The following is a 72,089-nucleotide window of genomic DNA, read 5'->3' as shown; positions in this document are numbered from 1 at the left end:
GGTGACTTTTTTTACGCTTTTCACACTAACATGATAATGTACTGAGAAGCTACTGTATACACAGCTTATTCCTAGTACGCAGTGCTGCCTTGTTGTCTGTACACACTGTCTGAGGCTAGGCACATAGAACATGATACCCTTGCATATGGTTGTCCAGTTGGAGGCAGCTCTAAGGCACCAGACAAACCATTGCATCAGTTCTGCACCTTTGGCACAGTGCAATATGAATGGTGCTATTCTTATATAAACATTCTCTTTGCTACATCGGGAGAGGAGCTCTCCCACTGGGATTATCCTGGAATGTGGTGTATTGTGAGTGGGATGCAGGCCTGCTGACTCTGATTTCTGCCCTGTAAAAGACAATAGCCTGCTCTATATCAGATTGGCTACTGGGCACATTATATCAAGTATGGGGGTAGGCTTATCCAATGGATCTGGCAGAGAGGACTATGATCTCTACAGTATAGGTAGTATTAGGTATGAGTATAATCCAGGGTAACATTATCATGGTTGAAATGTTTACATTTTTCACTCTTTGCAGAATACTGGTTACAATGTTTTGTTTCATCTGCCTTATAATTGCAGCTCATGCTTTCGATACAAGAATATGATTGTTTCAATAAATGTTTGAAAAGCCATATTCACATCATTTTTGTATTTACCTTGGGCATGCAAAAGTAACAAATCAACAAAAGGAGAGGTAGGGAAGGAGCAACACTCTTAGTCCCCACAATGACTAGAAAAATAACAACAAAAGAGTGTAACTTTGGTTGAGAAATACACAAGTAATGGAGCAGAAGAGAGAAAACAACACCAATTAGGTTTGTTTAGAAAGCCCTCACTCACCGACCTGGTCGGTGACATGCTTCATCATCGGGCCCCACTGGGTTTGACCGAATGTCAACCCAGTGTGCTTCAACGCCAGATTTTACTGCGGAGCGGGTAATGTGAAGTTGTGAGGGCTAAGTGAGGATTACGTGATAAGGGTGTCGTGGTGAGTTTAAAAATGCCTCGATTGTATCAAAGATTGATTTAAAGGCTGATCAACAAAGACATATTAAAAAGTGTGCTGGTAAACACGGCCAACTAAATTGAATGGTCTGTTACCAATATCATTAGGTGATGGTCAACATGTTTCTGCCAAATGTTGGTATAATTAACCTAGCATTCGTCAGGACCTATGGTGAATAAACCCCGGCGGTATGGGCACGCTAAGGCCCACCCTACCAGGGAACGTGAAAGTAAAAATTCGTCTGTGCAAATGCAAATGAGGAGGGGGCCACACCGAACAAAAAAACGGGAGGCACAAACCCTGCTTATCTCTGGGTTAGAGACTTCAAAAATAAAATGCACCTATGGAAGCAAGAGGTACAGACAAACATAGAGAGACAAACAAACAATTAGTTCTTGTTCTTAGGTATTACATTGTAAAAACTGTGACTTGTGCTCATGTGAACCGGCAAGTGCACAACACTAAACTAGTTGTAAAGTTAAGTGACACCGCCTATAGGAATGTATTGAGTTATAATGCAAGATAGCAGTTCAGTGTACTGCCGATCTATCGTGAAGTGTCAGTCCCAAAGGGCAACAACGAATGTTTGTTTGTCTCTCTATGTTTGTCTGTACCTCTTGCTTCCATAGGTGCATTTTATTTTTGAAGTCTCTAACCCAGAGATAAGCAGGGTTTGAGCCTCCCGGTTTTTTGTTCGGTGTGGCCCCCTCCTCATTTGCACTTGCACAGACAAATTTTTACTTTCACGTCCCTTGGTAGGGTGGGCCTTAGCGTGCCCATACCACCGGGGTTTATTCAACATAGGTCCTGACGAATGCCAGGTTAATTATACCAACATTTGGCAGAAACATGTTGACCATCACCTAATGATATTGGTAACAGACCATTCAATTTAGTTGGCCGTGTTTACCAACACATTTTTAATATGTCTTTGTTGATCAGCCATTAAATCAATCTTTGATACAATCGAGGCATTTTTAAACTCACCACGACACCCTTATCACGTAATCCTCACTTAGCCCTCACAACTTCACATTACCCGCTCTGCAGTAAAATCTGGCGTTGAAGCACACTGGGTTGACATTCGGTCACACCCAGTGGGGCCCGATGATGAAGGATGTCACCAACCAGGTCGGTGAGTGAGGGCTTTCTAAACAAACCTAATTGGTGTTGTTTTCTCTCTTGTGCTCCATTACTTGTGTATTTCTCATGCAAAAGTAACAACAAAAGATTAGATCTGTTTCCATGATTTCCTTGGGGAAAAGAGTTGTCCTGTTCGAGGTTACTGCTACCATCAGATACCTTGGAATGGTTAGGAATTCAGATGGGGCTCTGTGAGCTAGCTAGGAATTGGGGCAATATTTGCTGATGCTATGCATGAACTGAGCCCCCATATTCTGAGGTTTATGTTGTCCAGATACACAGTTCTACTTAATTCATAGAGCCATATAAAATACATCGCAATTCATTGCTGTTTGATCATTACCTTGTTATGCATTCTGTCCATCAACTGTTGTTTTTGCATTTGTCACTCCGAGTGGGACGGGTATGCTCAGACGTTAGTCCCGTGCTCTCCATGCCACTGGAGTCAAGCCATCCTGGCTGATGAGGGCTGAAAGCTCAAAACCGGTACTTGGATGCTTGTTTCCAGTCCAGGGAGGACCTGGCTTGGCAGTTCGGACTGGACTGTTCCCATGGGGCACAGGGTCAAGACGGATTTGTAAATGACTGGGTTCAAACTGGAATGGCATGGTGAGCTACAAAAAGATGGATTTAGGCCCAGATCTCTGTACAGGGCTGAATCTATGACATTGTTCTGCATTCTGTCCATCAACTGTTGTTTTGCTTGTGAAGAGAAACCAATCAAAAATGATCAAGGCTGTATTATGTAGACAAGAGAGCACTCATGGCATCCCAGCTCCACTTTATTTGCACCATAGAGCAGGCATTTTGGCATTCTTAGACTGCCATACCTATTGACTTAGTCAATAAATGACCACAACACATTATCAACAGCTATAGTCAGGGTGACTGTAATTATGCAATTGTGCGGCCGTGACCATTTTCGTATAATTATAGATTCACCGTATTTTCCACATAATCCATCATCTGCTGCATAATCTGCTGATTTTAACAATTTAATTCTAGCTCAAACGGTTCAAAATTACTAAAAATGCAGCACACGATTTGCTGATCAGTGGAAGGATATTTTAACATTTTCACTGGTTGCTTCTTGCTATATTTGGGTGTTAAAATTAGGTGCACCCAATGGCCAGATAGTGTTATCAAGCGTACAGATGTCAAAATAACGCAGTAATGCAGTCACAAAATGTGCCGTATTATGCCTCATTATTTGCCGTTTCTCGCAGCATAATTTACTCAACCCTGCCACATAACTTGGCCCTCCCCTGCTGCATAATTCCAGTGGCCCTGACTATAATCCAAAATATTATCATGTACACCCATGGAAATAGGTAATAATAATTATTATATTATTTTCAATAAAGCATAACATGCTTTGAGTCTTTCTTTAACAGTTTTCAGGTCACAAAAAACCGCCATCGAACCAAACACAAATAGTCCTGGCACTCCAGCTGAAGAGCATACAACTCCAGCTCAGTACGCTTTAAACTAATGGTAAGCTCTCTTGAGGTCATGTATTCAACAGCCCATGAGACTTACTGCAAGTTTTGTTTGGATGTATGACTTTACAACGCATTCCGTTGCAACGCATGCCTTTACCACGCATGCGTTACAACGCGAATGCTATTCCCACTCATAACGTTTACCATGACTATGCCTTTACCATGCATACTTTTACAATGAATTTCATTGTAAAGCCATGCATGGTAACGTCATATTCATGGTAAAGGTTATCACAGACCCCTGCCCCAAGTCACTGCACCCTCCCAGCCCCCAGATCTTTTTTATTTAAATATACCCCTACCCCTGTACAACTGTCTCCTCCTTCCCCTGGGTCCCCAATCAGGCAAAGAAATAGCCCTGCCCTGAAACCCAAAAATGGAGCTCAGCGTGATTCCCAATCATTGCGTCAAACTAAGGTCTCGACTATAAGAGCAATGTCTAATTTACATGTGCTTCGAAGCTTGAAAATGGTGGAAACTCTACTTTGGATCAGGCAAATCAGTGATTTTAAAGGCCACAACGGTCTGCGCGGCTGGCGTCCACAACTTTACTTTATTGAAATACTTTGTTTTGCGGCCCCCATATTGTACGCCAACTACACTCCCCTCAAAGCATTTAGGTTTAAAAAGCAAAACACACGTGAACTATTTGCATCTGAAATACCACCCCCTAACCCTTCTAACAAATACTCCTCCCCTTACCTGAAACCTAAAAATGGACCCCTTCTCAACCCAGCTCCCAGACCTTAAATCAATTTTATTTAAAAACTAAAATCCCCCTTACCTCTCCTCTATGTCTCTTCTCCAAGCTTTACTAAGGCGCTGACACGTCATAAAGAGGAAGCGTAAGGGTCTTTCCTTTTCCTCTAACGACATCGATAGCCTCCACATATTATACTAATACATGTTTTATGTCGCTATGCAAGCAACATTTTGCTCGGTTTTTATAATTACTGTGTAATCCGGGTCCACCTTTCATTGGTTATCCAAACGAGAGCTTTCTAATAGGAGTTTTATCTTTACCATGCATTACTTTACAGCAAATTAAGTTGTAAAGGCATGCATGATAAAGGCTTTGTGTGGTAACGGTGTTTACCACACAAAACGTAGTCGAGCTGGGGGACGCTCTTTTCGTGTACGTGCTGCTGCCCTGTGGAATGCTCTACCATTCGAAATTCGGACCCTTGCTGATCTGCTCTCATTTCGCAGGGCTGTTAAGACTTTCCTGTTCCCTTAGTCTTTTCCCTTTTACCTGTCCATTCTTTTAAGTTGTGTTATGTGGCTTCCTTGTCAGGCGCCGGGACGCTCCTTTGCTGGAGCAGCTGTGCGCGTAATAAATGCTCGTAACATAACATAACCCATCACACACATACCTTTACTATACATACCTTTACAACTTAATTTGTTGTAAAGGTATGCTTGGTAACCATGCATGCATTGCAATGAGTGCGTGGTAAGGGTATGCGTGGAAACAGCCGCATTGTAGTGGCTGTTTCCCGTTTTGTTTAAATGTTCATGGGGGGCAGCTGAACTTCCTGCATCACAAATCATGTAATAAAAAACTTGAAGATGCCACTGCTCCTTCATGAGGATGAAAAAACATAAATTAAAAAGGTCTCACAGGGCATTATGGGGTGCTTCCTGGTGGGAGCAGTGATTATAAAATAAGCAGCTGCTCCAAGCATATCACATTTTTGCTGGTTTATTCCACTCTTTAAATTTTTTCTTGTTTGCGTGCTCTAGTTGCACCTGAGACACCCAGCAACCATAGCGAGTGGGGGCAGCTCATGGCCCGGTGGTCCCACCAGCTCCCCATGTACATTCTTTCTGGCATGCAAGCAGAGCTTGCCACACTTTTTTTGCTTGGGCGCCCCAGGACCACCGAGGCACCCAACAATTCTATTCTTTGTTGGGGTGAGTGTTCATTATCCCAAAGCCCGCCGACTGCCCAGCCAGCTCCCATCCTGGGTGCTAGTGGGAGACGTCAATCCATTTTTTCGTGGATACCCCAATCTCACCCGGGGCACCCAACTTTCAAACATGGGGGGGCTGTTGGGGAAGACCTATTACCCCCCAATGACCCTCCCATTACCCCAGCTAGCACCTACCTTGGGTGTCAATGGGAAATGGCTTCATTGGTTGGTCCCTTCTGGTGGGAGCAGCTTATGTTTCTGCTCCACCAGGAGGGAGCAATGAAGCCTTCCATTACCACTGTATTTTGGCGAGGAACAACATAATGTCCTTGGTGACGATGTACCCAGGACACTGCCTTGCATTGTGTCCCAGGGGATAGGGTCCCTGGGTCCATTGTGTGGCTCGGGGAGGGGGACACACAAGCACCACTTTTTACTTTTAATATTTTAATATTTAAAAATAAGCACCAACACCCTGAGCCCGGGACCGCCATGAGAGGATTTTAATTTTACTGTTGTACTGCAAAAAACAATTTAAAAAAATTGGCCCGCCACAAGGTTTAGGGGGCCAAGGTATCCTACCCTCCCCCATATGATTTTTTTTGTTTCCCTATTACACAGATACTGAGTCCTGTAGTCCTACATTGGCTGTTGTACATCTTTTTAGATGGTGACAGCTGCCACTCAAATCCTTATATTTTGATCGCTGGTACCACAGTAGTCGTGCACTGTTAGATACCTATACATTTTGAACCTTCAATCTTCAGAAACTTCATAATGGATTTACACTAGATCCCATCACAAAAAACAACTTGGTGGGTAAATATCTAGCTTTCTGCCACATTTGGTGCAATTCTGTTCAGCCGTTTTGACTGTAGAGCTATTCAAGAATCCATAGGGGAATGGCATGGGGAAAATGCGTTTTGGGACACCCCCTCCAGGGCAAAGTCCTAGAGCACACACACCTATACACAAGGAGCACCACAATGCAGTCTTTCTTTACCAAATGATTTTTACAAGGCTACCTTGAAAATGGGCAATAAATCCCAGAAACATGTGAAAATAGTGCCTAGATTCCAAAAGTGTTATAAGGACATGCAAATAATAGAAGTGTGCTAACCAAATACAGGTCAAGATCACGCAGGTATGCAGTTCCTAGTAAGTACAGATCTGTCTGCTTAGGTCAGTTAAGTTCCACAGAGTCTGCAGAGAGCATTACTCTGTAGGAACAAATGCCCTCACACACCTAGATAGGTGTCATGCTTCATCATAGGGCTTTTGCTCCATATCAGGCCGGCGCTGCAATGCCCAACGGACACCCTCAATGGGGGCACTTTACCGGAGATCTTTTTATAAGCTGTATGGTGAAGTGAGGGTGTGTGGGTAAAATAGTAGATTGGTGTATTGTAAGTTAATTTGTGAAAGAGTGGGCTAAAAATAGGACAGGGGGTGCTCTACAGAAATATTTTAATGATTGAGTCCTACTGCCTATGTTAATATATGTAGTGCCACCTACTAGAAGTGATTATCTAAGGTAGCTGAAGGTCAACATGTTTCAAGCCTAAATTAGTCATGTGAATGATTTAGCATCTTTTCTTCAGGACCATAAAACCTATTCTACACTGTTCGATATATGAGTTAATTTGTGTTACTCCCAGCCACCTATTCTTCTCTATGTATCCATATAAGTAAATCAATTTTGGAGAAGACCCACTGTCCCAATGTCAGTAGAACAAAACCTGTAACCTCTGGAGTCGGCCAGCGGGGATGATGGCGTGAAAAGAAGCTCTCCTTCACCCCTGGGCGCAACCCCCCACAGAGGGCTCAAACACTACTATGCAAGGAAACGCTCCGGGGAAAAGGGAAGTGGATAAAATAATAAACACTGTTGTCTAGATGGGTGCTTCTTGAACCTACGTCTGTTCTAGAGTTCGGCTGCAGAAGACACCCCTTGAGGAAAGTTGTGTATAGGAGAACAACAGGAAACCATGCGTTCAACAAAATACGTGAGGAGGATCATTCATACCCGGTATACTTGACTGCACAAGAGGTAACCACTTACACGACAGTCTAGCTGTGATATGAAGGGACCTAGAACATCTTATCTTTGCAAATGCACTCTTCTCTGTGCATGAATGGGGTCCACAAAGTCATACAGACCCTACAAGGGAAATGACACAAAATAAGGTATTACACACACACGCAATGTCTTGTTTGGAGGGGTTCCAATGTTATTAAAGGAAACCTCCGATTAACAAGTCGTGAGCCATTCCGCTGTTACATTCAAAGCGTGCCAGTCAAATGCACAGAATCACTTGAGAGAAAACGAAGCACTCAGCCGCTGTTAAACCCACAGTGTGAGTGCTTTGCAGATAGCAAAATAGAACAATCAGGCAGAAAACAAAGTTCTTCAGATAATAGTCGCAGGTACGAGAGGAGCGCTCCGGCGCCTCCCTCTCCGTCACACACATAAATCCCTGGGGGAAACATGGGCATCGGGGAGCAGCTCATGTCCAGGGCTGCTGACGAAGGCCTTCGGATTCTAGCGGGAAAACGTTACGGAGAACTTGATGAGAAACAGAGGAATTCTATTACAGGACCAGAGGCTTCAGATTATGCTTCTCATTCTTTACTGCAAACATCTCAGCAGCCAATGAAAATGCGTATTTTCATTAAATAACAATAAACAACTACATTTCCCATGATGACATGTACATAGGCACGCCCCCCCCGGTCCATAAGAACCCCTTGCGTGCAGCCATCTTCCTCTTTCTTTGCTGCTCACAACAAGAGATACGTGCACCCTGTTCCTTCCTTTTTGCTGTAGTGCATTGCCTTATATGGTTATACTGTTTAAATGACTGTATATGTGGTTAGACACTATTCTGACGATAATTGCTTTGTAATTCATTGGTTAGAGACTTATCTTCTCATACCCGCTTTGTCACTCATTGTTGAGGGATTTTGGGTGCTCGGCGGGCGAGCGCGTGACTGCAACGCGTCTCCTCAGCCCGCCTTCAGTCATTCCTCTGTGCTTGTGCGAGCGTCACGCCGACTGCGAACGCCTAGAGATTACGGTCGCTGACCGGGGGCAGACCGTCACCAGTTAAATCACTGAGCCTTGGTCCCGATTCTTCCCACGGCAATAACGCGCTTCATGCGCACGCGCAAGGGCTTCCCTCCCCGCCCTGTGACGCGGTACAGTCTGGGTGGCTCTCGGCTGTAGCGCGCTCCTCAACGCGCTGAATTTGGGCTCCTTTTTGGGCGGATTTTTGTAGCGTTGGGCGGCGCGTTAGCAGCGCGAATCCCCTGCCTTACAAAACTCGAGTTTCTCATCTGTGATAGCTCTGCCTCTAATAGCGCCTAGAAAGGTTGTAAAATTCTGACCTTTTGAGAGTGTGCCGACGCTCTAAGTATTGGTATTGGGCCTGGGTCGCTGACCTGATTGATTACAGCTTTGCTGAGGGGGTTTTATATAGTGTATATTTTTCTGTGTGCTGGTGGGCTGACCCCCCCCCATTACCCTCCTTGTGGCAGTGTTGTAGTTGGAGATAACTGCCCCATTAGTCTGTAACTAAGTTGTACTTCTGATTCAAGGCCACCCTGACAATGGCTGAGTGGGAGCAATACCCTGAGGAGTATGCTGAGGAGGAGACATATGGAGGACAGCAGGAAGCTGTTTTGGAGGACATCTAGTTAATGCATTGGACGCCTCGGTCCAGTCCTCGTGAACAAGGCTATGGAGACCACGGTCCCACAAACGCTCCAACAAGCTCTAGCAGCAGCTTTCCGCCCTATTAGAAAGCAGCTTGAGTGCTTTGCGAAGAGGCACGGCTACGATAAAAAGCCACAGAAAAAGAAGGTAGTGGCATCTACATCTGCTCAGGACTCGTCTGACTCTGCAGCTTGGCCACAAGCACTATCTGCTTTACCTGCCGGGAAGACAGTTGATCACTCATATTTGGAAGGCAAGGCCAAGGCTAAGCGTAGGGCCCCTGCCGACATGGATACTGACACTATAACCACTAATACAGAAACGAACACTGATACTTCGGAGGAACCTCCTCCCCCAAAGAGGGCTAGACCATCTCAGCATTCTGGAGCGGTACCTACAAACACCCCATTCACCTTCGACCCTTCTGATATCATGCACCCCAGATCCTCGGACTGGGTGCCTCCCACCGCAGTCTCAGCATATCTGCATGAGAACCTTAGGAAGAGTTTCCCAAGAGAGGTGCGCAATCGCCTAAAATCGGAGTGTCCACGGCCGGAACTCCCGGACAAGGTGGCGGAAACGCCAGAGATAGATGCGAGCCTCTTGACTTTTCTCCGCAAATTTTCTAAGGACCCTAAGCGCGGTCTTGACCGAGCATGAAGAGGATGCCAGGACAAGATGCTGGATGTGGTGGGCCCCTTGGCCAAGATTCTAGAGATGGCCTTAGCGGCCAAAGAATCCTCTACCCCAGTTGATCCGGATATATTGGCAGGATGGACCCAGAGGGCCATATGCCTCATTGGCAACGCCAACTGCGCCATATCTTCCAAGAGGCGAAAATCTCTCTTGATCAAAATGGATAGTAACCTGACCGAGTTGGCAGAGGTGGAACCGGGACCCCTAGCAGCGGGTCAGCTCTTTGGCGACAAGTTCGTAAAGGACGTCTCCAAGTACGTCGGAACTTTCACCGCTTTGGATAAGGCGCAGACAGGGATCAAGAGAGCCCTTAGCCAGGGTGTTTTTAACAGGGCCGGATGAGGCGGGGTCGCTCGTCAGGCCGTGGAGGTCCCCAAGGCTACCAGAGAGGTGATTTTGGTCGTGGACGAAGCGACTACGACTCCATCAGAGGCGGGACTTTCTACCCATCCCGCAGGAGGTTCAACAGGGGACGCTTCCAGTCGAATAACAACAGAGCGAACTTCAAAGTTCAGCAAAACACAGGTGAGCGTTTCAGACCTTTCTCTTCTTCCGTTGGGGGGGTCGTACTCAACACTGCCTTCGGCAGTGGCAGGACTTAACACAGGACGCCTGGGTGTTACAGACAGTGCAGGGTTTTCACTTAGAGTTTTATTCTCGTCCTGTTCAATCAGGTACGCCTGCAGATCTCCATTTTTCCCAACAAGATCGCAGTTTTATAGAGGCGAAGATCGTTGGCTTGCTGCAAAAGCGAGCGATAGCACCAGTCACCCAAGGGCCTTGCAGCTTCTGCAGCAACATCTTTATTGTACAAAAGAAGGGAGGTGGAAACAGACTAGTTCTGAACCTCAAGGATTTCAATCAATTTCTAACGTACAATCACTTCAAGATGGAAGACATCCATCTTTTAACGGACTTGCTACAGGAAGGGGACTGGATGGTCAGGTTGGACCTCAAGGACGCTTACCTCTCCGTTCCCATCTTCCCTCCGCATCGCAGGTACCTACAGTTCAGGTGGAACGGCCAATGGTACGAATATTTGGCTCTGCCTTTCGGGCTCTCCTCAGCTCCTTGGGGTTTCACCAAGATAATGAAACCGGTCGTGGCTCATCTACGGGAGAGGGGGATACGTCTCATAATTTATATGGACGATATCCTGATAATGGCACAGAGTCAACAGGTTCTTCTGCAGCACCTCGCCCTTACGACAACGCTGCTTCAAACCTTAGGGTTTGTCATCAATCCGAAGAAATCAGTGATAGTTCCCACTCAAGTAATAGATTTCCTGGGTTTCACGATAGACTCGATGTCGGACCAGCTGTGCCTTCCAAAGGCGAAACTGAAGGATCTCAAGAAAGAAATCCGGAAGTTGCAGAGCAATCAGACAGTAACTCTTAGGGCGATTGCCAGAGTAGTAGGGATATTGGCCTCATCTGTCCAAGCGATATTCCCGGGCCCTCTTCACTACAGGGCCCTGCAAAGGCTAAAGATCAGACATCTTCAGAAGGGACTGTCCTATTCGGACGTCATCCCTCTATCAGAGGAAGTACGAACTGAGCTACAATGGTGGCTAGGCCATGTAGACGCCTGGAACGGCAGAGCAATTTTCGGCTCCCAACCAAAAGTCATAATCGAGTCCGACGCCAGCCGGTGGGGCTGGGGGGCGCGCTGCGGAGACATCTCAACAGGCGGCAGATGGTCTCCACAGGAGCTTGCCTTGCATATAAATTGCTTGGAACTGCTCGCAGGGTCGTTCGCCGTGCGGACGTTATCCCCGAGGCAGACCTCTTGTTGTATCCTCCTTCGCATGGACAATGTGTCAGCAGTGAGGTACATCAACAAGTTGGGCGGCACAAGGTCGTCGCTTCTTGTGCAGATAGCCAAGGATTTTTGGCATTATTGCCAGACGAATCAAATATCGGTAATGGCCGAATATCTTCCGGGCCAGTCCAATCAGGTGGCGGATTGGAACTCGAGGTATCTCAGAGTCTACAGCGATTGGAAGCTGCTTCCAGAGGTCTTTCAGTGGATACAGAATATTTGGGGTCCATTCCAAACGGACCTCTTTGCCTCCAGACTAACATACCAACTCCCGCAGTTCTTCAGTTGGAGGCTGGACCCACTAGCGAAAGTGGCCGATGCCTTTCTCCAGGATTGGTCGACGGCAACCCAATATGCTTTTTCCCCCTTTATGTTGATCCCCAGAGTAATGTCGCATGTGATCCGACAACGGGCGGAGATAGTCATGGTGACGCCATGGTGGACGTCCCAATCGTGGTTCCCCAAGTTATTACAGTGAAGTTGCGATCTCCTCAGACTCCTTCCGGAGTCGGAATTGCTATTGCTGGGCCCTCATCAGGAGCGACACCCACTGATAGTGGAAGGCAGGCTTCAGCTGATGGCTTGGAGGCTTTCAGGGAACAGTGGCAACTGCCAGGTGTTTCGAGCAGGACTTGTGAATTTATCAGGCAGGCCTGGGCACCATCCACAAGAAAACTGTATTCCTCGGCCTGAAAAAACTGGGTGGATTGGTGCATGGAACGACACTTGGATCCCGTGGGGGCAGGGTTACCCCACGTGTTGAACTTTTTATCGGACAAGGCAGCGGAAGGATTGGCTTATAGATCGGTGAACAATTTCCAGTCCGCCATTTCAGCGGGGCAAGCCCAGATAGACGGGAAACCGGTAGGCATGCACCCAGTGGTGTGCAAGTTGCTTAAGGGTATTCGGGTGGCCAACCCACCTAAACCCAAGTATACAGGTTTGTGCGATGTTTCATTAGTTCTTGCATTGTTTAACGGATGGCCTGTCAACACGCTCTTAAATAGGAAACAATTATCGGCCAAATTGGCCATGCTACTTTGCCTTTCAGCATGCAGGCGTTCGTAGGACGTGCGAGCTCTCGACGTTACAGGTAGAGTATTTACTCACGAAGGAGTTTCCTTTACCATTACAGGACGCACTAAAACAATGTCACGTCATATTAGTTATAATGCATTTCATGATAACGAGAAATTATGTGTGGTACAATGTTTGAAGACATATGAGGAATGCACAAAGGCCATCAGGCCTCAGGGCTGTTCACAATTGTTGATTGCATTGCAAAAACCTTTTAAAGCTGTGGCGGCCACCACCATAGCAAGATGGCTTCATTATATTATGAAAGAAGCTGGCATTGACATCACCATATTCGGTGCTCATTCTGTAAGGGGCGCTATGGCGTCAAAATCATTTATGTTGGGTTCCAGCATTCAGGACATCATGCGTAGCGCAGATTGGTCCTCAGAGTCCACTTTTAAGACGTACTATTATAAGCCGGTGGGGGATATTACCTCTGTTGTTTTCAATGAGCGTTAAACTAGCATAATCTGAAGCCTCCGGTCCTGTAATAGAATAAAAAATTAGCTAGCATTCGCACCAAGAATTTTCAATTCTATTAAGGACACGGAGGCGAGGATTATCCCACCCGGCTTGGTTATGTGTAACAGCTTGCCCACCCAGTTGTTTTCGGTGGTTACGGTTTCATTTCCTTTGTTTCAGGATCAGACAAGAAATCTGACTAAACGCAGAAGACTGTCAGGATATTCAACCTGAGGAGGAGGTTCTTTCTTCCATGTTGGAGGAGTTATGATGTTATTGAAGTTATTTTGGACTTGTTCGCTACAAAGAAAGAGGAAGATGGCTGCACACAAGGGGTTCTTATGGACTATGGGGGCGTGCTTATGTACATGTCATCATGTTTATTGTTATTTAATGAAAATACGCATTTTCATTGGCTGCTGTGATGTTTTCAGTAAAGAATGAGAAGCATAATCCTCGCTACCGTGTCCTTAATAGAATTGAAAATTCTTGGCGCGAATGCTAGCTAATTTTTGACTCCAGCTGGGAATACCTTCTGCTACGCAGGAAACACTGAACTCACTGTACAGTTTGTCAAGCCCCGACCCTAGGAAGAGGAGGGACTTTGTAGTAGAGAATCAGACAGCAGTGTTGAATACGATTTCCTGTTTGGCGTCCCAAGGGCTACTGGGACCTGTAGTTTCTGATGCGCTATGCGCTCCCTGGTGGCACCTTACTCTCCACATACACAGCCTCGCTCACCTATACACAAGTGGAAGGGGGGTATTTGACCTGTAACCCCCACACCCATGCCCCCGGCCAGTGGTCGCAACACTGACTGAGGGTATAAATCAGGACTCCTTGAGTATTTGGCCTGGTGACAAGCTTATTAGCTTGGAACTCCTGTATTTCAGCACACTGGAAGACCTACTCTTCCGGTCAGCACACTGGAAGACCTACTCATGCCATCTTCCAGTGTGCTGATATACAGGAGTTCCCTCCCTCTTGAATATATGACCAAATGCAGGTAACATAATGAGATGTAACAAGTTAGCCTTAGATTTCATTTGGGAATCTGGAAAGTGGCTTGTATATAATTCTGTTAGCAGACTAGTTCAGTAAATGGCCAAAGTCCCAATTAGTTAGGTGTCCACAGATCAGAAAATTCTGGAGTGTTTCATATATTACAAAGTGACATTGCATTATAGAAGCCAAGAACTAAAGTAGAACAATATTTTTGTTATCATAAAGAGTGTTCAATTAGCAATGTAAAATACTATAGACTGTATAACAGTGGTGAACATTTGGGTTCAGAAGATTATTGAAAATTCAGCCATGAAGGATTGCCCATTTAAACTCACCAGAGGGTGAAGTACAGGATGTAGGAGGAACAGCCATTTCAACGTTTCCTCACAACGACGTGGAACTCTGACGACGCAGGAAGCAGGAACCAGGAGCAGAGACGGCGACGCTGGAACCACGAGGAAAGAGGTAAGGCTGATTGTGCTTGGGGTGGGGATAGTGATTTAGGGTAGGGTAAGGTAGTGTAGGGGTGGGAGTAGTGTGGGTAGTGTAGTAGTGGTTTAGGGTTAGGGGTAGTGTAGGGGTGAGAGTATTGTGGGTAGTGTTGTAGTGTAGTAGTGTTTTAGTGTTAGGGGTAGTGTGTGGGTGGGAGTATTGTGGGTAGTGTAGTGGTGTTTTAGGGTTTAAGGTAGTGTAGTGGTGGGAGTAGTGTGGGTAGTATTGTAGTGTAGTAGTGTTTTAGGGTTAGGGGTAGTGTAGGGGTGGGAGTAGTACGGGTAGTGTAGAGGTGTAGTAGCGTTTTAGTGTTAAGGGTAGTGTAGGGGTGGGAGTAGTGTGAGTAGTGTTGTAGTGTAGTAGTGTTTTAGAGTTAGGGTTAGTGTAGGGGTGGTAGTAGTGTTGTAGTGTTTTAGTGTTTGGGGTAGTGTGTGGGTGGGAGTAGTGTGAGTATTGTAGCAGTGTTTTAGGGTTTAGAGTAGTGTAGTGATGGGATTAGTGTGGGTAGTGTTGTAGTGTAGTAGTGTTTTAGCGTTTAGGGTAGAGTGGGGGGTGTGAGTAATGTAGTAGTGTTTTAGGGTTTAGGGTAGTGTAGTGGTGGGAGTAGTGTGGGTAGTGTTGTAGTGTAGTAGTGTTTTAGGGTTAGGGGTAGTGTAGGGGTGGGAGTAGTGTGGATAGTGTAGTGGTGTAGTAGCGTTTTAGTGTTAAGGGTAGTGTAGGGGTGGGAGTAGTGTGAGTAGTGTTGTAGTGTAGTAGTGTTTTAGAGTTAGGGGTAGTATAGGGGTGGTAGTAGTGTTGTAGTGTAGTAGTGTTTTAGTGTTAGGGGTAGTGTGTGGGTGGGAGTAGTGTGAGTAGTGGACCAGTGTTTTAGTGTTTAGAGTAGTGTAGTGATGGGAGTAGTGTGGGTAGTGTTGTAGTGTAGTAGTGTTTTAGGGTTTAGGGTAGAGTAGGGGTGTGAGTAGTGTGAGTAGTGTAGTAGTGTTTTAGGATTTAGGGTAGTGTAGGGGTGGGAGTAGTGTTGGTAGTGTTGTAGTGTAGTAGTGTTGTAGGGTTTAAGGTGGGAGTAGTGTGGGTAGTTTAGTAGTGTTTTAGGGTTTAGGGTAGTGTAGGGGTGGGAGTAGTGTGGGTAGTGTTATAGTGTAGTAGTGTTTAGGGTTTAGAGTAGTGTAGGGGTGGGAGTAGTGTGAGTAGTGTTGTAGTGTAGTAGTGTTTTAGAGTTAGGGGTAGTGTAGGGGTGGGAGTAGTGTTGTAGTGTAGTAGTGTTTTAGTGTTAGGGGTAGTGTATGGGTGGGAGTTGTGTGAGTAGTGTAGTAGTCTTTTAGGGTTTAGGGTAGTGTAGTGATGGGAGTAGTGTGGGTAGTGTTGTAGTGTAGTAGTGTTTTAGGGTTTAGGGTAGAGTAGGGGTGGGAGCAGTGGGAGTAGTGTAGTAGTGTTAAGGGTTTAGGTTAGTGTGGTGGGAGTAGTGTGAGTAGTGTAGTATTGTTTTAGGGTTTAGGGTAGTGCAGTGGTGGGAGTAGTGTTGGTAGTGTTGTAGTGTAGTAGTGTTTTAGGGTTTAGGGGTGGGAGTAGTGTGGGTAGTTTAGTAGTGTTTTAGGGTTTAGGGTAGTGTAGGGGTGGGAGTAGAGTGCGTAGTGTAGCAGGCACGGCCCGTGCCGGGCGTTATACTGGGGCGGTGACGTCAGGCAGGGGAGGGTCAGGGTCGGGGGTTGTACAATGCGGGATATGGACCATTAGAGGTAAGTACCGATAAAAATAAATAAACCGAATTTCGAAGCCCACGCTGCATCGCCAAATGTGATGCAGCGTGGGCAACGAAATTCGTTTTATTTATTTTTATCGGTACTTACCTCTAATGGTCCATATCCCGCATTTTGCAACCCCCCACCCTGACCCTCCCCTGCCTGACATCACCGCCCCAGTATAACGCCCGGCACGGGCCTTGCCTGTAGTGTATTTACAACAAGGGGTGGTGAGGGACAGAGTCTCTGAATTAAACAGAATACTCTCACCCAGTCAAGAGATCAGGGCTAGATCCAACACCGTTTTTTAGCTCACTGCACCATCCCAGTTTCAGAACCTGACTGTATGCAAATTAGTCTGTTCCTGTCCCAGTGCATGATGGGAACAGGGCAAACCAAACTACAAAAGCCAATTCTTAAACTGGGAAGGAAACAAGCTACCGGGGACCGGTTTCTGGCATTTCAGCCTCTTCGGCCCGGCTTGCTTGAATCCTGATGGTGCAATGAGCAAGGGACTCACATCTGAGTATACCCTTCCACGCTTAGGGTGGACAAAAATATTTACAACAAGGGGTGGTGAGGGACAGAGTCTCTGAATTAAACAGAATACTCTCACCCAGTCAAGAGATCAGGGCTAGATCCAACACCGTTTTTTAGCTCACTGCACCATCCCAGTTTCAGAACCTGACTGTATGCAAATTAGTCTGTTCCTGTCCCAGTGCATGATGGGAACAGGGCAAACCAAACTACAAAAGCCAATTCTTAAACTGGGAAGGAAACAAGCTACCGGGGACCGGTTTCTGGCATTTCAGCCTCTTCGGCCCGGCTTGCTTGAATCCTGATGGTGCAATGAGCAAGGGACTCACATCTGAGTATACCCTTCCACGCTTAGGGTGGACAAAAATATTTACAACAAGGGGTGGTGAGGGACAGAGTCTCTGAATTAAACAGAATACTCTCACCCAGTCAAGAGATCAGGGCTAGATCCAACACCGTTTTTTAGCTCACTGCACCATCCCAGTTTCAGAACCTGACTGTATGCAAATTAGTCTGTTCCTGTCCCAGTGCATGATGGGAACAGGGCAAACCAAACTACAAAAGCCAATTCTTAAACTGGGAAGGAAACAAGCTACCGGGGACCGGTTTCTGGCATTTCAGCCTCTTCGGCCCGGCTTGCTTGAATCCTGATGGTGCAATGAGCAAGGGACTCACATCTGAGTATACCCTTCCACGCTTAGGGTGGACAAAAATATTTACAACAAGGGGTGGTGAGGGACAGAGTCTCTGAATTAAACAGAATACTCTCACCCAGTCAAGAGATCAGGGCTAGATCCAACACCGTTTTTTAGCTCACTGCACCATCCCAGTTTCAGAACCTGACTGTATGCAAATTAGTCTGTTCCTGTCCCAGTGCATGATGGGAACAGGGCAAACCAAACTACAAAAGCCAATTCTTAAACTGGGAAGGAAACAAGCTACCGGGGACCGGTTTCTGGCATTTCAGCCTCTTCGGCCCGGCTTGCTTGAATCCTGATGGTGCAATGAGCAAGGGACTCACATCTGAGTATACCCTTCCACGCTTAGGGTGGACAAAAATATTTACAACAAGGGGTGGTGAGGGACAGAGTCTCTGAATTAAACAGAATACTCTCACCCAGTCAAGAGATCAGGGCTAGATCCAACACCGTTTTTTAGCTCACTGCACCATCCCAGTTTCAGAACCTGACTGTATGCAAATTAGTCTGTTCCTGTCCCAGTGCATGATGGGAACAGGGCAAACCAAACTACAAAAGCCAATTCTTAAACTGGGAAGGAAACAAGCTACCGGGGACCGGTTTCTGGCATTTCAGCCTCTTCGGCCCGGCTTGCTTGAATCCTGATGGTGCAATGAGCAAGGGACTCACATCTGAGTATACCCTTCCACGCTTAGGGTGGACAAAAATATTTACAACAAGGGGTGGTGAGGGACAGAGTCTCTGAATTAAACAGAATACTCTCACCCAGTCAAGAGATCAGGGCTAGATCCAACACCGTTTTTTAGCTCACTGCACCATCCCAGTTTCAGAACCTGACTGTATGCAAATTAGTCTGTTCCTGTCCCAGTGCATGATGGGAACAGGGCAAACCAAACTACAAAAGCCAATTCTTAAACTGGGAAGGAAACAAGCTACCGGGGACCGGTTTCTGGCATTTCAGCCTCTTCGGCCCGGCTTGCTTGAATCCTGATGGTGCAATGAGCAAGGGACTCACATCTGAGTATACCCTTCCACGCTTAGGGTGGACAAAAATATTTACAACAAGGGGTGGTGAGGGACAGAGTCTCTGAATTAAACAGAATACTCTCACCCAGTCAAGAGATCAGGGCTAGATCCAACACCGTTTTTTAGCTCACTGCACCATCCCAGTTTCAGAACCTGACTGTATGCAAATTAGTCTGTTCCTGTCCCAGTGCATGATGGGAACAGGGCAAACCAAACTACAAAAGCCAATTCTTAAACTGGGAAGGAAACAAGCTACCGGGGACCGGTTTCTGGCATTTCAGCCTCTTCGGCCCGGCTTGCTTGAATCCTGATGGTGCAATGAGCAAGGGACTCACATCTGAGTATACCCTTCCACGCTTAGGGTGGACAAAAATATTTACAACAAGGGGTGGTGAGGGACAGAGTCTCTGAATTAAACAGAATACTCTCACCCAGTCAAGAGATCAGGGCTAGATCCAACACCGTTTTTTAGCTCACTGCACCATCCCAGTTTCAGAACCTGACTGTATGCAAATTAGTCTGTTCCTGTCCCAGTGCATGATGGGAACAGGGCAAACCAAACTACAAAAGCCAATTCTTAAACTGGGAAGGAAACAAGCTACCGGGGACCGGTTTCTGGCATTTCAGCCTCTTCGGCCCGGCTTGCTTGAATCCTGATGGTGCAATGAGCAAGGGACTCACATCTGAGTATACCCTTCCACGCTTAGGGTGGACAAAAATATTTACAACAAGGGGTGGTGAGGGACAGAGTCTCTGAATTAAACAGAATACTCTCACCCAGTCAAGAGATCAGGGCTAGATCCAACACCGTTTTTTAGCTCACTGCACCATCCCAGTTTCAGAACCTGACTGTATGCAAATTAGTCTGTTCCTGTCCCAGTGCATGATGGGAACAGGGCAAACCAAACTACAAAAGCCAATTCTTAAACTGGGAAGGAAACAAGCTACCGGGGACCGGTTTCTGGCATTTCAGCCTCTTCGGCCCGGCTTGCTTGAATCCTGATGGTGCAATGAGCAAGGGACTCACATCTGAGTATACCCTTCCACGCTTAGGGTGGACAAAAATATTTACAACAAGGGGTGGTGAGGGACAGAGTCTCTGAATTAAACAGAATACTCTCACCCAGTCAAGAGATCAGGGCTAGATCCAACACCGTTTTTTAGCTCACTGCACCATCCCAGTTTCAGAACCTGACTGTATGCAAATTAGTCTGTTCCTGTCCCAGTGCATGATGGGAACAGGGCAAACCAAACTACAAAAGCCAATTCTTAAACTGGGAAGGAAACAAGCTACCGGGGACCGGTTTCTGGCATTTCAGCCTCTTCGGCCCGGCTTGCTTGAATCCTGATGGATGCCTGTAGTGTAGTCATGTTTTACGGTTTAGGGTTGTGTAGGGGTGGGGGTAGTGTTGTAGTGTAGTAGGGTTTTAGGATTTAGTGTAGTGTAGGGGTGGGAGTAGTGTGGGTAGTGTTGTAGTGTATTATTGTTTTAGGGTAGTGTAGGGCTGGGAGTAGTGTGGGTAGTGTTGTAGTGTAGTAGTGTTTTAGGGTTCAGGGTAGTGTAGGGGTGGGAGTAGTGTGGGTAGTGTTTGGCTCTGCTCTGCTCTCCCTGTTAGTGTTTTAGGGTTAGGGGTAGTGTAGGGGTGGGAGTAGTGTGGGGAGTGTTGTAGTGTAGTAGTGTTTTAGGGTTAGGGGTAATGTATGGCTGGGAGTAGTGTGGGTGGTGCTGTAGTGTAGTAGTGTTTTAGGGTTTAGGGTAGTGTAGGAGTGGGAGTAGTGTGGGTAGTGTTGTAGTGTAGTAGTGTTTTAGGGTTTAGGGTAGTGTAGGGGTGGGAGTAGTGTGGGTAGTGTTGTAGTGTAGTAGTGTTTTAGGGTTTAGGGTAGTGTAGGGGTGGGTGTAGTGTGGGTAGTGTTGTAGTGTAGTAGTGTTTTAGGGTTAGGGGTAGTGTAGGGGTGGGAGTAGTGGGTTGTGTAGGAGTAGGGGTAGGGTTGTCACTTCCCTTGCATACTTTTTCCACGAGTATAGCTTTACCACGCATGCCTTTGCGTTGTAATAGCATGCGTGGTAAAGGCATACTCGTGGTAAAGGTATGCGATGTAATGGCATGCGATGTCATTGACATCGTATAGTAATACCCGCGTTGTAATGGCACGAGTGGTATTAGTATGCGATGTAATGACATACATCCGGATGTAGGGTGAGACTGTTGAATGAAATGAAAGGAGATACAAGTGTTTGGGGAGGAAGTCATAGGACGAGCTAGGGACAGCCAGGTAAAATATAAACGGTACTATGAGCAGAAGATGAGTTACATTATGCCAAGAACTTAAGAAATAAATTAATTTTAAGTATGTGCCCATTTAGATCTTGGTGGAGAGGGAGATCTTTGTGGCAGTGGTGACAGAGTTTCCTCCCCACCAAGACTATGTTCAGTCGGCCTTGTTTAAATACGGTGGACTATAGTTAGCAATGGCGAAGACGTCTCCGTCTACGCCGTGGTCAACCTCTCCAATGGCCCCGTAAAGTATAGACCATCGGAAGTTAGGCTATATGTACGCCCCCCTGAATTTTGATGGGCAGACACATAGCTATTTCAGTGCCTGACATTGCCAGGAGAAACCTGGCGGTAAGGGGCACTAAAAAGTGCTCAATTCCCCTATTTTAATACATCAAAGCTCCCATGGCCATGGCAAGGGGGCACTGTTTTTATTTTTCAAAAAGAAAATCCCACCTTGGGTTTTTCTTTTTGAAAATAAATCAAAAGTTTGTTACTTTACCATACGGCTCCGCCATTTTGATGGAGCCGTACAGCAAAATTACATATATATTGCCAGGAACCACCATGACAGTGCTGCCTCTTAATGCTGGAAATGTTCACTAGGCCGGCAGCCATTTCTGAATCTGACCATCGGCACCTCCGTCATGGCGATGGAGTAATTTATTCCATTATCCTGGCAGAGGACGAATGACTGCCAAAAAATAAATCAGGCCAAATGTCTTTTACAAGATACTGCAGTGTGCTTGCATTTGTTCGGGTTAGCTCTAATCAGCTGCAGCAATCCAGGGTAAGAAGCATATCTGTTAATGTTAAAACCCAGGAAATTATTGGAGTTACTCACCCACTCAAAGAAGAGCAATTTCCATGTCAGTATTTGTGCAGATCAATATTTTTGTGGTCGATAATGTGATAATGTGACATACAAATGGTGTATTTGTTGCCAAGTATTGTAGATTTTTCGATTTTCCAGTAACAAATCAAGTTGGCTCAAGATTGCTCAACCCAGGTGGACCACGCCTTACCCGAGGCAAGATCATCTGTACCAGATTTAACAGTTGTGATAGAATTCCCATGCAGGGATTGTAGAATTCATTGAAAAACTACCCTGAGAAAACATTTGGGCTAAGGGACTTAAGACTTTTAAGGTGTGAATAGTTGACTCTTCATCCAGGGGTATTTGCTTGTGTGCATTGATTTGAAATTACATTTACATAGTGGTTCTTACTTATACCTCTGATGAGGTGTGGAAGTGCTTTCTGTGAATGCATAGCACACTACTCTGATGCGAATGAGAACACGATTGAATGAATATGGACTTTGGTTCCCTGTCCAAGTCAGGTAAAAAATGACTCGGCAGGCACCTCCTTCCCCAGTATCACTGAAGTGTCATTGAAGTGTCTGCATTCTCTACTGTGAGCTAAGAAGCAGTAGGTGCTCAGTGCTTTGTTAATATTGGCTATTGAGCATTTCAGCTGACTACATCTGTTTCTTCAGTCTTAAGATTTATAAAGAGCACTCTATGTTCATCACAAAGATCACTTCAATGCAAACCATCTCCTGCACTATACCAGTCTGGCTTCAGATCAGGCTGCAGAACAGAGACTACCACTTTACACATCATAGTCGATGCCTTCTTGACCGCAAATGAAGGTGACTCCTGTCTCCTGGTATTTGCAGATTTCTCAGCTGCCTTTGACACAGTCAATCATTCCACCCTCATACGCACCCTTGAGTTGCAAATGGAATTCACTGGCAATGTCCTTCACTGGATCGCCTCTCACCTTTCCAACTGCTACCTTGGCATCTGCAGGTCACAAAAGATCCCTATCACTTGCAGAGTCTCCCAGAGTTCCACACAGTCTCCAGTCCTCTACAACCTTTACATGGAGCTGCTTGGTGCTCTTCTCACAAATAACAGCATCAAGATAAACTAATGTGCCAAAGACACAACTCTAGTTGAAAGTCTCATCTGCTTCAGACATTCAATGCCTCAAACACATGCACATCGTCTAGACCGGATGTCTAGCACCTACCTGAAGCTTAACTCAACCAAGACTGAATTCCTATTATTTGCCAAAAGCAACAAAAAGATACAGTACACACCTGACTCAATCACCTGCACCTTGACAACTTTGGACCCCAACTCCTACCACGCAGGACACCAACCTCTCCCTCAATAAACAGATTGTCAAAAAAGGAAAGCTGGCCAGGTATCTGCAATCTCTTTTAAAGAAAGTCAAACAGTTTTTACCAGAAAGCGACTACAGAAATGCTGTTCAAGCCTTTGTACGCTTGCATCTGGATGGTTCTGCTTTTAATGTCCTACTTCATGGTCTCTCAGACTCCACATGGAAACACCTAAGGATCACTTTGAACACTGCAGCTTGCTGCAGAATAAAATATGATTGCATCATCCTAATCTTAATGGGACTGCATTGGCTCAGTTTGCTAGGCCCACCATCTTGAAAAACAGCTGCATCATTTACAAAACAATCGCAACTAGCACCACCCAGTAGGACTCACACATGTTTGGGTATCTTTCCACTGTTTATCCTGCTTGTCTTGGATGTCATATCTGGCAACACTGCCTGCCTTCGGTCAGTGGGCAGGTGTTAGAAATGGGGGTCTCTAGTTGGTAATGGCTGGCGCCAATGTCCAAATAGGGACCCTTCTTTCTAAGTCAGGGCAAGTGGGCTACCCCCTTTGATAACCCCTGCTCAACCCTGTGCAATTAGGCCTATCTCAGAGGCAGTGTGTGACCCATGCACAATACGGCAGTAACTACTCCACAAAAGAACACAACTCAAGCATTTAGAAAAATAGTATCTTTATCTATGGTTTAACACAAGACTCTCAAAGCGTTTTAGGAAGCCACACAGCACGTAAATTAGTATGGACTTAAAAATGCAATAACATATTCACCAGAACGTGGCACTGACTGAGTTCAAGGCCTGGGTCTACGAAACCTGTGGCGCACCAGATAACTGCCATTGGAAGGGGACACAGCACACAGCTTCTCAAAGAAACGGGGACGAATACAGGCAGACTCTCAGCGACCACAACTCTTGGCTGCAGTGGTCTGCAGCATGCACTCACAATGACTCGGGCACTCGGGGACAGGTGGCCTCTCAGCGGCAGCAACACGCGGATGCGGCAGCTGGGTTGGTGGTGGCAATGACTCTCGTCGTGCAGCTCCGTGTTGGGCTCACAGCGGCAGCAGCTCTCTCTTTGCTGTGGGGGCCCACAGGACAAAATAACAATAATGCAAAGTTGGCAAAGGTGCGGGCACTCAGTGGCAGCAGCTCTCTCTCAGCTGCAGCAGCCCACAGGACGAATCACGATGATGCAAAGTTGGCAAAGGTGTGGGCACTCAGCGGCAGCAGCTCTCTCTTAGCTGCGGCGGCCCACACGACGAATCACGATGATGCAAAGTTGGCAAAGGTGTGGGCACTCAGCGGCAGCAGCTCTCTCTTAGCTGTGGAGGCCCACAGGACAAATCACGATGATGCAAAGTTGGCAAAGGAGCGGGCGCTCCGCGGCAGCAGCTCTCTCTTAGCTGCGGCGGCCCACAGGACGTATCACAATGATGCAAAGTTGGCAAAGGTGCGGGCACTCAGCGGCAGCAGCTCTCTCTTAGCTGCGGCAGCCCACAGGATGTATCACGATGATGCACAGCTTACACCAGTGCGGGCACTCAGCGGCAGCAGCTCTCTCTTAGCTGCAGCGGCCCACAGGAGAAAAGATGATCTCGACCAGGCTGGCACAACGGTGGGCACTCAGTGGCTGCAGCTCTTTCTTAACTGCGGGGCCAACACAGATTAAGCAAAGGTTCCAAAGGTTCAAATTAAGGTGGGCTCTCAGCGGCAGCAGCTCTTTCTTAGCTGCAGTGGCCCACACAGAATTAACAAGAGTTACCAGTCCGCGTTCCTCACAGTAGAACTAGAGGATCCGGATTACTCGACGGGGGCCTCACCTGCAAGTAGAATCCCTCGCACAGGAATTCAGATGGCTGACGGGGTGAAGTCTAATGTCCCTGAGACTTCAGCAGGAGGCGCTCTAAATTCAGGCCCTCGGGTATTTCTTCAGCAAGCTTGGTGAAAGTTTCAAAGTCCTTTCCGCTGTTCACTCGGACAGAGTTTCGTCTTGACATCCAGAAGGAACACCCTTGAAAAAGGTTTCAGCGCAGCGTTTTATACCTAAAAAGTCTTTGTTCTCTAAAGTCACAAATCACTGAATCCAGCCAGAACCAGTTCGGTGGGGTCAGGGAGCATTTGGTTTACGAGGCGACATCCTGCCCTTTGAGAATCAGGGGCTCTGCTTTCAGTCGCCCAGTGGAAGGTGGAGGCATCATGCACCTTACCAGGCACGGCCCTGCTCAGATCAAAGAGTCACTCCCTCTCCAGCCAGGTCGAACCGAGCTGGCCCTGCTGCTCCAAAACCAGATGGCCAATACACATACTAGCAAAGCCTACATGGAAAGCTAAGGCAAGAAAATACCTTGTTTCTAGAAGAGGCATTTTCGGACATGGGATATACAAATGATCCTTACTAAAATATGTATCTCAATGTCCTGAGCTTAAATATATCAAATTTGAATTTCCTATCAGGTTCCTGGGGGCAGGTAGGATTATGGAATGTAATACTTAGCCTACCCATTTTGGCCTATGAGAGCGGATAGTCTCACAATAGTAAACAGTGAAATGGAGGGTAACTCGCTATTAGAACATGCTACACAGACATGGGCATGTTCTTCCTGTCACGGACAATGCACCCTGCTATAGGGGTGTCTTACATGGTGCAAAGGGAAGGTGCAGGGACTGGGAAGTGGGGGGACCTCACAGTTACAAAGGCAGTTCTGGACTGCCGGTAAAATCTTTAATGGCAGGTCTGAAACATACTTTAAAAAGCTGTTTCTGTGGGTAGCGCAAATCAGCGCTGCAGGCCCACCAGAAGTATTGGGTCTACCAGCCCTGGGCACACACATTGCACTTATACTTGGGACTGACAGGTAAACCAAAATGAGCCAATTATGGTTTTCCCAATTCATACAGTCATCTTTACACAAGGAGCATTCGCGCTGTGGCACTGATTGGCAGTGACACAGTGCCCAGAGCATCTAAATTTAGCCAACATAAAAGATAGGATGCGAAAAGAGGACGGGAGACCCGCGCCAATGATGTCAGGTCTAAACGTGGGCACCAGCAACAGGAATGGAGAGTTGCTCTCTGCGTGGAAACCTGCCGTCCGGCTCCATTCACCATTCATACCAGTATGCCAGCGCTCAGGCCTGAGGACAGCCTGAAGACACCGGCGTCTCCCGAGAATGGGATTAGTGCTGACCACCACCCCTTTGAGGTCGCTGCTCATTTTCATTCTTTATTTAAATTACCACTTCACAATCAATCAAACAGCATTCACACTTTAAGCTCCCAGTCTCTCTCCACCCCATCCCCTCCCACAACACTGCTTGTTAATAATTGCTTTCCGCCTTTGCTGATGCCATAGCGCACCACATCAGCTCACTGTTGCCATTGGCTCCCGGGTTCCTGTACCTACCAGGCAACTGGTGTTGTGTCAAGTTGCAGGCAGCAAAAGGAGCATACTCCCAGCTCCCACAAGGAACTCCCTACCCAGCGGGAAGTACTCCCTGCTAGCGCACCTTTATTTTCTTGATGTTTCGGTAAACCGCTTCCGTAATACACACCACTGGCTGTGCATTACTCAGCTAATGGATGGTGCCTAAAGCTATGCCACCCTGCTGAGTCTGCGTAGCTCTACTATACTATGCTGGCTGTGTTCAGACACCTCAGTGTGCATCAAATGCCCCCTTCCCTACACACAATTTTGACAGCACAGCTCACATTGTGAGCATCACGTATTAGTGTCCAAAGCACCGCCACAGCAGACGTCTGCTGCCACTGTCATTGCCACACGAAAAGACATTGGCAAAGACAATACCTTTAACTCTCACAAACCTATTTCCTGTTTTCTTGTTCTCCAGTGCTGCAAGGTTATGCGAATGGCAATAGCGCTATGCAAATATCATCACTCCACAGCATACAAATAAACTAAAGTAAAAAACATTGTCATTTTCAACGCCAAGCGCTCAAACTTTCACAAATGCGAGACCAATTGCATTGCAAATGCTTGTTTATCTATGCACCTAGTATCTGGAAAAACACCTCTGTGTCTATCAGGACCACCCAACGCTGCTTCAGTTTAGGAAAGAGTTAACACCTCACCTCTTTGAATAACACTGCATCACATGCATTCACCATCCACAACCCAGCTTCCTCTCCTATTACTCATTGGCCTTGACCATATTCAGTGATCCACTGCCTTTTGACTAGGTTTGTGCTATGGAAATACCAAGTACACACATAGATCAATCAATAAATCAGGACATTTGTTAAGCGCGCTACATACCTGTGAGGGTCTCAAGGCGCTGGGGGGTGGGGGGTGCTGCTACTGATCGAAGAGCCAGGTCTTGAGAAGTCTTCTGAAGGCCAGTAGATCTTGGGTCCGCCGTAGGTTGGTGGGGTGGGTGTTCCAGGTCTTGGCGACGAGGTGGGAGAAGGATCTGCCGATGGCGGTTGTTCTCCGGATGCGGGGGACTGCTGCTAGGGCGAGGCCGGCGGAGCGGATCTTGCGGGTAGGGGTGTAGAAGCTGAGTCGTCTGTTGAGGTACGCTGGGCCGGCGTTGTGGAGGGCCTTGTGTGCGTGGATGAGGAGCTTGAAGGTTATCCTCTTGTTGATGGGGAGCCAGTTTAGGTCTCTCAGGTGGGGTGTGGTTTGGCTGTGGCAGGGGATGTCGAGCATCAGTCACGCAGAGGCATGCTGGATGCGTTGCAGCCGTCTCAGGAGCTTGGTTGACATTCCTGTATAGAGGGCGTTTCCATAGTCCAGCCTGCTGGTGACGAGCGCCTGGGTGACTGTTCTTCTCGTTTCGGTGGGGATCCAATTGAAGATCCTGCTGAGCATTCGGAGGGTGTTGAAGCAGGAAGAGGCAACGGTGTTGACCTGTTTAGACATGGAGAGGGTGGAGTCGTGGATGACCCCCAGGTTGCGTGCGTGGTCGGTGGGTGTCGGGCTGTTCCCAGTGATGTTAGCCACCAGGAGTCGTCCCAGGCTGAAGGGGTGGAGCCGAGGATGAGGACCTCCGTCTTTTCCGAGTTCAGCTTCAGTCGGCTGTTCTTCATCCATTCGGCGACGGCCTTCATTCCTTCGTGGAGATTGGTTTTGGCGGTGTGAGGGAGAGGATCATAGAACTTGGCCAATTTCCCGCCATCTTTAAAGTACTTCTAATGCTCCAGAATAGGTTGGTGGGTGATTGTAATTGAGAGAATTTTTTGTTTTTAGTTAAAATATTTTATACTTGTTGCTTTGTATTTCTGTATAGCCTTAAGACATATACATTTCGATCCTTTCTACAAAAAGTGTTTTTACATAATATTATATTCAGTTTACCGACCATTGTTTTAATGGTCTATTGATCTTTGAGGGTCCTTGTTAGCCACTGCGCTGTTAAACACAGGAGCAATAGCTTTTCTGGTAACACCTTTACTCTCAGACATGAAAACCATGCTTAGAAAGTAACTGTTCTGCACGTGTTTGGTTATTCCTGAGAGATTCATGGTTGCAGCAGACAATTTGCGAACATCACCACTTCTCCAAGTAATATAATAGATGATGGTTAAGGGTGCTGAGCAGAATAAATGTCTGGTAACCTGAATATTACACGCTTTCCACTCTACACCGCTTTCACTTTGTTCTAAATATCTATGTATTATCTGCTTCTCAAGAGATTGTTTTCCCTTTTCAATAAGTTATGCTATTGCAATTAATTTACATCTAACAACCATTTACAGAGACTTCCAGGGAGTTGCTGCCACTATGTACACTAAACTCTTGGAATCCAAGTAGCATGCTACCTGTTCCCTTATTTTAACTGTCACAACAGCACCAGTTAACAACTCTCTGTTTTCAAAAATTACCATTTTTATGTCTGTCTTGACAGAGCGGCTGTTGGTAGACGTTATGTAATCAATGTTAAAACAAGTGTTGACAATTAGGTGCCGATTGTTAGCACCAGCAACCACTGTCTCAAATTAAGCACTGCCTGGCTCTGAAGCACGTGATGGTGTAACACAGTAGGCAGTCAAGTATGGTGTACATAATCATACTGAAGATTGACTCCTATCGTGATCTGTTCCAGCGTAACTACCTGAGGCAGTGATAGGGAGGGAGTTACTGTGGATTTGTATTTCAAGTAATACAATGATGTACTGTCCACTGCACTCACCCGGGCTTCCAAAGACAACGCCCTGCACAAATGAACATCAAATGTTTGTAACTTTTATATTGTAGGACTCCTTCGCTGTTTTAAGGAGATAGCCAGAGAAATCAACTCAAAGAATGGTAGTGCTTGAGTCATGAAACATAAGAGATGTTTGCTATGTGATTTTCTTATGAACATAAAATATTAAGTTTGCTCCACAGATATTACATTTTGAGAAAATGATTACTTATTTATTTTTTGTTGTAATATGTATTGCAAGCTTGCCCTTAGGGAATTAGAACGCTTAAAGTTACAAACGTTTAAAGCAGCAGAGTATTAAATGATTTGCTCAGAATCACAGGAATTTGAGCTGCGGGCGGGATTCGAACCTTGTTCCTAAGTCAGCAGCTTTCTTTGGCCGCTAGGCCACCTTTCCTCCCTTCGAATACAGTGACTGTGTGCATACTGTCACCTACCTTGTTATAATTGATTAAAGAATGTTTTAATAAATTACAAATATCAATCACAGTGCAGAAAGTCAAAAGGTGGAGAAAAGAATGACAACACGGGGTTAAATGTATAACGTTAGAGTCGCAGGCAGACCGACTTCCCATGTTGTACTATTAACCCACTGTCAGTTCCACAGAATGTCATTCTACCGCAAAAAAATGAGAAGTAGGTCAGCACATCTTAAAGTAACATGTTTGAAATAACCTGATCTTTCGTGCAGCATTTCTATGGCGGATTTCAAACAGTAACAGGGGTGGCGAGCTGCCAAAGTTCAAAAATTAAACAGGCCCCAGAACGGCAGCGTGATCTCTGACGCCTAAAACGCCTTGAATACTGCACGACTTTTCAGCACCCTTACAACTTTCAATTTCCAAGCGGCGCCATCAAATGGGTCCAATTATGATATCAATACCAGCCTTCTTTACGAGGGGGATGAAAGAACCGCAAATCCCAGCAGACGCAGCTATTTTGCAGCTAGGGATGATGTCATCTACAACAAGTCGGGCACACGGACAGTGGGGGGGAGGGGAACGGACAGCGGGGGGGCGGGAACAGACAGCGGGGGGGCGGGAACAGACAGCGGGAGGGGGGGGCGGGAAGGCAAGGAAAAAAACAAGCACTCACCTGGACTTCCTCCGTCGGCGGTCGGCCGCGGAAGGGGAAAAACAAACGTGGACGACCAAAAAAAATAAACCCCGCCCACGGCCGCGATGACGATCGGAGAGGGAAGAAATCGAAGGGAACGCCCACGAATCTGGTCCGGCCATGTCGGACAGATCTCTGTTCCAATGGCTAGCCTCCATTTATGGGGCTAGCCAATGGAACAGAGAGGCGGATTCCAAGCTACACTCTTTCTAACATTAGATTTCGCCTGCGCCGAAAAGCTGCGCAGAGCGCAGCCTTCGGCGAGGCGAAACCTAAAAAAGGGGGTTTGATAAACACTTTGGCTTTGGCTTTGCCCACATGTTTGAAGCCAGGAGTACATGTATTGATTAGGGGTTTGCGTAACTTGCGAAATTCCGTGTAGTGAATCACGTGGAATTACTCCAAAACTCTGTGAGATTGCACAGTGATCTGGGTAATTACACAGTAATTCTGCATTTAGTGCTATTTTATTAGTGCAAAAATGCCCTTGCGTCCAAAATGGAAGTGAGGATGGATTTTGTGCTAACAAATAGTGCCAAATGTAACAGGACATGGTTATCGAGAGCGAGCACCTGCTTGGGGCCCTAGCCCTATGTTCTTAGCTCAAAATGCAACCTTGCGTCCATTTTGGACACAAGGTTGCATTTTGTGCTACGAAATAGCTTCTAAATGCAACAGAACATAGACAGCAGCATGAGCAGATAATCACACTCAGTAACTTTTCCTTTGCTGTAGGATTGTTGCCCCAAAATTACTCTTAAATACGCAAACAGGAGTAATCGTGTTATCAGTAATTCCACATCAAGAGTAGGGCGGAATTACTGACATTACTGATTGCTCTGTCCTAATTGAAATTCCACACAGGCCAGGTTTGATTGGGCAGAAGTTGCGTGCATCCACAAAATAAGTACTTTCCCTCCAAACAGTTGTGGTCATTTTGTATATTTATCAGGCAGCCTGAACTTGGACTTTCAGAGTCATCCACATGGCACTGTAATGCTAATAAAGTGTCTTAAATAACTAGATAATTTAAAGTGTTTGTTTTTCTCTGAAAGCAACATATATGGATGGAGGACAGCCATAAACTTAGCCTTCAGAGTGTAGTTTTGTGCTTGATAGCCCAGAGCTATACTAATCTACATTGATTCTTAGGTCTGGCTTGAGAGTGCAACTGTCACTTGACCTTCTGTAATCAACAAAAAAAGAGCTTTCAGAGTCCTACTGAGTGAGTGTCTTAGGCTCCACCAACATGTTGGTTCCCTTGAGTACAGGATTTGATAGGGACAAATGTGTGTGCTTTCACTAGAAAGGCTCATTGATATGCCCTGTTTAGCTAGTTGCAAAACTTATACTTAGTACAGTAGTGTAGTTCCTATATTCCCAATAGGCTCTGCGCATTGGAATAATATATTCAGCAGTGTAGACGTAGGACTGAGGTCGACTAGGTCTCTACTGACTATATTAGACTTAAGGTTTGCCAGCTAACTCAGAGGTCACTAGAAACTTTCTCGAATAAACGAGGAGGAGTTTAACCTCCCTGGATAGACAAGAAGGGATTAGCTTCCGACAACCATATAACATGACAACTTTGCTCCCCCAGAATAAGAGTAAATCTCTAGAGTCGTGTGAAAACAATAGACAGCTATTTCAGTCAGTCAATTGTGCGTTCTTAGTTTCACCAGAGTGCAGAGAATAGAGAGACGGGCGTTTTTCAATAAAATATATTATTTATTGAGCAGTCTTCCTTCTCATGCAAGAGAAATTAATTGCCACAATTACAATACTTAATGTAAAGTAAAGTACGTACAGTAAAAGGAGTATTATGAAATAATACTGTAAAAGCATTGATATGGTTTCTTAGCCATAAGATACTTTAAAATGGATAAAATATATACATACATATATACATTGACTAACGTGCTCAACTGGTGCTTCTAAAATATGCCTACCCCGGTGTACCTGACCTAAGCCTAATGCGTGGGAAGGAGTAAGTAAGTAGCAGTTTAAGTTAAGTTGGTTTTGCCAAGAATCAGATTCAAGAATTCTCTTTAAGGGTTTAGTCAGCACTGTACCTTGGGAATAGAATGTAGGAGGTCTAGTATCTCTTTCCTCAGGACTTGATATCCCAGCAACCCGCAAGGGTAGGCTGGAAACGCCGGAGCTGGATTTTCTCGGCAGGAGAAAAGACAGCGTCTTTCTCAGCGCGTCAAAGAAGAGGGGCAGCGTCCGTGGGCTCTCACATCAGCTGGGCTCTCGGGCAAGTAGATAGCTGCTCTGCTCCAAAACAACCACCGTGCTTTTGCTTAAGGCAACGTTGGAATATTTATACCTGAAAGGTGCCGAGTTTGACGTAAGGTTTGGACATAAGACGTCAATAAAGATGTCACTAAGAACTGTCCGTTCTTAAAGTGCTCGCAGGAGTTCTATTACAAATCAAAACAAAGCAAATGGGGATTTCCCAGGTTGCTGGAGGTTTGGTGTGTCGAAAGAACTCGTTGTGCTTTCTAGGAATCCAAGGAAGTAGCTTTTGCCGTGCCTTGGACTGCAAGGGCTATTTACTTAAATATGGATCTGATTCTTATGCCATTATAAGGATATTATTGATTATAGCAGTACATGGGCATAAAATAGCAATATTGATTCAGGTTCCTAGATAAAAACACAATACCCACTTCACGATCTAATGTCCATCATTACTAAAACTAAGCAATAGTAAACATTTAAAGTTGCATGTGTATTCCAACCCGCCCCAAAATACATTTTTGCATTTGAAATGGTGTATGCGAAATACACGAAAGATTATTGGTACTGTACGTTTATCAAGCAGTGTAATCATTCAGTAAAAAAGAATGCATATATTTTTAGCTGAACGATTTGCGAATATTACACATGAAATGTCTCTTAATACAGAAAAGAAGGTCGAGACTATTTCATCACATATAAATACAATTGCTTGTAAATGTGCTAGAGGCTGAGGTAATATTTTGTCTCTAGAATTACTAAAAATAGAAGCTCTGTTCTTTAAGAATAGTTCTACTTTAAGCAGAGCACATGTGCCAGAAAAAGGGTAAATATTTTGGAATTTTGAAAAAAAATAATTTTGTTTTCAGGGGAGAAAATAGTTCAAAATGTTTTCAGTAGCTTTTGTTTATCAAAGCTGAAGGCCTAATTCAGAGTTCAGGGGAACGCTGTGTGCCGGTTTGCTTAAAAAGTTATTCTTTCTGTTCAGGGGAGAACATCATTTCAGACAGATGTGCAAAAAAGCAGTCTACAGCTTCAGGTGAAAGTTCGACCATGGTTGAAAATGCTGCAACGGTGCAGTCGTGAGAATGATTGCTATCATCGATGTCAGGATCAGCAATGCTCACAGAAGGTCGCACCTGGGTGATGTTGCTCTCATCTCGTGCTTCACTGCCACCTAATCGTAGTGGGGACGTTTCAACGAATGCCGTCATCAGGATTGGTAACCGCTGGGGACAACACGATGCATGAGCCGTTACCGGACTTAGAAAAGTATCGATATCCATTGGTACTGCTGATTGTAGTGTAAGACAGGTGTCCAACACACATTCTTCTCCACATAGCATACATCGAAGCACAGGTAAGATGCAGTTTTGCCATTTAGGTCTGAATGAAAGAAACCAGGTCATATTCAGATCTCTTAGCCGGGCTAATCCAAGGACTTTAGTTATGCGGTCCCGATAGCGTATAGCTAGGATCGTTTCTTCCATCGTTGCTGCAGTCTTGTCTGCGGTTTGGCTTGCCATATCAGAGCAGAAGAGTCAAAAATACAATTCCTGCTATGAGTCCCAAAAGTAGTGGTAGGCCGCCAAAGACAGAATGGACAAAATTGGGAAAGATGCCCAGAACTGCTTCGAAGGGTGTTAACAGTCCCAAAAAAATTGTCTTAAATACATGTGCGATGCCATTGATATCTGACATATTTAGAATTTGGCTTAGCATTTCTACGAAATGCACGGGGCAATTAGTTGATAAAAGTGTATGTATCTCTGCTGTTGTCCTTGCAGCTTGAAGATCATACGTTTCTTTTGATGACGTTAAAGGCACGGTTGTCTGTAAAAGAACAGACATCATTCTGCTTAAAGTATCAATTCTTATAGAAGAGATATTCAAAGAAGGCCAAATCGTCGCCTCTGTATCAGGAGGGCCGTTTGGATACAATACTCGCATACAGCAAGTGACCATGGAACTAACGCTTACGAGATATGCTTTCCCTGGCACCATGCCACAACAGCTGTGGTCCATTATTAGAACGTAACTCCCGTTAGAAAGTTGTCTAAAGAATGGCTCTATCTGTGTTGCAGGTGTGCCGTGCTGGTGGCATGAAAGGCTATTTGAAGTCCCCTCACAGGCCCCATGCAAATTAATACCTTGGCACAGAAGTATACCGCTTAGTGATCGTTTACAATTATTACCACTAAGAAATACATTCTGGTTCTTGTCACTATAACATGTGTGTGTGTAAGGTAATTTCCATGATGACTTAATGTACCCTTTACCCAACCTTTCATACTGGCCTGCTGGTATATACTCTTGGCAATTTTTAAATTGGAAAGTTGTTATCGGAATTGTGATTATTCTGTGTATTATCCATTCAATGACAGGTCTTTCTGACATTGTCAATGGTAATCTCTCAAGTTTTTCAATGCTCAGATTCGTATAGTCTGCTCCTTTTTGTGCCAAACTGATTTGTTTATCAGTAAGGTTAAAGATAGAGAACAATGACGTTGTGTTTATCAGACGCCATGGCACGTAGCTTGAACGCAGATTTTGCAACGTCCAGCCTAGCTGTACAATAGAACGTAATTGGGACTGACTGTGTTGTAACATTAGCAAGTCCTGATCTATTATATCGATAGCAGATGATACAATACTGTCCAGTGAATATATTCTGGATGACAGAGTCATTAACCCATTGTCCACAACAGAAAGTGATTTTTCCAAATTAATACGATCAACTTCTCGTATTTTCTCTGCTGTCTCAATTTGAGTCACTTTCCAAGCTTCATTGTACGCAGCGTATATACTGGCTGCTATGAAACATTTTTGACGCTGTTTGCGTGGTCCCATTATGATCGCGCAAGTCAGCACCATCTTTAAGTAAAGTCAAGTGTTGCTTAATTTCTGCCAGTGTGGATGTCTGTAGCCATTCAAGGCATAGTTTCCCTAGACTGTATGTTGTTACTATCCCTGGATGTTGTCTCTGGGAGTATCTAGGGTCTGGTCTGGTCATTTTGAACCCCTGTATTTTGTTCAGGAATCTATCTTGACAGTTATTTGTGTCTGTTGGCCAGATTAACCACTTTTTCCAATCAGGATGTGTTCTGTTTTGGTGTAAAATATGGGATACGTCTATCTCAATATCTGTGGTCGTGTTATCAGGTATTGGCTTTGGAATAGACGATTTGTGTAGGTCTTTAATCTTAGCTAGGCCAAGACAAGTAGTCTGTTGAATGGTTTCATTCAAGAACATTATTTGTTCTGGGATCATGCAGGCTCGAAATAATGCTTCTAAACCTTGGACCTGCCATTCTTTTGTACCCCAGATATTTTTTGTTTCAATGTTGTTTTTCCAGAAATCAAAACCAAATGTAATCATTTTTTCATAAAATGTTTCCGAATAAATCAATTTAGTATTTGTCAACATAGTTTTTATCCCTGTTTTATCTAACAGTTTATAATAAAATGTTTCTGCATCACTTGTGTTAAACCCTGAGAAGTATGGGAATTTCTCATAAAATGTTTTCGAACTGCTTTTAGGTGGACTTGCACAATGTTCCCATTGATTGTACTTAAAAACATTTCTAGGTTGAGCAGATTTATGCAAATAGTGGTGTGCAAAGTGGTTATAGCAGTACATTTGTTCATAGTTCGATGAACCCTATAAATAATCATGTTCTGTAAATTTTGCTGACATTACTAAATCTGACATCATATTATTTATGCTTTCAAAGTCCTAATCATCAGAGAATGTACTTGGTTTTACAAAGTCACTTCATGAAACTTTGAATTGATGTGGATATTTCAAGAGTTCAACCGGGCCATAGATTTCGTAATCCGTTTTGTCCCAAACTACCGAACCGGGTATTGGCTGGCTGTGACATTCACTGATGATAGTTCTCTTTTCTCGATGTGAGATGACTTGTGTGGCTTTAGGACCAAGTTGATGTTCTTAATTGCTGTGTCCATTGTACTGTATTTTCCCTCAATGAATTTTCCCAAACAAAGTATCATGATGAGCCAAATCAGGAGGAAAAGTACACCTAACACAATCCAAAATTCAATCCATGGAGAAATCAGATAGGTTTCTTTGAGTTGATGACAGAGTTCTGTTGCTTTGTCTTTAAAAGTTTTTGTTGCTGGCGTTTCTTCAGGCTCACTTGGATCTTCAGAAAAGTTATCGAAATTGATGAAGTAGCCAGATGCAGTTCTGGCAATTGTTGGAATTGCTTCCGAATTTTCTTTTGCTTTTTCAATTTTTCTTTCATTAGCATAGTCTGAGGCTACATCGTTGTAGACTGGTGTTTCTTGACGAACTGTTTCAATTTGGGTTTCAAGAGGCACAAGTTCCATGGCATTGTTGCATAGTCCTTTTTTATTCACTGCAGGTTTATCAAATGTGATTAGTCTCTCAGTTTGAACCTCTTGGATTGTAGCAAGTTTTGGAATTCTGCTAATTCTTGGGAGTCCACTGGGCCTACTACTTATTATTGGCCACATGATTGTGGTTTTACCAGGTCGATGGATACAACTCGGTTCTCCTTTTTACCAGCAAGGGACGGTAGTACAACTGATCTTGTTCCGCTGACAGCTAAGACAGGTACTGCTTTTCTGTAAGAAGGCCCAAATTCCTTCTTCACCGCGATCTTCTCTCTGACCAGATCCCCAATCTTTGGAATCCAGACAGGCCTTGCTGGGACAGGTGGTTTATCTTCAGTGGCTGTTGGCTGCTGTTTTAACTTTATATTGCTCAGGGCTTTTCTTGTTTCATTTAAGTCCTGTAAAACAGTCAAACGATCTTTGATGTCAAAGCATTTTTTCTTATCTTCTACCACTGAAGTCTGACTATCTAAATCCTGAATATACATTCTAGTTCCGAACAATAGTTCGTACGGGCTGAAACCTTTTTAGAGAATTTCTTGGCAGATTGTTAAGACTACGTTGGACACTTGTTAAATGTTGGACCCACCCATCACCCGAACCTAATACCTTTGCCGTTATAGATTGCTTTATGTCTCGGTTTTTTCTTTCCACAATTCCATTTCCCTCAGGATGGAAGGGACAAGAGTACCGCAATGCAATGCCCATGCTGGTCATGGCCTCCTTATAAGCTTGAGAGCTAAAAGCAGGACCCTGGTCAGAATGTAGCATGCCAATTGCGTATGTGCCGATAAAAACTCGCAAATCTTTCATAACAGTTCTGGCGTCAGCCGAGCGCTGGTGTCTGTATTTTTAAGTGAATCTAGTCTTAAAAGGAAATTAATGCGACGCTGGAATTTACGTATAGATAGCCTTATGCTAACTACAGAAATGGCCATGGCAATACTCCGGTCGGTTCTCTACTGCGATCTCTGTTGCAGTTTGGACAGCTCTTTGCAAATTTGTAATGTTGCAGGCTCATCCCCGGCCACCAGTATTCTGATTGTAATTCTTTCAGAGATTCCTTGATCTCTCGGTGCCTTAGACCCAATCCCATGTGTGCGTCCGCTATTAAGAAGACTCTCCTGTTCGTGTTTGGAATTACTCTCCACTCGAGCGACTTGCGATGCCCTCAATCTCTTCTTTATTGAAAAAATTATTAAAATCAAGGACTCAATACCCCCTGCACCCCAGACCCAACCCTTGGACTTCTCCAACAACTCTTTTTCCTTCACTCAATTCCCCACTATCAAACCCAACACGCTTGCGGAACTCGCGACCCGGGTCAAATCGGGCTCCCAGAGAGACTGCTGCCCCCCTCGGTCTTGCGGGACATTTGTCTCAACTTACCTGATTGCATCCTACCCCTGCTGAATGGTTCTCTCAGCAGCGGCATTGTCCCCAGATCCTTTAAGGAAGCCATTCTATTGCCCCTCCTTAAGAAACCCGGCGCGGACCCCCTAGTACCTTCTAACTATCGTCCTATCTCCCTGCTACCTTACTTTTCTAAATTAATAGAAGCCCATGTTACCCGATGCCTGTCAAACTTCATCGAGACATCCGGCCACCTCGAGTCCAATCAGGCCGGTTTTCGAGGCCGTCATCTTAGCTGTTCTCGATACATTGAGACGGAATGCCGATGCAGGGATCCCTCAAGCTCTTGTGTTGCTGGATCTATCGGCCGCGTTCGACACGGTGGACCATAACATCTTGCTCCACCGTGTCAAACAGGCAGGCATCCAGGGCTCCGCCCTCAAATGGACAGAGTCCTTCCTGTCTGGAAGAACACAAGCCGTCGGCCTTGGCCCATATACTGCAGACAAAACCCCCACGTCTTGTGGAGTCCCCCAGGGCTCCTCCCTTTCGCCATTACTGTTTAACCTCTACCTCCGGCCCTTGATCCACTCTCTTTTGCCATGGAACATTACAGTGTTCAATTATGCGGACGACTTGCAAATTGTCTTTCCACTTAATTCCCCGAATGCCGTCAGCAACTTTCACACCGCCATGATTCACATCCAACAGTGGATGAATTATAATCAACTCAAATTAAATCCTGGCAAAACAGAGCTCCTTCTCCCTGGATTTAGCCCTACTCACTGGGGCCCGCAATTTTGGCCTACGGAGTTAGGTTCCCCCCCAGTTCCGGCCAAATCTGTAAAAAGTTTGGGTGTGATCATTGATGGCGAGCTATCTCTCAAAGCCCAAGTGAGCGCTGTGACTTCCTCCTGTATGCACCAACTCCGAAAAATCTGCAAAGTCAGCCACCTACTGCCTCACTTCGCACTGGTTCAGGTCATTCTCTCACTGGTTTTATCCAGGTTGGATTTTTCCAATTTCCTGTACTAAGGACTCCCTCAATCTCTGCTTCGCCGCCTTCAGGTAGTACAGAACCAGGCGGCCTGCCTCGTTTACAAAATGCCCAAGTGGCAATCAGCTAAGCCTATGCTTCACAGACTCCATTGGTTACCGATGGAACAAAGGGCGGCTTTCAAACTGGGCTGTCTTACGTTCAAAGCTCTCCACTGCACCAGTCCCGCCTTTCTGAATTCACTCATTACTCCACACCGACCTACGCGCAACCTTCGCTCTGCCCATCTTCACCTGCTAACCGTCCCAACAATTAAAACCAAGAAATTCGGCGGCCGTCGCTTTGCCCACCTAGCCCCCACCTACTGGAACTCTCTCCCTCTCACCATCAAGTCCAGACCAACTCTGCTTCAATTCAGGAAACTGCTCAAAACCCACCTTTTTCCATCCCTAGGCTAATTCTTCCTCCTCTGGTCTTACACTCATTTACTCATTCTGTCATGTAGCGCCAGGAAACCTCCGGTGTCAGCGCGCTTTAAAAGTGTCATTTAACATAACATAACATAACTCTATCCCCCACTCCAGGGATTCGAGCAAAAGGAACGGAATTTGCATCAATTCTGTATGTATAATTGAGTGGATAGTTCACGGGTAGTGCTGCACAGTCGCCTTTTGAAGACGTTTTTTACCGCCAGCATGGTTCCCCCATCTATGTATTTTTCTGAACGCTTTTTTGTGCCTACGGAACCCGGTTGAGTTGCTTCCGCTGTGGCTGTATTAGCCAATGAATTCCCTGCAACGTGAACGCCATCACGTTGATGACTCAGTGTGTGTATCATGTGAGTCTTCTGTAGTTCTTTTTGTAAAAGAACTACCTGTTCCCAAAGCTTCTTATGCTTTATTGTGGCACCTGTGTCATCTTTGTAATCCTTTTGAACCCAGTTCTGCAAGTCATTATTGTAAGATTTGACGCAGAAATGCGAATCGCACACTATTAGTGTCGGGAATTCACGATCGGCATTTTCAAGAGCCATCTTTGAAGATCTGATTTCAGCTCGCTGAGCCGAACAGTTTCTCAGTGATTCAGTTTTTGTTATTTTTGGTCTCAATTTACCACAGCGCCAGCGACCTTTAACAATCGCGCACGCAGCATTGTAGGATTTATTATCCACATCGTAATGTTGTGCAAATCTGTCCATATAGATTGCACAAGAGTACTGTTGGAGAGGCAGAATTTCGATTGGCAGAGGATATTCTTCTTCATATTTTAGATCTTTCAGCTTTTTCATGTTCGGGTCAAAATAGTATTTCACGTCTTCTGCAGCAAGAGAATTTTCCCACTGTATCCATTTTAAATCTAGTGCCACCGTTTTTAGATTAACTGGGCTGAATAACGCCTCAAGGGCTGATTCTGCTGTAAAACAGTTATTCTTTTGCCTTGGGCTTGGGCTCTTTCTTTTGCTACAGCAGTCTGAACCGCATTTACAGTATTTTCTGTAAGACTGAATGTTTTTTCAGCTTCTGTGTACAAATGTGATTTGTAAGCTATTGGTACCGTTTCTCCCTCATTAGAGGTCAGGTACGTGAATCCGCATCTTCCTGGGATGACTCTGATTACAAGGTTGTATGTGTTGTCGCGAGTTTGTAATTTCGTTTTAGCTAACATGTCTGTTTGCAATGATCTCAAAATTTCTGTGTGTTTCTGAGTCCAATTGATTGGTTTAAAATCAGGTTTTATTAATTCGTAGAGAGGTTTAACCCTCTCTGCATAATTTAGAATGTAAGTTCTTCCGAAATTCAGGAAACCTAGTATTGATTGTAAGTTCTTCAGCGTTTTTGGTGCTTGGAGTACAGCGCACTTCTCTAAGAAGTTGTCTGCTAGGCTTTTGCCTTCACTTGATATTTCATATCCTAAAAACAGGACAGTTAGATGGGCAATTCGTGACTTTTTAAAGTTGAATTTGTAACCCTGTGCTGCGAACCCAAGTATTATGGTGTTCACTCTTTTCAAGTGAGTATCCAGGTCATCATCTGTGAGATAGATGTCATCGACATAAGATAATGCATCGTCATCATGCATTTGTAGTAACTCTGTTACTCTTGCTGAGAATAATCCTGGGCTATTCTTGAATCCCTGTGGGAGTCGACAGAAATTTCTGTGACCCCATTATTGAGAAAGCGGTTAAATACCTGCTTTCGGGTGCAATGTTTTGACAAAAGAATCTATTAGAAATGTCTAATGTTGTTTTGTATTTTTTGCTAACTATGTTATTCATTAGTGCCGCACTGTGCGAATTTTGTACCGCAAATGTTTTGCAACATGAGTTAAGGTGTCTGTAGTCCAAGACTAGACGATATGAATCGTCTGGTTTGGAGACAGGAAACAAAGGATCGTTCATCTGAGAGGTGCATGTTTCAATCACCCCTTGGTATTCAAGTTGATCTAAGATCTCCTTGACTTGTTTTTTAGCTTCTTGCTTAATTGGGTACTGTTTTTGTGCAGTTGGTTGACATTTTAACTGGATTTTGTGAGGAGGAGAGTCCTCATCCCATCCTACATGATTTTTATAATGCAGGAGCTTGGTCTACTGCCCATTTTCTTGCATATATATATTTTCTATGAATTGGAATATGATTTGAGAAGGCAGGCATAATCATTTCTTCGCCATGGGGGCACTCCCTGACAAACTCTGGTGGCCAGTCTTTTTCAGCTAATAGGATATCATAGCCTTTTGAGAGGTTATCCCAAAACAGCCCCCCTACCTTCCTAGTCTTATCTCCCTCTATACGCAATGTTATTTCGTATATTTTATGAGGTTCGCTAACTCTGGTATCTGCAGTTTCCACCTGAATGTATTCATTCGTGTCCACTGTCTCCAGATGATTCATCAGGATCTTGCGAGCTATGGTCACTTCTGCTGCGCTGTCTAGCATTGTCTGTGCCCACTCTCCGTTTTTCAGCTGTGTCCTCAGTATCCTCGGCATGTTTGATTATTTTAATACTGGCTACCTTCTTTCTTGGAAATTGTAATTTTTTACTTTGAGCAGGTTCCTTGTCTTTGGACTTGACGTGCTCTTCCCTGTGTTCTGACCGTCCTCTTCTTTCCGATTTCTGCGTGGAAGTCTGAAAAGATCGAGAGGGACGTGTATCAATATCTTGATATCTATCAGGCTTTTTCAAATTATCCCTATTTCTAAGGTTGTATCTTTTTTCAGAGGGCTCCCTTTAGGGAGACTTGTGTTCTCTGTTCGGAGATCTTTCTCTCCGCCGAGGAGAACTTCCTCTGGACTGGAATCTTTTTTCTTTGGGAGTGGATTGTTTATTTCCATCCCAGCTCTTTTTTGGAGTGTTTAGATTATTTTAATAAATATCTTTTCAGGATTTTCAAGTAGTTGGGGTTTTACCGGTTTCCCACCCAAACTATCTCTACCTAGTTCTTCATAGGATTTGTCTATGATTCTGGCAAGTTCAATTGGTTGGTCTGCTATATCTGTTTCTTTCAATTTCTGGAGGTAAGTTATATCCTCCATTGCCAATTGAACTAACTCTCTATATGCCTTTGTTAGTTCTTTTATTTTAACTAAGAGTTCTTCGCTTGACATTTTATCAATGTCTGGATGTGGTGTGTAGCTGGCTAGAACCGGCCACGTTGCTCCTGGTCTACCTAGTGGACCGAGCCTGGTGATGTGATCATTATGTTTTTGGGCGCCTTTAAACCAGAGCAGATGCTCTTGGTATTTTAATGGGATCTCAATCTCCTCGAAAGGAGAGTATTCATCCGGAGGTTCCTCTATTTTGTAATAGTGGAATTCGTGTGTTACAGCGTTTGCTGCTGGAAATTTTATCCATGAATAGAATACCTCTGTCTGCCGATATTCGTGTGCCTCTATCACGAATATGACTGTACCACCTCGTGATGTCAGTCCGTTTTCTATAAGTTTAAGAGTAATAGCTTTTCTTATGTTGACCGGAATGAGTATAGCATTCGGGTCATTCTGTAGGAGACTCGTGTCGTCCTCTAGGAGTTGAGCTGCTATTCTACCTGCCTCCCTATCGTCTTCACTTTCCACCAATTTTACTGGCAGAAAGGTTTTTGTTGCAGATCAAGTTTCAAGGAAACAAAGATTAGGTGCACAATATTTTGGAACACTGTATCCTTCAACGTTGACTAAACCAAAACTCTATATAGGAATCTCTTCCTACTAAGTTCCGGCGGATTTTAGCCTTTCACCCACTCCAGACGTCTATTGGAGTATTTACGGGAAAAAGGGTCTGTGTGAAAAAGCACGACTGAGTTACTCTAACGTCTTGCGTTAGTTTTATCGCCTTACCAAATGTTGGGCACCATGTATTGTAGTTCCTATATTCCCAATAGGCTCTGCACATTGGAATAATATATTCAGCAGTGTAGACGTAGGACTGAGGTTGACTAGGTCTCTACTGACTATATTAGATTTAAGGTTTGCCAGCTAGCTCAGAGGTCACTAGAAACTTTCTCGAATAAACGAGGAGGAGTTTAACCTCCCTGGATAGACAAGAAGGGATTAGCTTCCGACAACCATATAACATGACAACTTTGCTCCCCCAGAATAAGAGTAAATCTCTAGAGTTGTGTGAAAACAGTAGACAGCTATTTCACTCAGTCAATTGTGCGTTCTTAGTTTCACCAGAGTGCAGAGAATAGAGAGACGGGTGTTTTTCAATAAAAGGTATTATTTATTGAGCAGTCTTCCTTCTCATGCAAGAGAAATGAATTGCCACAATTGCAATACTTAATGTAAAGTACGTACAGTAAAAGGAGTATTATGAAATAATACTGTAAAAGCATTGATCTGGTTTCTTGGCCATAAGATATTTTAAAATGGATAAAATATATACATACATATATACATTGACTAACGTGCTCAACTGAAGAAAATATGCCTACACCGGTGTACCTGACCTCAGCCTAATACGTGGGAAGGAGTAAGTAAGTAGCAGTTTAAGTTAAGTTGGTTTTGCCAAGAATCTGACTCAAGAATTCTCTTTAAGGGTTTAGTCAGCACAGTACATTGGGAATAGAATGTAGGAGGTCTGGTATTTCTTTCCTCAGGACTTGATATCCCAGCAACCCGCAAGGGTAGGCTGGAAACGCCGTAGCTGGATTTTCTCGGCAGGAGAAAAGACAGCGTCTTTCTCAGCGCGTCAAAGAGGAGGGGCAGCGTCCGTGGGCTCTCGCATCAGCTGGGCTCTCGGGCAAGTAGATAGCTGCTCTGCTCCAAAACCACCACCGTGTGTTTGCTTAAGGCAACGTTGGTATATTTATACCTGAAAGGTGCTGAGTTTGACGTAAGGTTTGGACATAAGACGTCAATAAAGATGTCACTAAGAACTGGCCGTTCTTTCAGTGCTCGCAGGAGTTCTATTACAAATCAAAACAAAGCAAATGGGGATTTCCCAGATTGGTGGAGGTTTGGTGTGTCGAAAGAATTCGTTGTGCTTTCTAGGAATCCAAGGAAGTAGCTTTTGCCGTGCCTTGGACTGCAAGGGCTATTTACTTAAATATGGATCTGATTCTCATGCCATTATAAGGATATTATTGATTATAGCCATACAAGGGCATAAAATAGCAATTTTGATTCAGGTTCCTAGATAAAAACACAATAGTACAGTAGAACTTAGTGGGTTATGGTGGCAAGCTAATGTTCGTGGCTATAGATCTGATCTGTTTATTATAAAATGGTATGATAAATGCACTAGACCTGACATATATATTGTAAAAAGCGTATCTTAAACTTGACAGGCATTTAGGTGTGGCTTGCTAAGACTCTAAAACCTACAGAAAGGTATGTTGTTACATGGAAGCTTACAGACTATCATAGTAGGCAATGGTTTTGGTGTTATCACCCATAAGGACAAACTTTGCACATAATAGTTTTGCTCTCTCAGAAACTTTGTTATGCTGTTTTAGGAGAGATCATATTTTACTTAGCCAACTGTAATTTTGTATACTTTTCAAATGTTATGACTGTGTGTCTGATGGTTGCCTTGTGGAAAAGCTTACACTCAAAACTCTAAGCCTGAGTTGGGTATGGTAACACGCTGTATTTTCCCATTTGGTGCACTGGAAACATTATGTCCGATGGCATAGGTCTGGTCTGCCTATTTATTAAACATTATGACAAAGGCAGTTCATCTGTCTTATTATTTGTGGAAAGCATGCCTTAAAGAGAACAAGCCTTTAACAGTTGGTTATTATCACATTGTGTTACAGGCCCTTGACAGGTATTTTGTTCCAAGTAATCTCACAGATTACCGTAGTAGGCAAAGTTTTTTTTGCATTGGATGCTCACTCTGCCACACCCTGAATTATTTCACTGTGGCAATTCTTGTTGGGCCCTATTCAGAGGGCTTGTATATTGTTTTGCAAACTGAATTTTTTCTACATATTTGTAATTTTGTAACTACCTCAATTTTATATGCACTTGCATTGGCCGGTGTTGGGTAAAGTGTAAAACCAATGCAAAAGGGCAAAGGCTTCATTGGTTCATTATGAAAAGTCATGCCAGATTTCATAGGTTTGATTAGCTTGTTATGAAACTTTGCCACAAAGCCAGTAGCCTGCCCTACTTATTTTGAAAAGCATGTGTTAAAGACAATGAATATTTAAGGATGGATTGTTACCCCACTGTGTTAAAGCCTGTAGGCAGGTATTTGGTTGCATGGAATTTCACAGGTTAGTGTAGTATGCAAGGGTGTTGGTTATCCACCTCAACAAACTGAGGAGATATAAGATATGCACTATAATAATACTTGTTAGGCTTTCTTAGGAGAGATAGCATTTCGCTTTGACAACTGTATTTCATTTGCAATTTTATGACTATATGCCAAATGGGTGCCTTGTGGGAAGCTTACGCCTAGTACAGTAGGCCTGAGTTGGTTTTGTTGACAAGCCAATTATAACAGCGTTATGCTTGATTGTTATATAGGAAAAACAGTATGCCCAATGCCATAAGGCTGGCCAGTTTAGTGTGAAAAGTTACAATAGGCCTCTAACAGTAGATTGTTATCGCATTATGTTGCAGGCCGTAGCAAAGTATTTGATTGCATGAAATCTCATAGACTGTCACCGTAGGCAAAGGTTTTGGTGTTGGTCACCCACTCTGACAAACCCTGGGAGTAGAATTTCACTGTGATGATTCTTGTTAGGTCTCTTTGAGAGGGAATGTTTATTGTTTTACCAACTGTAATTTTGAAAATATTTGTGATTTTTAAAATGTACACCTGATGGTTTCCAACTTATGCCCACTTCAGTAGGCATGGGATATATATAGTGTCAAGCCACAGGTAAACAGTGGAGGCCTTATTTATTCACTGTGAAATGGTATGTGAGATTCCGTAGGTTGATCTGTTTGTAACAAAAGGTTATGGCAAAGCAAGTAGGCGTTCTTTACTTATTGTCAAAAGTGTGCGTTAAAAGCGATAGTCTTTTAAGGTAGGACTGTTATCACATTTTGCTAAAGCCAAGTATTTTTTACATGGAATTGGAGACTACTGTAGGAGGCAAGGGTTTTGATGTTAGTTACTCTCCCGAACAAACCACGAGGATAAGGAATGTGCCCTCTGGTAATCGATATTATGCTCCACTAGTCAGAATTGTATTTTCTTTTGACACCTGTGTTTTGTACACATTGGTAATTATATTAGGGTATACCTGATGCTTGCTTGTTGGAAGTCTTATGGGCCAACATAGTAGGTGTGAATTGGATATGGTGACAAGCCAATGATTAAGGTTGCAGGCATGACTGTGAATAATGAAAAGTTAAGATAAAGGAAGTACGCCTGACATATTGATTGTGAAAAACATATGATAAACTCCATTGGCATTCAAGAGTGGCTTGCTATTAATCTGTTTTAAAGCCTCCTATAGATAGGTATTTTGTTACATGAAATTTCACAGATTACGTTTGTAGGGAATGATTTTGGCTTTGGTTACTGCCTCTGACAGACCCTAAGGAGAGAAGATTTACACTGTAATAATTCTTGCTAGACTCTTGTCTTAGCTGTCTGCCAGGATCTTGTAATAAACAAAGAGCATCAAATAATATATACATACATCTTTATAAATATATATCCATATAGATACCCAGAGGAGCTTTGGAACAGCTCTGTTCTGACATTGGTTTGTCTGAATGTCATTTACACTCTGGTTCCATCCATGACAGCAAACTGCATGGAGGTAATCGTTCAGTCCACACCACTCGTTAGCTTGTTTGTTTCCTCTGATGACCTGTTCTGATCACATTGTATATCCGCCTAAAAATGAATGTGCTACAGTATCAGGGCTGGTTAGCCAGACTTTAGTTTTGAATTTTCTCCTTCCATTTCTTCACTTCTCTTTTAATTTTATTATTTCTTAAGAGGATATTGCGGCTCCCCAGGCAGTCCTAACGGGTTGCTTGCTTGCCGCTCATTTCATCTGCACTGTGGCACATCCAATGTAGCCTCTTCCTCCTAACCTGAAGACCATTATGGAAAGCTGATGTGCATAGTGTATCATTGTTTTACCATTCCAAGATGGCCAACACATTTGTTCTAAACCTGGTGACCATGCTGGAACTTTAAAATAGTGATAGACTATTTACAATACCATTGCAAGACGGACACCCACTACTATGTTTTGTTTCATTATTGGAAGTAAATGCCAACTGTGTTTTGACAGCAGTATATTTTCGTTTTTGAACGTGTATTCCTTTAATTTACTTGCATATGTTGTTGAGTTTATGTGTGTTAGACCTGTCAGCCTTAGGGTGGTCTTGCCCCAAACATTTTGCCTTCACCGTTCTATTTTTGCTGAAATTCGTTTTTGTTGGGCTTACAACTCTGTTCACCTTACCACTGCTAACCAGTGCTAAAGTGCTTGTGCTCTCTCTCCTTTAAACCCGATAAAAATTGTCTTACACCGGTTTGGCATATTTCATTTACTTATAAGTCATTAGTAAAGTGGTATACCGGGGCCTGTAAATTAAATGCTACACGGGGTCTGCCTCACAATTTGTTAAACCCACCTACGTAGCCCCTTAAAACATGTCCTAGGTCTGCCATTGCTACCTGAATTCAGTTTTAAACTGCCAATTTGACTTGGCACAATAACCACCCTTGCGAGGTATTAAACTCCCCTTTTATTACATATGTCACCCCTTAGGTAGACCCTCGGTAGCCCAAAGTGATGGTGCATCATAATTAAAAGGTTGGACACGTGTACTGTTGTATTTTACATGTCCTGGTAGTGAAAAACTCCTACATTTGATTTTTGCACTACTGTGAGGCTTACCTCTACCATAGGGTAACATTGGATTGCCTTATTACATTTATAAGTGCTAACGTTTGATTAGAAACACATAAACATTTTATGTTTGGTGTCTGAGAAATTGAAAGTTAAAACCTGATATAATGATTTACTCAATTTTGTATTACAATTTTGAAAATGCAATTTTTTAAAAAGTTGGCATTTTCTTGCCCTAACAATTTGGTGCCTGCAGCCTGTTCCTGAGTCACATGACTGACTGTAGTTGTCAGTTGGACTTTGTTTATTCCTCCCAGAGAGCCACACAATAGAGAGATTAGCTGTGCCTGGATGGGCCATCACTGACAGGGTGGCAGTGGAGCTAGGTACAGTCCCACTTGCAACTGAGTAGGCTGTTCCCTGCCTTCACACTAAGGACTTGTCACCCCTGCAGTGTTCATGCCACTAGCTTGGAGCCAGGGCAGGGGAAACTTCAAGCAATTCAAAGGGAGTTCTCGATAAATTCCTCTTACTTATCAAAGAAGGCACCAGGTGTAAAAATAGGACCGTCAAACCACCTCCTCAATCACTTTGTGGACCTGCGGATTGACTCTGAGAGGACCTCCTGCCTCTGTGGCCTGCTGTGTACTTCAGGAGACTGCTACGACGGTGCACTCTATGTCGCTGCACTCTATGCTACTCCACTCTATGGTACTCTACTTTCCACCACTCCACTCTACGTTAATACACTATACACCACTCTACTCTACAACACTCTACGCCAATGCACTCTATGCCAGTCCACTGCACTCTACTGTATGCCACTCTAAACGACTCTGATCTATGCCACTCCACTACACAACACTCTATGCCACTCCAATCTAGGCCACTTCACTCTTTGCCATTCCACTCCACACAGAACCACTCTACGTCACTCTACCCCTTCCACTCAATACAATGCTACTCTCTTCTATGGCACTCTACTCTTCACCACTCTATTCTATACCATTCTACTCTATGCCACTCTATAACACTGTGCACCACTACACTCTACGCCAATGCACAGTATGCCACTGCACTCTACGCCTCTCTACTCCACACCACTTTACTATATGCCAATCCACTCCATGTCATTCTGCTCTACTCTGCACCACTGCACTCTTCGCCACTGCACGCTACTGCACTCTACTCTAGGCCACTCCACTCCACTCCACTCTATTCAGCGCCACTCCACGACACTCCAGTCTATGACACTCTTTTCCACTCCACTCTATGCCACTCCACAAAACTCTACTTCAATCTATGCAACAACACTCTATGCCCCTCTGCTCCACTCTATGCCACTCTACATCACTCCACTCTACACCATCTCACTCCACTCGAATCCATGACACATCTCTCCACTCTAGGACACTCCACTCTACAACAAACGATGCCACTCCCCGACACTCCACAACACTCCATGCTGCGCCACGACACTCCATGCCACTCAACCCCACGTCACAACTCTTCACACCATTCTCCTCTATGACACAAACTTTTAGCCATGCTGAACAGCTGCCAGGCTGGTGTACAACATAGCTAAAACGCATTAGCAAAGCCAATAGCTCTTGCATAGGCAAGACTTACTAGCTTAGCCAATGCTTTTCTTTATTATCGAGTATGAAAGTAATTTAAAAAATGTGAGTTCAGAATCCCAGTTGTACAAAAACATATTGTGTTTGATTTAATAGACTGTAATGCTACTCTATAATAATCTGGGCTACGTCCAGTTTAAATGACAACTATCTTACCTCTTAGTTCATTAATAATTCATGTTTAAAAACATTCACTTTTAATAGGTACTTCTCAATACTATAAAGAGACTTCCACATTTTAAACAAATACACTTTTTTGAACTTTGAAGAGACTTTATCATATTTTACATGTTGTTGTGGGATTTACAGATCTAACATGTTCAGGGCTCGGCTAGTGCATGGGATCTAAAAGACAAGACTGACCTTTGGCTCGGCTCTGGCTCGGAGCTCCTCATTAACTTATTGGCTCGCCCACTACTAGGGGTTTCACGGCACTCGTATATACTCTGAGCTGAAGGCAGTGTCCTACTGGAGCAGAAAATTGGCATGGAGGGAAAAATAAAAGTAGTTCCCATTAGTGAATTAGAAAGCTAAAAATGTAGCCATATTTACTAATTAGGACAGTTTCAAAGTTGCGAAATATGGAAGACTGCAAGGATCTGAGCTCACTTCAGGCAATGTTTATTTTAATAGCAGGGAAAGCACCAGTAAATAACTGACCCACCAGACCATAATATAGACCCACGAAGAGCCTAAAAAACGCCCCACATATTGACCTGTCAGATTAGCCCATCGGGATACCTGATTGGTCACTCGTGAGCCAGAACAAATATAAACATTTGGCAATCAAGATGACTAATAAAAATGTAAGGTCTACATGTCTTGTAGTTGCTCCATATTGTTGTAAAGGGAGGGGTGGGGTAACGGGGTGGGGTTACGAAGTTAATTCCAAGAATCCGAGTGAAGCGGGCCTCAGGAGACATCATCTTTTGAAAAGATTAGAAAACAACCCAAAAAAACCTCCCACTGAATCGGAAAAGAGCTTCCTCAATGTACAATACCTTGTTGCACAAATATTTCGTCTTTTTACCTGAGCCTTCGCCTTGGGTAAATAGCTGAAATTGTGGAACTGCTTAATATGCGTCACTTCACTATATTTAGAAATAACTATGAGTAAGATTGAGCGAGTATTCACGTGAAATTAAAAAAAACAGGTACCACAAGTAGCAGCGACATAACTGAACAAAATGATAGCGGCAGGAACATCGTAAGTGACTGGGGTTTGTACTTTTAATTGCACTCCTGGGGCAGACGGAAAGATTGGGCTTGTTTTTATCCACGCCCAACTTCACTGAGGTAAGTGAGATGTTTCTGCCAGTATGTTTTATGTCATTACTGATGTGTCAGCGCCGCACCCCTGCTCTTTAGGTTTGATTTACCAGACAGCCAGAGAGAAAACTGTACAACGCTGAGCATTGCGCAATGTTGACAATGCCGCCGCCTCCATTACTTGGAATTGAACACGCACTTCGGAGGGCTCACCGCCACCCTATTGACAAGCGCTCTCCGAGACGCAGGGTGAAAAGCACAGTTTCGAAATATGGGAAAAGTGAATGGAGAAGGCAGGGAGAAATATTGCACTCAGGCGAAGACATTCCGTCAAGTTACGGCTTTATATTTCTAGGAAACGGACACCAAACATTTCGGTTTTTTTATTTCCTTCTTTTTTCACATACATAAATGTATTAAATTTCGAGAACACTCTGGGAGTCGAAATTAATTTATTTGTATTATGCCTTATAATAATCACATAAATAAACATCGCAGGAAAACGTTTAGTACATTTCCATCAGACCTCAATCTGTGTTTCCCTTAACCCCTCCTAACAGCTGTGCAAGGCGCTTGAAAACATGACTTCAGAACCAGCTGCCTCCCTGCAACGTAAGTCTGTTGTACATTAGTGGAAACTTTCAGGCAATTGCTATCGGCTGGCCTGGTTACAGGAAGTCAAAGCAAACTGTGCTCAATTCTCCGAGGGAGTGGTGAAAAGGAGATTCTTAGCTTAAAGTTACTCATGATAAATTGAATGGACTGTGACGTCAAATTCCTTAGTGAAAACAGATGTTGTATCGAATTACAAAACCGGTTTTGGGGGAACAAGATTTGCTTATGCAGATTGACAACCTTCCAGTGTACAATTTAGCACATTCTTTTGTACTAGTTTTGCTAAAACAAATACTGAATAATTTCATATAGCTGTTTCTAAAAAATACTGGAACACTGGACCCTGTTGAAATTTCCTCTCAGTATGTACCTTCTTTTAGGGGCACAACTAGGGGAGGTTAGCACGTAGGACATTGACTAACTCACTGAGCTAACCAAACTCTGGAAGCTATCTTTTATCCACCAAGACACTTCAGAAATTACCAGACATCTTAATATATACCTCATCTAATTCAATGCTTATCTTCCCACTAATACAGTATCAACAATCATTGGCAAAGCCAACAGGCCAGAAGTTGTTCCCAAGCAATTTGCCAATTCTTGTTTTGTTTTGTCATGGCTTTTACAAAAATGTATTTTTTGGGAAACTGTCGGGCATTTGTCAATCTAAAAAACTAAAACTAAAAGGCAAGCAAATTTTTTGGTCTCTAAGTAGCTCACCTTACCATAATACTCCATGGCACTGAAGGAAACTACTTTATGTGTGGAGACTATGTCATACACATTAATTTAGTCAAATCAAAAGGTCTTGGATAACACAGACCTAAAAAATTAATCATTGTGTCATTGGCTGCCAGCTTCTTGCCTTTGAGAGAGAAAGAAATAAAGAAACAAAGAAGGAACAAAGGCAATGAAAGGAAGGAAATAAGGAAAGGAAGAAGGAAGGCAAGAAAGAACATAAAGAAAGAAGGCTAGACAGAAAGAAGGCAAGAAAGAAAACGGGCAGGAAATAAGGAAAGCAAGAAAGAAGGAAGAAAGAAGGAAGGAAGGCAAGAATGAAGGAAAGAAAGAAGGAAGGCAAGAAACAAAAAAATGAAGGATAGAAAGACAGACATAAAGGAGGAAAGAAAGAAAGAAAGGAAGGAAGAATGATAGCAAGAGAAAAAAACAAGAAACAAAGAAAGGTGAAATGAAAGTAGTAAAGAATGAAAGAAAGGAGGAAGAGAGAAAGAAAGAAAGAGAGAATGGAAGAATCAAAGCAAGGACAAAGGAGTGAAAACAAGAAAGAAGGAATGAAAGCAAGAAAAAAAGGAATGAAGGCAAGAAAGAAGAAAAGAGTGAAAGCAAGAAGGCAAGAGAGAAAGAAAGCAAGAAAGACAATAAAAAAGAAACCAAGAAAAAGGAAAGAAGGAATGAAAGAACAAAAGGAAAGCAAGAAATTGGAAAGAAGGAATGAAAAAGGAAATTAATAAAGAAGGCATGAAAGAAAGACAAAGAATGAATGAAAAAAGAAAGAAAGAAGAGGAATGAAATTATGAAAGAAAGGAAGTAAGGACAAAGGAAACAAAGGAAGAAGGAAAGAAAGGAAAGAAGGAAATAAAAAAAAAGTGTTACAGTGCTGCAAATTAAACATGTTAAAGGCTGGTTTTCTCATGGGCAACATTTGCTCCTGAGGAGTATTGGGATCGAGTCTCTGGAAGCATTTGCCCTCTTCAGGGAGGGATACCCTACTGGCCCTAGGTAAGGGTGGTAGGATGTAGTATCTCCACATGAAGGTAGCACTTGTTGTTAAATATGCTTGAACCCTCAAGAAGTAAGGCTTAATGTTTAGGGGCAACCGAAAACAGTCTCCCTAGTCTTGGGTGGATTTCATGGCTTACGTTAGGGAGGCACTAGAAGGATGGGTGAAGGACAGCCAAGTGAGTGACTATGATTGACTGTACAATCTATTTTTGAGAGAGCACGTGTTCAGTAATTGCTTGGCAAAGCTGCACCAACACCTGATTGTTTCAAAGTTCACTATGCCCAGTGACTTCGCAAAGGTACCTGATCTCTGGATTACTCTTGATTATTTCAAGGATGTCAAAGAAAATACCTGGAGAGATCATCAGAATGGGGACATTCCCAGACCCCCCCCCCCCCCCCGCCCCCCTCAGAAGAAGTAGGTGGAAGATAAAGAGAAACCAAAGGTGTTCTCTAAAGTCCCAAAAGAGTTTGGGGGAAGGAATCCCAGTCCATAATTGAACAGAAAAAGAGTGGTTTTAATGAAAAGAAGTTCCTGGGCTACTTCTGTCTCAAGTGCCCTGAGTGCTACTACTATGGGCTCTTTACAGGGTTGCTATCTGCACCCACAGGAAGCAACCACCACTGCTGGGTCTACCCTGGGAAGGGCCAGTATAGTGTTGGGGGAGGAGGTTGCCCCTAGTTGGTTATGGAGGGTGTGCAGAGTTTCCTTAAAGGTAACTGTGAGTCCAGCCATGACTGTTGATTGCCTGTTGGGAAATGATCTTGAGCACACTATCTGGAAAGAGGTGTAGCTCAGGTTTCAGTGGAGATGTTGTGGTTGCCTGAGTGGGTGAGCCTAACCACATGGTCCATGGTAGCCCAACAAGGGAGCCAGAAGGACCTGAGCCTAGAAAAATGGCCCAGGTTCCTTCCAAGAAGAGGTAGGGCGGGGGATGGGAAACCTTCTCCCGCATTTCTCATACCCTTGGAGGAGGCTGATCCTGAGGGTGACGTTCCGACCTACAGGTGAAACGATTGGCTCATGACATCCCCCTGGCTGGACATCAGGGGCAGACTAAAATATTTGACTAAACTGGTCACCCACTTCTTTTGGCGTCAGATGTGGATGCAGTCTGATATCTGCTGCAAATCTTGCAGGACCTGCCATGCCAGGGTGAAGTCAGGTGCAAAGCACAAGGTCCCCCCTTCTTCCTCTCATTGTAGTGGGAACACATTTTTTGAGAGGGTGGATACTTATATTGTTCCGCATCTGGACCCCAAGACTGCCTTAGGCAACAGGTCCATCCTGATGGACCATGCCACATGGTACCCTGAGGTCATAACTGAGGTCATATCCCTGAAGTCGATAACTGCTTCCACGGTGGCCAGGGCACTGATGTGTATATTTATCAATTTGGCCTACTGCTTGTTTACAGGGAGGTACCTCAGAAGGAAGCTGGATCCAGTCCCTTTAAACTTCCATTATCCCACCCTGTATGTGGACCTCTCAGCCTTGTGAAGTAGGGATGGAAGCAATCGTCCACGATACCCTCACAAGATGTGCTGAGCTACCTGTTGGCCCTCAGGTCACAGATGAAACGCTTCTGGAATGAGGCCACTTAGAACCTAGAGGCCGCACCCAGAGCCAGGAACCCTGGTTCTTCCCCCACACACCGATACAGTGCTGTGCTCCTCCATACTATTAACTCAGGGTGTGGCTCGCCACACTGCTACCACACTACACATGCGTCTCGTTCAAGTTCTTATGCACTCTCCCACACCATACGCCCACCACACCTGCACACACAGCACTCAGCAGCCAACACACTCACACTCACACAAACCTACCACCTGCTCCCACACATGCAGACCATACACTACCCAAACAATGTGTCCCAATCACACGTATGCCCCTCAACAACCGCCCGCTCAATAAACAAACCACAAAGATATGGGACTCACTGCTCAACCATGCTCCGAACCTACACTTTCTCACTGAAACATCATTCAATCAATCAATCAATCAATCAATCAATCACGGAACTTGTAAAGTGCACTACTCACTCATGAGGGTCTCAAGGTGCTGAGGGGGGTGGGGGGGTAGCTGCTACTACTGCTTGAAGAGCCAGGTCTTGAGGAGTTTCCTGAAGTTGAGCAGGTCCTGGGTCTGCCGCAGGTGGGTGGGGATGGTGTTCCAGGTTTTGGCAGCGAGGAAGGAGAAGGATCTGCCACCGGAGGTGGTATGCTGGATTCGTGGGACGGCGGCGAGTGCCAGGCTGGCAGAGCGGAGCTGGCGGGCGGGGGTCTAGAAGTTGAGTCTGTTGTTCAGGTAGGCTGGTCCGGAGTTGTGGAATGCCTTGTGTGAGGAGCTTGAAGGTGATCCTCTTGTTGATGGGGAGCCAGTGAAGGTCTCTGAGGTGGGGGGTGATGTGGCTGCGTCTGGGGAGGTTGAGGATCAGGCGGGCCGAGGTGTTCTGGATGCGTTGTAGTCGCTGTTGGTGTTTGGTTGGGATTCCTGCATAGAGTGCGTTGCCGTAGTCCAGCCGGCTGCTGACGAGGGCTTGGGTCACGCTCTTCTGGTTTCGATCGGGATCCACTTGTAAATCCTGCGAAGCATGCAGAGGGTGTTGTAGCAGGAGGAGGAGATGGCGCTGACCTGCTTGGGCATGGAGAGGGAGGAGTCGATAATGAATCCCAAGTTGCGTGCGTGGTCCGCGGGCGTTGGTGCTGTTCCTAGTGTTGTCGGCCACCAGGAGTAGTCTCAGGCAGATGGGGTAGGGCCTAGGATGAGGACTTCCGTCTTGTCCGAGTTCAGCTTCAGGCGGCTGCTCCTTATCCACTCGGCCTTCATACCCTCGTGGAGGTTGGTTTTGGTGGTATGCGGGTCCTTGGTAAGGGAGAGGATGAGCTGGGTGTTGTCGGCGTAGGAGATGATGTTCAGGTCGTGTTGGCGGGCCACTTGTGCGATGGGGGCCATGTAGATGTTGAACAGCGTCGGTCTGAGGAATGACCCCTGGGGTACGCCGCAGATGAGGTTAGTTGCTTCGGATCGGTAGAGTGGGAGGCGGATACTCTGGGTTCTCCCAGAGAGGAAGGAAGTGGTCCAGTCCGGGGCTTTCTCCCTAATTCCAACTTCTTGGAGGCTTGTTGTTCTTAGTGTGTGGTGGCAGACCGTGTCGAACAGGTCCAGGAGGATGAGGGCTGAGGTTTCGCCGTTGTCTAGTTGGCGTTGGATGTTGTTTCTGGAGGCAATGAGGGTTGTCTCTGTGCTGTGGTTCCATCTGAATCCGGATTGCAACGGGTCTAGGATGTTGTTGTCCTGGAGATGGCGGGTCAGGTGGCGATTTTCTCAATGACCTTCGCCGGGAAGGGGAGCAGGGAGATGGGGTGGAAGTTCTTGAGGTCCTTGGGGTCCACCTTGGGCTTCTTGATGAGGGCGTTGATTTCGACGTGCTTCCAGCTTTCCGGGAATGTCGCTGAGTTGAAGGAGATGTTGATGACCTTTCGTAGTTGGGGTGCGATGGTGGCGTCTGCTTTGTTGAACACGTGGTGTGGGCAGGGGTTTGCTGGCGATCCCGCGTGAATGGAGTTCAGGATCTTTCGTGTCTCGTCGTCGTTGACGTGGGCCCAGGAGGTCAGCTGGTTGGTGCAGGTGGCGTTCAGAGTGGGGTGTGTCGTGGTCGGGCTGGCGGTACGTTGAAACTGTCATGGATGTCGATGATCTTGCGGTGGAAGAAGGTGGCCAGTGAGTCGCACAGTCCTTGCGAGGGCGGGATGTCCTTGGTGTTGGGGTTGGAGAGCTCCTTCACGATGCTGAAGAGTTCTTTGCAATCGTGTGCATTGTTGTCCAGGTGGGCTTTGAAGGAGGCTCTCTTGGTTGTTCTGATGAGTTGGTGGTGTCTGCGAATGGCGTCCTTGTGGGCAGCATGGTTGTCTGACCTGCGGTCTTGGAGCCATTTTTTTCTCTAGCATCCGGCATGTGTGTTTGGAGGTCTGGAGTTCTTCTGTGAACCAGGCGGCTTTCTTGCTGGAGTGGTTGATGGAGGGCTTCTCTTGCGGGGCGAGGGTGTTGGCGCAGTCTTCGATCCACTGTCTGAGGTTTTGGGCGGCGGTGTCTGGGCCGGTGGGGTCAGTCGGAGGGTCCAGGGCGAGGGCGGTGGTCAGTTGGTTCTTGGTGATTTTACCCCAGCAGCAGCGAGGAAGCTGTTGGGTGTGGTGGTGTGTGGTTGCTTTCTTGAATGTGAAGTGGATGCAGTGGTGGTCGGTCCAGTGGAGTTCGGTGGTGTGGTTGAAGGAAACATGGGTGCTTGTGGAGAAGATGGGGTCGAGCGTGTGGCTGGCGGCATGGGTGGGTTCAATGACGAGATGTCGGAGGCCGAGGTTGGTGAGGTTGGCCATCAGGGTGGGGGAGTTGGTGTCGTTGTTGTTCTCGAGGTGGTATTTCAGGTCTCCGAGGAGGCTAAACTCAACAGCTGCAGGAGGCATCGCTACAGCCACCCCCTTGGCTTCACCCAGCGTGTTACCAGCGTGACCTCCAGACATCTATTGGACCTGATTTTTTCCTCAATCATCAACATCACAGTCGACAAGCCCTTGTCAATTTCAGTAAAGTTAGCCACATCATCACAAACCAACCACCACTGGACCTTCATGACACAGCTGGAAAAGCATCTTAGAAGAGGTGTGTAATTCCACCCTTTTTGAACACTGGCCTGAGCACATCAGCAACTTGCTGAAAGCCAATAAAACAGATTGATCACAAGACGTGATGACACCCTGGCTTCCTGTTAAGTGCAACCCAATGGCAAAGAGCCTCACCACAGATCAGCTGGTATACAGAGGAACTCATGTTGATGAAATGCAACTGCAAGCAACTGTAGTGCCAATGTAGAACATGTCGAGAAACTGCAGATAAAGACATCTTCAAAACTAAGATGCTACCACCAGCAAATACTGAACACCAAGCACACAGTTCTTGTAGATCACAACGACACCAGAACTGACAGCAGCAAGGAAATCTACCCCCCTGCAGCCCCCAGCAGCATCAGCCCTCACAAGGCCTTTGCAACAAGCTCTTGGAATTTTTCTGTAACAAAATCACCTTCATATTTATCAACTTCCACCCTCAACTGGACCCCATCAGCATCGCAACTCAACTTCCCATCATAGCTGATGAACAAACCCTTACCTCATGGACTGCCGTCACCATGGTATAAATTGCTAATACTATGAAGACCATCCACTCAGGGGCTCCACCCAACACTTGCCCCACCACACCCTCACCAAAGTACTCCTACCGATCGGTGAAGCGCTAACACCCATCCTCAATGCCTCCATTGACTCAGCCACATTCCCGAACACCTGAAAACATGACACCATCATGCCCAGCCAGTCTTTCCAACTACAGACCCATTTCCCTCCTACCATGCTCGTCAAATGTCCTAGAGAAATGAATCATCCAATGCCTCACCGACCACCTCAACAACCACCAGCTCCTCGACACCACATTGTCCGGATTCAGGTCCAACCACAGAACAGAGCCAGGACAGAAACAGCACTGATCGCTGCCACAGATGACAGTTGTATGATCCTTGACAGAGGAGACACGGCAGCCCTTATTCTCCTGGAACTCTATACAGCATTTGACATGGTCATAGTCTCACACCCCATCCCCATTAGGTGCCTGTATGAGATTAGCATCCAAGGAACTGTTCTTTGATGAATTTGCTCCTTTGTAATGGATATAACACAAGCTGTCAGTCTGGCACTGTACTCCTCAGAAACTCACAAACACATCTACTGAGTGCCTCAAAGCTCATTGCTCAGCCCTACCCTCTTCAATGTATACATGAGCCCTCTGGATAATGTCAACTGTGCATACAAAATAAACATCTTTTTTTACACAGATGACTTGCAACTCACACTCTCCCTCTCAGCCAAGACCCCAACACAAGAAACAAGTTCACCTCCTGCATGACCAAAGTTGCTAACTAGATGAAAGCCAACTGTCTTAAACTCAACACTGACAAGACAGAAATAGTGATCATCAGCAAGGACCCCTCTGCATGAAACTCCAACTGGTAGCCTGCTGAACTTGGACTCTCACCCAGAGCCCATGTTAGGAACCCTGCAATAATTATCAACAGAAAAGTGGACATGACTGCACAAGTCAACTCCATAACTGCATCCTGCTTCTACACCCTGAAGATGCTGGGGAGGATCTTCAAATGGCTCCCAAGCAACATTAGAAGAACTGTCACTCATGACTTAGTCACCAACAAGTTGTACTATGGGAATACCCTCTATGCCGGGATTACCAAGCAATTCACTAGAAGACTACAAACCATCCAGAACTCGGCAGGCAGACTCATCCTCAAACTCCCACACAGAACTCACATCACACCACACCTCAGGGAACTACACTGGCTCCTGATAGACAAACATGCTCAATTCAAACTCCTCACACACATTCAAGGTACTACACAACTCAGGTGCCACACACTTGAACAGTCGCATCTCCTCACACCAACCAACCAGACACATTACTCTGCAGGACTCCTACTCGCACCCATTCCACACATACAAAGAATGAGATCAGATCAGGAGAATGGGCATTCTCTTACATCGCACCTAAAGCATGGAATGACCTTCTACTACACATCAGAGCTGCCTCCACTCTTCTTGAATTCAGCAAGAAGCTGAAGACCTAGCTTTTCAATAAACTAACCTACTAAAGGCCAGGCTAGCACACACATCTGCTCAGTGCCAGGATACCCTCGAAGGTGGTAGTGCACTTTTCAAATAAACAAAACAAAACATATAACCTAATGTTAGACCTGGCATCATTGGCGTAGGTCTCCCTTCCCCTGCTATTCTCGCTGTCTTGTATGTTGGCTGGATATAGATGTTCTGGGCGCCGTGCTACTGCTACTCAATGCATAGCGCGAATGCCCAATGTATATAAATGACTGTGTGAATTAGGATAACTCTGATGCGTACATTAGTATAGCCTGTTTTGTTAAGGATTACTTTATATCACCCTATCTGGGCCTAGGAACCCAATAGGAATGACGAGTTTGGTATGCTTATGATCAGGCCAGCAAAGGCCACCTTTTAGTAAGGACCGTTTATGTATTAAATGTTGTGAAATGCCTTTCCTGAAAACGTGGTAGTTTCTTGTTTAAAGCTCTACTGCGGGCTGTTGCGAATATGCACATTGGCCGTCTGGGTTTTGGAGCAGCTGGGTCAGACCTGGCTGGAGAGAGGGATTGGTATTCCAAGCGTGGGGAGGGGTGACTCTTTGATCCAAGCAGGGTCGTGCCTGACAAGGTGAATGATGGCTCCACCTCCCACTGGGTGTCTGATAGCAGACCCCCTCATTCTGAAAGGGCAGGATGTCGCCTCATAAACCAAGTGCCCCCCCGACCCAAACCATCTGGTTCTGACTGGAGTCAGTGATTTGCAACGTTAGAGAACAAAGACTTGCTAGTTATAAAATGTTGCGCTGGAACTTTGGCCAAGTGTGTTCCTTCTGGATGTCAAGGCGAGACTCTGTTCGAGTGAACAGAGAAAAGGACTTTGCAACTTTAACCCATCTTGCCGAATAAACTACACGAGGGCCCAAATCGAGGGAGCCTCCTGCCGAAGTCTCAGGACCATTTTACTTTACCCAATCGGCCGTTGGAATTACCATGCAGGGAGTATGGCTTGCAGGTGAGGCCCCCGTTGAGTAATCCGGAGCCTCTAGTTCTACTGTAAGGGCCGCGGACTGGACATCTCCTGAACCTTTTGCTGAACCTGTGTGGGCCGCTGCAGCTCAGAGGGAACTGCTGCTGCTGAGCGCCCGCCTAACTCTGAACCTTTGAACCTTTCTTTGCTGAACCTGTGTGGGCCGCTGCAGCTCAGAGGGAAATGCTGCAGCTGAGTGCCCGCCTAACTCTGAACCTTTGAACCTTTCTTTGCTAAACCTGTGTGGGACATGGCAGCTAAGACGAGAGCTGCCGCTGCTGAGAGCCCACCTAAACCTGCACCTTTCAACCTTCCGCAGGATCCGTGTGGGCTGCTCCAGCTGAGGGAGAGCTGTCGCCGCTGAGAGATGCCGGATCCTGCACCATTGTGATTTGTTCCATGGGCCACCACAGCTGAGAGAGAGCTGTAGCCGCTGAGTGCCCACACCCTGTGCTACTGTGCACCATTGTGAATTGTCCCGTGGGCCGTCGCAGCTGAGAGAGAGCTGTAACCTCTGAGTGCCCACACTCTTTGCTACTGTGCACCATCAATATTTGCCCCGTGGGCCGCCGCAGATGAGAGAGAGCTGTAGCAGCTGAGTGCCCACACCCTTTGCTACTGTGCACCATCGTGATTTATCCCGTGGGCCGCCGCAGCCAGAGGAGAGCTGTCACCGCTGAGTGCCCACACCTCTGGCCACTGTGCACCCTGTGAGCTGTCCCATGGGCCACCGCCGCCAGATGAGAGCTGTAGCTGCTGAGCGCTCACCACCCTGTGTTACTGTGCATCATTGTGCTTTGTTGTGTGGGTCGTCGCAGCTGAGAGAGAGCTGTAGCTGCTGAGCGCCCGCACCTTTGACACCTTTGACTACTTTGCATCCCCTTTTGGAATTGTACCGCGGGCCACCACAGCAGAGAGAGAGCTGTTGACCTCGAGCGCCCGCACCCCTGACAACTTTGCATCCCCTCCGGAATTGACCTGTGGGCCGTCGCAACCATGAGAGAGCTGTTGCCACTTTGTGCCCACCACGGAGCAACACAGCGAGAGTCCTTGCCTCCCTCAACCCAGACCGCCGCAGCCACGTGCTGCTACTGCAGAGACGTGGCTACTGCGGAGAGGCTGCCTGTCCCCCAGTGCCCGAGTTAGTGTGAATGCATGCTGCGGACCTCTGTCACCCCGTATTGTGGTTGTTGCGAGTCTGCCCGTCATTGTCTCCACTTCTTTGCGAAGTTGCGTGCTGTCTCTCCTTTCAAAGACAGGTACATGGGGCGCAACGGGACACGTAAGCCCAGTCACTGAACTCAATCAGTGTTACGATTTAGTAGATATGTTGTCATTTCTTAGAATCCCTACGGGTTGACGTGAATTGTTATTGTTGAAACACTTTGAGAATTGAGTTAAACTTCTAGATAAAGATATTATTTTTCTATACCTACCTGAGTTGTGTCCTTTTGTGGTGATATTACTGCCTTATTGTACGTGGTCATAAACGCTTCACACACACTGCCTCTGAGAAAGGCCTAACTGCTCCTGCTATGCTACCACAGGGTTGAGCAGTGGTTATCGAAAGGGGTGACCCACTTGCCCTGACTTAGGAGGAAGGGTCCCTATTTGGACAGTGGATCCAGCCAGTGCCAACTAGAGACCTCCATTTCTAACACCTAACATATAACATTACATAACATAGCAGGCCAAGCAGGATGTCATGAAGCACTGATATGACAAGAAGGCCACTCTGGTGGATTATCAGCTGAACCTTAAGGTGAACCTGTGGAGCCCCAGGCCTTGTACAACCAGTGAACAAGGCGATATGAGGTGAAGGAACAGAAGGGAGAGGTCATTTGTGCAGTGGACCTCTAGACATCTAAGAATCCATTGTTTCCAGTACGTGAACTGACTAAAGCCCCACTTTGAGAGGTCTTTCATGACCATGCTCTTGGTGATGGGTGATGGTGAGGAGAGTGAGCCCCTCCCAGATGTCCTGCCTTCCAATGAACAAGATAGGTAAGTGGGAGGAGTCATCCTCTCCTCTACCCTGAGATCAGAGCAACAGAGGGACTGTTGCCACTTGTTGAGGCAGTTCACCCGTCTCTTACTTACTCCAGGGCTCTCTGATTGGTGTTTCTGTGATATAGACACCGGAAACACCATGCCAGCATAAGGTATTAGATATCCAAAATGTTGTATTTGGGGCTGATTGAGGCTCCCCTGTAGTCCCTGGTCCAGTCCAGTGCACTGGTACATAAAACAGCCCCACCAGGCACCATCCCAGAACTCAGATTCTGTGTGGATTACAGGAGCCTCAATGTAGTCACAAAGACTGATTCTCACCCTACCCACTAGAGCTGATCAGCTAGGGGCTGCCAAATTCTTCAGTACCTTTGACTTAACATCTGGGTATTGGCAAACCACCTTGACAGAGGGAGCTTAGGAGAGGTCGTAATTCTCCACCCCAGAGGGAACTTTCATTTTACAGCAATGCCCTTTGGCTAAAAAATGCCCCTGCTCAGAGTCTAGTAACCAGGTCCTGGCAGGGGTAGAAAAAGTCAGTGTCACCTACTTGGATGACATTTCTGTTTTCAGCTCCAGCTGGGATGACCAGCTGCACCACCTTCGAAAAGTGCTTCAGGCCCTGCCACAGCAAGCCTGACTATCAAGGCCATTAAGTGCCAAATAGGGCAAGGATTAGTTGTGTACCTGGGCCACTGGGCGTCGTAAAAGGCAAGGTTCAGCCCCTCTAGCCCAAGATAGAGACCTTTATGGCTTGCGATCCTCCCTCGATCCAGAATGAGGTGAGCCTTCTTAGGCCTCCGTGGGTACTACAGGAGATTTGTTAAAGGATATTGCACCAGAAGTAAACCTCCTTCTAGATCTGCATCAATTCCACTTTTATATTACACTGGCTACCAGTCAGAAAGAGAGTTGCATTTAAGATCTGCTAACATACCCATAGAGCTTTAGTCGGGAAAGGTCCAAGGGCCAGATGTAGGTAAATCACATTTACCGATTTTGAAATACCGAATATTACCGAATTTTACCGATTCGGTATTTTAAAATCGGTAAATGGGATGTAGGTACCAACATCTGGATTTTTTACCGATTCCTTAAAAATTCGGTATTTACCGATTCGGTAAATACCGAATCGGTATTTGCTATTGAATCCTATGGGCCTTGAAGCCCATAGGATTCAATTCAAATACCGATTCGGTATTTACCGATTCGGTAAATACCGAATTTGTCAAGGGTGCAGGGGGTGTCACTTTGACACCCTCTAGCAACCCCAAAACGGACATGTGTGCAATGTGGCACACAGACATGCCCTAAGGGCACGTCTGTCTGTCACATGGCACATGTGTACATGCACAGATGTGCATGTACACAGGAATCGGTATTTTACCATGGATTTGTATTCCATGGTAAAATACCGATTCTGAAAGCCATGTGCCAATGGAAAATTGGCTACCCACATTTCAATCTTGCATTTTCGGTAAAATTACCAAATCGGTAAAATTACCGATTCAGCAAAATTACAGAAAATGCAACATTTAAGGGCCCCTACATGTCAATGGCCGTTTACCGGTCGGTAACGGCCGAATTCGGCCGTTACCGATCGGTAAATGGCTATTTTCGGCCACCTACATCTGGCCCCAAGATACTTGCACCAGAAGCTTAAACGCTATCTCCCTGTTAGGAATCTGCTATCAAAGGATAAGGAGCTACTTTCTATTCCCCGTATTCAGCGTTTAAGGTGAGGAGGAATATCGTCTTATTATTTGGCTCCCACCTGCTGGAATTGTCTGCCTTTTCATATTTGCTCATGCTTTGAGATTACACCAAATTCAAGAAATTTTTAAAAACTTTCTTTTTTTAATTCTGCCTTTTGGTCCTGCTGTTGTGTCTATGCTTAGCACCGAGATACCCCTTTGGGGCGATTTGTGCATGGTACCAAGTTAAAATAACATAACATAACAAGTATCCCAAGAAGGTGATCTGGATGGAGGTGTGCCAGAAGGAGTTTGATCCCCTGAAGGTGGCCATGTGCACAGCACCAGTGCTCAAGGCACCTGACTTCTCCGAGGAATTTCTAGTTGAGACAGATTCCTCAGGGCTGTCTTGTCACAACTCAAGGACGAGGGCTTGCACCAGCCGGTAGCCTTCTTAAGCAGAAGGCTACTTCCCAGGGAATCAGAGGGGAAGTGCAATTGAGAGGGAAACATTTTCAGTGGTCTGAACATTGAAGACGTTGAGGCCATACCTGTTTGGGACTCACTTCTGATGTAAATGTGAGGTGAGAATCCAAAAGTGTTCAGGTGGTCCAGCTCCCTACAGCAAATTATTTTATTGGTGGAAATCACACTGGGACTGACCAGGCCAATGCTGATGGTCTTTCCATGTTTTTCTGCCTTAGCAATGAGAACTTACATGAGAGTGTGTAGTACTCCGTGCTGGGGGGATATGTTAGAAATTGTCAACTTTTGCATGTTATTCCCCCAGATGTTTGCCTTCTGTAACTAAACTCGTTTTTATAGGCAATAGGACTATAGGCCATAGGACTCTGTGCACTTTACTCCTGCTTGCCAGTAATAAAGTACTTGTGCCCTCCCTTTTAAATATGGTAAAATTGGTCTACACCTAATTGGCTCATGTTATTTACTTATATGCCATTAGTATATGGTATTACAGGTGCCTTGGGCCTGGATCATTAAGTGCAACAAGTGGGCTGCAGCACTCATTGTGCCACCAAGTAAAGTAGCCCATGTCTCCAGGCCTTCCCTTGCTGCCTGTGGGTGCAGTTTAAACTGCCATTTTGACCTAGCAAAATCCACCTTTTGCCATGCCTTTTCAATATTTATAATTCACCCCTAACGTAGCCCCTAAATGCACATAGGTCAGACTTCATGGTGTTGAAAAGGTTGAACATCTATATTAAAGTTTTTCTTGTCCTGGCAGTGAAAAACCCCAAAGTCTTTTTTAGCAAGGAAGGCTCTCCAATTGGAAAGCACAGTGTTACATTATAATGCTTATATTTAATATTGGGGCAGCCAGAAAAGTGATTCAATGACTGTTTTAATAGTAATTTAAAACCCAACTTAATGATAAAGTCACATTTTACATTACTATTTTGAAAGCTATAATTTTCCTGCATAAGTCAAATGTGCCTTTCTGCCAGTGTCGCCTGATTGTTGAAGGTTAGATGTGGATTACTCCCAGACAGTGGACAAAATGCTTGGGTCTGGAGAGGTAATTTTCACCTTTAGCAGGATAACCTTGGTGTTGTGTCCAACTTCGTCCTGAGCATCAAATGGTAGTTCATACCTAGACGTGACACCTTTGTCTTCTTAGTCAGCTTGGCTCCAAACATAGTGGGAGGGGGGAGCTGCCCCAGAACTGGTTTGGACGACTTCTAGGCAGGGTTTGCACATTCCATAGACACACATGTGAATGGGCACACGAAGCTCTGAGCAGGGGAAGTAGGGTTCTGCCATGTTGAATTTAGACAGAGGTTGGCACTGTTGGATAGTTTACTGTAAAACACTGAGGAAGTGCTACAAAAGAGGTTAGGGTCACCACTGGAACCACTGGAAACCTTTACCCCATTGGCTAGTTTGCCCTACCCACTTGATGGAACTGGCCATACATGAGGCAACCCCAATACCCTCCTCAGAACACTCCTGGACCTATGAAGACCAGAAGAAGGACTTTCCTGTTGCCTGAAGATCCTGAAGGAAGACTGGCCTGCTTGCCTTGAAACAAGGACCCCAGAAGTGACTCCAAAAGTCAGTTGGCTGACCTCCTGTTAGAGTTACAGGGCTACAACAAACTTCCAGAGTCCATTCCTGCAACGGCCCAGCTGAACAGTTCCAACTGGACGTAACCTGGACCCTGTCGCTGGCCTCTGCCGGAGTGAGTGCTGCTCCAAGGTACTGGACCTTGATTGGTGTCAAAGTATACTCCTTAAGTTTCATGAAACCTGGGACTTTTGAGGAAATATAAATTTTATGGTCAAGTTGTGTTCCCTAGCGTGTACCCCACCGTCTCCATGTACCAGCTTAAAGTGCATGTAACTTCCCTCCTGTGCCAGCTATGAAGACGCAAATACATTTGCGTCCAACGTTAACATGTCCTCTTTCAAACCCACCCTGAATGGGTTGAATATTCCGTTTCTGAGTATGCTATGCCAACGTCTTTTTGTGGTGTACTTTACACGTCTTTCAGCTCTGGCAAAGTAGGCCCTGAATTCTGCCATCGAGCCTTTTTCCTGCCTTCTGACTCTGAAAGCCTCAGCCCAGGCTGTCTCTGTACCCGTGACCTCTGCCTTACTCCTAGTGCGGCTCATGGCGGTTATCTCAGCCTGCTGCCTGCCAAGACTGACTTCAACCTTCGAATTATCTGTTCCTCCCCTCGAAAATACATTCCTGCCTACTAGTTTAAGTAAACATCCCCCCAGCTGCAGAGCAAAGGGCCCGGCCTCGCTGTCTCCATGCAAGTAATTCATAGCCTCTGTTACCATGGTAGGCCCATGCCCCTCGCATTCTCTTGTAGACACTTAGGCGCTTATACACGCACTCACAGTCAGTATAGAATAGCTTCTGCCCCAGAGACCTTTTCCGTTTAGATAATATGGTTCCCAAACATCAGATATCAGATATGATAGAGTACGAGTTGATCTGACATGCCAGACTTCTGTCTCTTTCCGCCCGTGTAAATGTCAAGTCCCCTGCACCCTCTGGTTTCACGTCAATCTCACGTCATGCAGCTGCGCGCGCATCCAAGCCTCAGATTTCTGCTGACATTGCAACATTCTGCTTTGTGCCACCCACTTGTGACACCTACCTGTGACGTTTCTAGCACACCCCTCTATGTTCACGCCTAGTTCACGCCTTCTAATTACGTATCACTACCACGTGTGTGCTCTTATCTTGCTTCTCTCAGCTGTTACGCCTACTGTATTGGTTTCTACTGTACAATTTAAGTATATAAGCTATGTATTGTCAATAAAATATTGCTCTATCCCTTCCTGAACCCCTGTGGTTGCAGGAACATGATATCCAGTTCTAGAACCATTCCTTTTTAAGGAATAAAACCCCAAAGAACTCTAACACCACGGACTCTGCCTCTTTCTTTCCGATTGAGTTACTATTGATTAAGTACTTACCTGCATAGAAATTAGGACGGTAAATCAAATATTTACCACATTATTTTGGCGCCCGAATAGGGACCCCTCCCCCACCCCACGCGCCGGTTGGTGCGTTGCAAGCTCTGTCCCCTGCCATCAGTTAGACGGAACTACGCGTACTGGCAGGATTTCCTGTATCTCCCTCTGGCCCACGGAGGTGACGAAGACTGCGATCAGCACCCAGACGAGGCGGTGAGGAGTGCGGAGGATCCCAACCAGAGCCCAGCCGAAAGAAGCAAGGTCCGAGGTGTCAAGAGGCCCACCAGTTTCCGAAGTATCCACGTGTCAAGTCGAGTCGAGTCCAGTCCGGTCCAGTCGAGTTTTTCCGAGGCCTTCTGTTTCCGTGCTTCCCGGTGAGTACCATTGCTGGGACGTATCAAGACGGGTTTGGGTACACAAATTCGGTCTGCACTGTTTTAGACAGTGTATCTGTACTGTTTAGCAGTATATCCGATTGTTCAAGTTCTTGCATTGTCTCAGACAGTGTATCTGTACTGTTTAGCAGTACATCCAGTATTAGGGGGTAGTCATATATGTCTCAAATGTCTTTCATGTGATTAATGTCGTGGTATGAGTGTGACTGTTTTTAATGTGCATTATTGTGTTCTTGTGTAACTAGCTGTATTCAGTATTAAGTAGCAAGGATTGAGCATTCAGTATTAAGTAAACAAGATGCCGTTTTTCAACAAGTTAAAGCAGATAGGAACTAGGAAAGGGATACTAGAGGAAGAAATTCCTATCCCCCCTAGGGACACTCCTGGAAATTTTATGTACCACAAGCATGGCTTAGATGCCATATTGTATCTAGATTTATGGGCCGATTATACTAAGCATCTAGACGAAAGACATAGATGGCCTGTCACTGGAACATGGGATGCCGAGTGCATCATGAAGGTAGAGGAAGCACTATGGAAAAAGAAAGCCAGACAATCTCAGAAAGACGCCATAGAGTTTTGGCGTAAGGAATCACATAAGCGTGCTGAAAAAGCACTCCGTAGAGAAGACAGACTTAAAGAATCAGATAAAGCCCGAGAAAACGAATTAGTTACTGAAGGGATCCGAGTAAAATCAGAACAAATAGACCGCGCACGAAACAATCTCGTAAATGGCATGTATCTCGTGGCCGAGGGTTCGCCTGAAGACACTTCAGAAATACCGAAAGATCTGCCGCCACCATTGGTTCCAACTAAAGTAAATCACAGGACTACTAAAGACATATTTCTGAATTCCTATCTAGAGGATGTAGCACCCGCTTACACTAATCTGCCTGTCCGCGTCCCGCCTACTGACGGTGACGGAGGTGGCAACCCGCCTCCAGACCATATCCCGCCATTACCACAACAAGGTTTTCCCGTCCGACAGCCTGTCGTTCCCCCACCTCCACCACTTCCCGCACTTAAAATTAATCTACCAAATCCGCTTCTACCTGATCCTACTAAAAGACAAGTTCAAGTACACATACAGACCCCACAGAGGGATAATGTCCAAGCTTCCGCCTCAGGAGGTGCGACCGGGGGTTACCGGACCCCGCCACCAACACACAGATTACACCTTAGGGATATGCAGAACCCTTTTACGCTCCAATCACCCCGCCTCGACATACTCAAAGAACCGCTTTCAGTTTGCAGATATGATCCAGTACCCGGCAAAGACGATAGAATGATGATAGCATCACTACGCTTACGACATGCTACAGATTATCTACTGTTTTTCTCAGGAATGAAAGAGCACCTAGATAGAATATATCATTTTGTCCAGACTGGGGAAGACCCTGACAGTATTAAGGAGGCCATGGCGCATCAGAAAGTTGACACTCAAGCATATATACTACGTTTTTTCATAAATTGTTTAATAAGAGAACGAGACAGGCCTGAGACAGAACAGGAGGAATTAGATGGACTCAACAAGTGGGGTCAAAATATATCCGAAGGAAAACATGATAAAGGGGGTTGCATAGCCAGTATGTACAAGAGAATAAGAAAAGCAGTGATAGAAATACACGAAAAAGAGAAAGAAAAAGCTTCCGAGGAGGAGGAGGAAGAACCTGAAGAACAAGAAAAGACTACAGATACGATAGCGTATGTAGGTAAGGGAACTTACCTTAGGAAAGGCATTCGTCCGGAAAGCAAGAGAGTTTTTCTCTCTGGCATAACAAAACCGAATTCTCCTGAACATCAGTTCCAGGAGACTGATAAAAGGCTTTGAGAACGAATGGGGTACCATGTACTCAATTCTATGGATGAACAAGAACTAGCCCGGTCAGCAGTACTATGGGCTGACAATCCGAACATATACAATGATGACACAGTAGCGCAGACATTTCTGAACCTTTCCCCAGACGAGCAGAAATTAGCAGGTGTATACATGATTCAGCACCTCCTCACGTTATACAGAAACCAACATTCTGATCCAGGTCCCTTACACGATACATTAGAAGCACTACTCATGGATAGATGGAAAGGCCTAAGTACCAAGTTAATACAAATAATTCTAGAACAACGACATAGATATAACACTTTCGTAAGCTCCGAATATGTTCCCGCTCCGCCCCCAGAAAGAAAAATGTACCATATGGAGCGTCTGCATGGCATTGAAAGTCAGAACCCCTTACGAGAAGTACATCCAGTTATGGGTACCGATAATAACTTGAAACGTGTGTACGTACACACGCCTCTGACCAAGTTAGAACTGTTAGAAATGAAGAAACTAGTACCCTGTCATGATAAAGACCCTGCAGGTTTTCACAGAGAACTTAAAGACATGTTACTGATGGGGGATTACACATATGAAGATATCATGAAAATGTTAAAGGTACTGCTGCCCACGGGCATCTACGAGAAACTCAAGGAAAAAGAATGGGAGGTGGGAGACAAAAAGATTGTATGGACAGAAATAGAAGACGAGGAGGAAAAACGTACCCCAGGGCTAGGCCTTGGGGAGAAAACTAAAGCATTACCAGGTTTAATAGTACAGGTTCTGCCAAGATTACTGACTAGAAAGGAAGATTGGGACGCAATTTCGGCCTGTAAACAGAAGCAAGATGAAGATACTAGTGACTTCTATTCAAGATTCGAGAAATGTTTCATTATTAATAGTGGTCTTAAACCAAGTAGCGAGTCGTACCCGCATCTTTTTGTATCAAAGTTAGTGGA

The sequence above is a fragment of the Lissotriton vulgaris genome, chromosome 7 (assembly GCF_964263255.1).
Source record: "Lissotriton vulgaris chromosome 7, aLisVul1.2, whole genome shotgun sequence".
NCBI lineage: Eukaryota > Metazoa > Chordata > Amphibia > Caudata > Salamandridae > Lissotriton > Lissotriton vulgaris.
This window is presented reverse-complemented; position numbering follows the sequence as displayed.